The sequence below is a fragment of the Heteronotia binoei genome, chromosome 17, assembly GCF_032191835.1.
Source record: "Heteronotia binoei isolate CCM8104 ecotype False Entrance Well chromosome 17, APGP_CSIRO_Hbin_v1, whole genome shotgun sequence".
NCBI lineage: Eukaryota > Metazoa > Chordata > Lepidosauria > Squamata > Gekkonidae > Heteronotia > Heteronotia binoei.
In genome coordinates this window covers 12,427,894-12,499,518 of record NC_083239.1, presented here as the reverse complement: position 1 = coordinate 12,499,518, position 71,625 = coordinate 12,427,894, and the positions used below count along the sequence as shown (strand labels likewise).

The 71,625-nt window shown below is 44.8% G+C and overlaps 3 protein-coding genes across 5 annotated transcripts in view; all 3 read right to left on the bottom strand.

The window, feature by feature from the left end:
• HMGCL (3-hydroxy-3-methylglutaryl-CoA lyase) overlaps window positions 1-10,187 on the bottom strand; it is a 16,023-nt gene extending 5,836 nt beyond the window's left edge. Inside the window, exons 1-5 of one of the 3 annotated variants that reach the window (XM_060257624.1) lie at window positions 10,024-10,187; window positions 6,844-6,924; window positions 4,426-4,533; window positions 3,288-3,383; window positions 668-816 (exon numbers count right to left, since the gene is read on the bottom strand). In XM_060257624.1, coding sequence (XP_060113607.1) covers window positions 668-816; window positions 3,288-3,383; window positions 4,426-4,533; window positions 6,844-6,924; window positions 10,024-10,167 — 578 coding nt within the window. In that variant the 5' untranslated portion in view covers window positions 10,168-10,187. Of the gene's footprint in view, window positions 1-663; window positions 817-3,287; window positions 3,384-4,425; window positions 4,534-6,843; window positions 6,925-8,020; window positions 8,209-10,023 lie in introns of those variants that run through there. The other 2 variants (XM_060257625.1, XM_060257626.1) reach the window with 2 other exon arrangements.
• Window positions 10,188-19,083: 8,896 nt separating this feature from the next.
• On the bottom strand, window positions 19,084-50,703 carry FUCA1 (alpha-L-fucosidase 1). The gene is made up of 8 exons (XM_060258119.1): window positions 48,891-50,703; window positions 33,242-33,376; window positions 32,982-33,119; window positions 30,134-30,239; window positions 28,345-28,545; window positions 26,679-26,869; window positions 24,608-24,707; window positions 19,084-21,448 (listed from the first exon to the last, which is right to left on the bottom strand). The coding sequence occupies exons 1-8, from the start codon at window positions 49,280-49,282 to the stop codon at window positions 21,308-21,310; spliced, it is 1,404 nt and encodes a 467-aa protein (XP_060114102.1). The 5' UTR covers window positions 49,283-50,703; the 3' UTR covers window positions 19,084-21,307.
• Window positions 50,704-58,215: 7,512 nt separating this feature from the next.
• Window positions 58,216-59,365, bottom strand: CNR2 (cannabinoid receptor 2). Its single transcript, XM_060257991.1, has one exon. The coding sequence runs from the start codon at window positions 59,311-59,313 to the stop codon at window positions 58,228-58,230; it is 1,086 nt and encodes a 361-aa protein (XP_060113974.1). The 5' UTR covers window positions 59,314-59,365; the 3' UTR covers window positions 58,216-58,227.
• Between the last annotated feature and the right edge of the window lie 12,260 nt (window positions 59,366-71,625).

Below are 71,625 nucleotides of genomic sequence, written 5' to 3'. Positions count from 1 at the left end.
CAAGCAGCCCTTCCCCTTCCTGGCAGCCTCACTTTTTCACCTTCATGACTTGAAAAGAATGAAAGAGATTTCATGAAGCCGCAGAGCAGACTGGCCATGACAGTCAGCAGGAAAAGTACCAGCAAGCTGATAGCCTGAGAAGCCATCTCTCCTGAGCCAGCCCTACCTGGTCAGGAAACTGGGCCAGCAAACACAAACTGCTACTGGATGGCAGGAGGCTGCCAAGCCCAGGTGATTCACAGCATAGGCAGGAGCTACACAAGTCATCTAGCTAGGGGACATGGTAACGGGAAGAAAGGTAGGGTTACTTTCTGGGCTGTTTTGTCTTCCCAGCCTGCCTGTGAAGCTGCCTCCTATGCAGTCAGTCACTTGGTCTCTCAACAACTGTACTCTGATAGGCAGCATCTCTCCAGTGTCTCAGGGTAAAGGTCTTTCTCATCACCTCCTACCTGATCCTGTTAACAGGAGAGGTCAGAAACTGAACCTGGAACTTTTGGCAGACAAAGCACACTATCATTCATCCCGCACCCCCAAAAGGCAGACAAACTGGACCTTCTCCTGCTTCCCCCACTGTACACAAGCTGCCCTTCTGGTGTCAACACCCCACAGGTTAACAAATACAGATGCTCATTAGTCCCTGAAGCTGGCAACCAGCCCTCTCTCTTACCCTCGGACTGGGATGCTGCCCTCTTTCGCTGCACTCAGCACATCACTAAATCTCTGCAGGCTTTCGTCAATGGAGCAGTTGATATTCTTCTTTGTGAAGAGCTCCGAGGCCGCTCCAAAGATTGACACCTCTTTGGCTCCTGCTGCCACCTGCTCACACAGAAGGGGGCGGAGAATCAACTTTAAGAAGTGCTCAACAACGAACTGAACCTGCATTTAGAGCTACCTTCCCCTGGCCCCCAGTGGAGACTCAATCAAAGCCCAAAACTGGGCACCTGCCCGGAATATGTGCAAGATCCTCACATCTGCATTGGCTCTTGAAATGAGGTCTGGTTGTGCCTCTTAAACTGAATTGTCATGGGATATTTTTCATTTTGGTCTGTAACAGGGGTGGTCAATTGCGGCTTGGGAGCCACAAGCAGCTCTTCTACACATATTGTGCGGCTCCTGAGATGGAGCTTAATGCATGCTTACTCTCAAGTAAGAGTGCTTAGCATTAGGGCCTCAGTCAGCCTTTGAGTGCTGAACATTAGGTAGGCAACTATTTCCACTGTGTTGAAGCAGAGGAGGAGGGGGAAACAGGCAGGCTTGCAAGTTCGCCTCTTCCACCACAGAGGTTGCCCTGAGACCCAGAGTGGGGAAAGAGAGCGCAAGAGCTGAGGAAGCCCTGGAAGGAGGGACAGAATTAAGAAGGCCAGCTCAGGGTTCCCCCTTAGTTTCACAGCTCTCGTACACAAAGAGAGATGCATAATGATGCAAATGGTAGTCAGTAATTTGTAAGGTACATGCGTCTTTCCTTCTCCCACTGATGCCAAAAAATAATTCCCTAACCTTTCCCTATGCTGATCTTATGGGACTGTTATTCCCAGCTTTTGTTTTTTAAAAAGTCGTCTTCTAGTATAGTCGTGTTGTAAAGTATATGCATATGTATTTTATCTTTCTGTGCAAAGAAAGTATTAAGAGTTTTAATAAAGACATGTGTAATATATATGCCTTGAAGCTCTCAGACATCTGATGTTTATTTTATGTGGCTCTTAAGTTAAGCAAGTTTGGTCATCCCTTGTCTATAAAGTATTCTGAACATACAGTTCAGATAGCAGGAAAACCAGGTGAGATTCACTTCTGTGGTAAGACAGCAGCAGGAACCTCAAGATCAGACCCCAAACTTCCAGAATGCAATGAGCTACAAAGTGAAGTTGGGTTTTTCAAAGCAAGCACAGCCCAGGAGTTTCACCCCTCTAGTCATGTTGGTCAGGCTGCATCTAACCATATGGTGGAACTCAAAAGATTACAGAGGTTTTTGCCCACTGTTCAAACATGTAATGCCATTAATTTATTTAGATACTTGTACCTCACTTTTGTCCCCCAGTGCGGGATCCAAAGCAACTTATATCATTCTCTCCCCTTCAATTTTATGGTCATAACACCCACCCTGTGAGGTGGGTAATCAACTGGCTGCAATGCAGACAGCGGTGGAGCGAGGATTCATTTACTGAACTTTTGTCAGATATGGTGTTATTTGGTATACCACCACCCCTTCTTCAAAAGCTCAGGGTTCTCACAAAGCAACCCCCCTCCACACTCTTACTGAGCTCTGGCTGTATCTCGACCAGGTAATAGCACACTCTATTAATTTTAGTGCAGGAAGACAATAATCCTGTTCTCAGGTTTACAGTGGGCAGACATACATCCTGCCTGCACACGCATATATCTGTTTGTAAGAAAGAGCCAGTGCACATTCATTTTGTGAAGGAAACTGGGGATCAGTACCTGGATAAATCTGGGATACCTGGATCAGTACCTGGATAAATTCAACTGTACATGTGTTCACTGTACCATGAGAATTACTCAACACATGTATAAAGGAGAAAGTGTTTCTTGAACATGGACTATATGTTTTTGCTGCACCTCAAAAAGGATATTATAGCATTGGAGAAAGTGCAGAAAAGGGCAACTAGAATGATTAAAGGGCTGGAACACCTTCCCTATGAAGAAAGGTTGAAACGTATGGGACTCTTCAGCTTGGAGAAACGTCAACTGCGGGGTGATATGATAGAGGTTTACAAGATTATGCATGGGATGGAGAAGGTAGAGAAAGAGGTACTTTTCTCCCTTTCTCACAATACAAGAACTCGTGGGCGTTCGATGAAATTGCTGAGCAGTCAGGTTAGAATGGATAAAAGAAGGTACTTCTTCATCCAAAGGGTGATTAACATGTGGAATTCACTGCCACAGGAGGTGGTGGCGGCTACAAGCATAGCCAGTTTCAAGAGGGGTTTAGATAAAAATATGGAGCAGAGGTCCATCAGTGGCTATTAGCCACAAAAAATTTTGCCACTGTGTGACACAGAGTGTTGGATTGGATGGGCCATTGGCCTGATCTAACAGGGCTTCTCTTATGTGCATTCCCTGTATCTTGTGAACAGGACTGCTCTGAAATGCACAGCTGTGTGGACTTGAAACGGCTTTGTCCACTGAAATAAATGAACAGCCTCTGCAAACAAGAACCTCTGCACAGAAAATGGAGCTCTACAGTCACAAAGGAACCCCAGCTGCAGACATGCATTTCCCACTGCAGGCTCTCCAACCCTTGAAGCCTCTGCCTTGCAGGCCACCCTTACCGCTGCTTGAAAGCCTTTGAGATTGGGGGTCAGAACAGGGTAGTTGATGCCTGAAACCTTGCGAATTCCTTGCATGACTTCAGCATGGTCCGCCATCTACACAGGAATACAAAGTGTATTTTTAAAAGAAAAGAAAAGTGCATTGAAGCTGCTGCGGAGGCAAATTAAAGAATTCTTAGGTCCCAACACACACATACACAAAAACCAGCCAACCTCAATGCTTTGAACTTCCCCAAAAGACCTTAAGACATTACAGAACATTCTGCTCCCTTAAGTTACTATTTCACCACCAACTGCTTAAGCTTTGCACAGTTTCCAATTTCCATGCTATGGAAAGTATGCGAGTTCTCCATCACAGCGAAGGAGACCACAGGGACAAATGCTTCCAGTCCTTGTGAGCATATAGTGCCCACTGACTGTGCTCTCAGAGCTCTCATTTGTGCTGGTGAGAATAGCGGCCCTATTTCTAGCCCTCATGATGGCAGAGCTATGTGGACCTTGACTGAGCAACTCCTGCTGAGATCGCAGGAAATGCCTGCTTTAGAGGATGGGGGATGTGTTTTCACTGCTCTTTCCACAACTAGCAAAGCTCAAATAAAATTATGCAAGACAGTTATAGATGCAAAAAAGGAGAATGAATCTGCTCCAACTGCATGATGAGTGCAGCATCAGGACTGTCTGGCTGCAGAATTTTAATTCCTTTAGTGCCAAAGCTGCAGAGTCCAGCCCACAGCAAAATACGTGAACAGTCCACTCCTGTTTCAACTACAACCATTAATCAAGTACTGAAGGGTGTACCTTATACCCTTTGGCAGGGAAATGAAAAAGAACTGGGGGAAAATACAGCCCTCCCCCTTTATTACACCTTTTCTCAATTTCTCAAACTGGAAATGGAATGAAAGAAGGAAAAACAGATGGACAAATCTCCCCCCACCCCACGTTTTCACATCTCGAGTTCAGAGTATAAAGTGATTTCATAATGCATGCACAAAAAAAACTCTGTGAAGGAAGCTGAGCAGACCAGCAAAGGTTCAAGCCTCTGCCTCCCATGTATAAGCCTATGCCGTGCGCCCTGCACCACTACCCAACTTGTACACTTACAGGGCTTCAAGGAGAAAAACGTATTATTGCTACTAACCTGAGGAACCCATTTAGGAGACACAAAACTGGTAGCTTCTATGACTGAAAGACCAGTTTCTGACAGCATATTAATGAAGTCTATCTTCACTTGAGTGGGGACAATGTTCTACAAAGGAAAAGTATAGAGATAAACATTCTTCACTTACAAAAAGCCCTTAACATTATTTCTCCCTCCATCTACTCACAAACTGAAACACAAATACAAGTGTGTTTCATTTAGGACAAAGCTTTCCCATACATTTTGCAAAAAGGTCTATATGTGAATACATAAAATCTTAGCAACACTTGAAAGATTGGACTGTGCTAAATGTGGACAGACTTTAAAATTAAGCAATACATTTATTGTCATGTAATCTGTCAGGGTGTGTGACACATGGACTGAACCTTGGTGCTGTTACATGTGGCTTATAGTTTATTGGAATCCTAAGAATATAGCATTAATTCTCTAAAAAGCGACTTTCTAGTTCTCACTGCGGAAGTTTCAGAAAGTGAAAGCAGAACATATTTACTGAGCAGCCAAATTCATTAATGCATCAGGGTTCACACAATTTGCAGATACACAAAGATTTTGCGATTTCCCCCATATCTGTGGGTAATCTAATTCTGAACTTGTCCCTGTCATGTGCATATGAAAAAAATTCCAAGGGGGGGAACCCAGGGATAGATGGAATTTTCCCACAAACCTGAGGGAACATTTAGGCTTGCAACAACAAAAAAATCAGCTCCAAACAATGCAATAACTAGTTTCAATAACCCACATTTTGAGCCTGTGCATGTCAACAGTTAATAAAGCACGGGGTTCAGCCCAAGTGGAAATATAAAATATTCACCTATAAATCCAGAAAAAAGCAGGAAGCTATATCACCAGTAGAAGACAGGAAAGTGGGCTGCGTGGAAGCGAGGAGGAAAGTGAAGGTACTACTCTTGAGGAACAAATAGGGGGAACAAATTTGCTGGTGAGACAGACTGGAATATCAGAAATGAAAGGAGGAATGGGTGGGAACCATTCTTTGACTTTTAATTTTTAATGCTGTTATTGTATCTGGTTCCCTATCAAATATTATGCACCTAGTACATCATTAACATACATAGAAAGACTGCTTTTCCATTACTGGGAGTTTGCCCCTCTGGCCAAGTGCCTAGTCAGCAAAAGATTCCTTCTGTTGCAACCTACCAGCGCTCAACTGACTTTGGAACAGATAAACACAGCAGAGTCAATATTACACAAATGTTCCCTGATCACTCTTGGGTTACCGTGGAGCAGAGAGTTCAAAGACATCAGCGCTTACCTTTACCCCACTGAGCAGACCCCACTGGTTGAACTAGGAAGCAGTCTCATACAATCTCTTTCTACTGTCTGCTCTGAATAGTTTTCTCAGCAACTGCCACCAAGCACACTTTAACTGGAGAAGTCAGGGACCAAACCTGGGACCTTCTGCATGCAAAGCAGCAGCTCTACCACTGATCCACTGCCCCTGAATAGAATAAACTTTTTATCTCCACCATAGGCTCTCAAGGCCCCTCCACCTTTCATATCCACTCATAGTGGCATTTTAAGGCCATTCTCTTGACAGTGTCAGCCACTTCTCCTTCACATTTTAGAGATACATTAACAAGATTATTTAGCAATTATTTGCAGTACAGGGCATAACTGGATACCACTGCCCATATGTCACATGAGTGACAGATTCAATATATCAAAAATCACAAAATGTTCACACATGCCAAGAACTTAGATCTGGTTTTTGCAATCACCCATGTCCTCATCAGAAGAGGCAGCTGACACCCATTTCACAGATAGCCTAAAATGAAAACTATTTTACCAAAAGACTAACATGAGTTGAGAGGGTGAGAATATAGCTTGCCCAAGGGTGTCTGTCCAGTGAATACATGGCCAAGCTGAGATTTAACCCAAGGTTCTACATGAGCCACTGACCGACCCTAGTACATTCCTGTTAACCAACATGTTTGGATTGCAGAGAAAATGGAATTCAGGATGCAAGGTGAAGGAGGAATTGTTGAACAACAACTGTTCTAGCTGGGAGGAACATTTTAGGATTGATGATGTTATAACAGATGGTTTGAAAATCAGAAGGTTCAAGAATAAGAAAGCAGCAAAAGATGACTTTAAACTGCCTGTGCAAGCCATGCTCAGCTTGATGGCCATGAGCACAGATAGTTTTAAAGGTGGATTAGACACGTTCATGGAGGAGAAGAGCCATCAAGGGCTGCTAGCCATGATGCGTACAAGAAACCTCCACATTCAGAGGCAGTATACTAGTGCTGAAAGGCAGCACCAGGGGAAGGCTTTTGCTTTTCTTTGTTGACCCTCAGGAGAATTGCATGAAACCAGATTCTGGACTGGACAAACCACTGGTGTCTGATCCAGCAGGGCATCTCTGATGCTCTTACTTACCTTTTCATTCTGCAGGCCATCCCTTGGACCAACCTCAACGATTTTAACGTGCTTGGGAAGCGTACCAGCTGTTGAGCTGAGCTGTAAGGAGAAGGGATGGGTGGATGGGGAAAAGATAATTAAACAGGGGTTAGCAATTTTCACAAACACCCTCATTTAGTATGTCTAATGTATGAGAAATTGAAGGATTACTGTTATTTTAGTTGCTGAGGGCACAGGTGAGCTAACTGCAACTCAGGGGCCACGTCTGACACACAGGAACTTCTCAACCAGCCCTCAAGGCCTGTAGCAATTTGACAGCATTGACTCACCACCCCACAGCTGAAAAAATTGTTAAAATTACCAGAGCTGCAAACAAGAAGAGCTGGTTTCCAACTGGAGCCTTCAGTAGCAGATTCTAAGGCAAACAAGTTGCCCATCCCAGTCTAAGATCATCACCTCAGGCCAACTATCACACTAGAACAATTTTGGCATGGTCCAGCCAGAAGAACTTTAGTGCGTCCCTCTTTTAAAGAAGAAAGCTGAGTTTCCCTTACAAGGCTGCAAACAACGAGCCAGCACTTCACTGCTCACAAGATCACTGTCAAATGAGACTCTACGGCTCCAAAATGCTTATTATCTAAGATTCCCACCTAGACATAAGGCACCAGTCTCCTATATTGTACTATTATTTGGCTGAGCATCTCCTTTTATTTGCTTACTCCAGCATCAGTACGCTGTGACTGCTGTCAAAATGCATTCTCACATTAGCATGTGAGAACATGGCCCAGAAACTACCATTTGTAGGTCCCAGATAAAACACTTTCTTGTTCATGGAGGTGTGTGTATGTGGATTCCTTCAACTCTGTTTCCAATACAGAGAAGTCTCAATATTCCTCTCTACTTGTCAGCCGAAGTCAGAGAAACCCAGGCCATTACCTCTTACAAATAGGAGTGCATAAGGACACGCAGGATATATTTATGTTTGCTGTAACATGTGAACTGAACTTTACGTAACTCAAGACATTCTTCCTGATCTGGGACGAATCTGAACTCGGGTCTCCATTGTCTCTGGGAGAGGGGGCTTTTGGGGGGGGGGGGGCGTTAATGCCCGCCATTTAGAACTGAGCTCTGCTGAGCGGACAGGAAACAGCCCACCTTCCCATCCAAAAGAGAGCCCCCCCTCCCAGCCACTCACCGGCCGCAGCGAGGCCACCAGACGCGGGAGCGCCCGCTTCGCCATGCCCATCTTCTTCCTCTAGGAGGAGAGACTCAGGTCACGTGACTCAAGGAAGCGCCTGGTTGGGTCACGTGACATCACCCACGTGACGTGCGGTAGGCGGGCCTACTCCTTTTTCCCGCGGACGCGATTTCCTGATTGGTGCTGGGAAAGTGGGGCGGGCTGGTTTGGGGTTTTAGGAAGCGTTAAGGAGCGCCGGGAGAGATGCGTTGCAAAACTGTTGCTTTAAAATCCTGCTAAAGGCTAGCAAGAGGCATGTGGCTCTTGTCAAATTACAGGAGACGCCAAGCTCACGGGGAGAGGCTTGTTTCTTAAGCGTTACACCTGCCTAGCCCGGAGTTTGCTGGCCCGGCAAACTCGACTCCAACTAGCAGTGGCTCCCCAAAATCCTTTAACTAGGATTCGAACCTGGGATCTTCTGTATGCGAAGCTGGGGCTCCTCCACCCAGCTTCGACCTTTACTTTGAATAAACTTGAAATACATCCCCCCCCCCCCCCAAAAAGCCTTTAATGGAAAATACGCAAAGGAAAGACTTTAGTATTTAAAAGAGGTACGTTACAAACGAATTCCACAAAGAGTTAATATTGTGAAGCATATTAAGAATATTCATGTTTAGCAGAACCATCCAAGCCCGCTACTGGCTGTATATCAAGACTCGCATTGACTTGCTAAGCTTTCTTTCCCGCAGCCCCTGCATCGCTGCTCGTTCCAGAATTTCCAACTCTGGTACATTCTGAGCTACCCGCAATTATTCATCGCATCCCATCTTAAGATCACCGTATAAACTACATGAGGAAATCTCTCCTGGAATTCCTAGTGCTGGATTTCTGTCCTCCTCCAAATCATGGTGTTGGTAGGAATGGGAGGGAGAGATGTTGAGCGGACTTCTCCCGCCTGCTCCCATTTTAGCCTCAAAGCATTGCAAAGCTGGGGACTGGCACTTTTAGAGATCCCAAAACCCTGGAATAAAACTTTCTGGATTTGTTTTCAAAGCACTGAAAGTTCTACCTCTCTGAAATTTCTCAGACTCTTCTATCAATCTGGAAGCAGAAAAGTCTTGTCTAGCAAAAACTGTAAAACACTGGCGCCTATAGATGGTGCTAGAACAAAGCAGGAGTCAAGGCTCACCTTTAAGACCAACACATTTTTATTCAGAATGTAAGCTTTTGTGATGAAGTGTGCTTCTAGCACACTAAAGCTTACATTCTGAATAAAACTTTGTTGGTCTTAAAGGTGCACTTGATTCCTGCTTTGTTCTACTGCTTCAGACCAACATGGCTGCCCACTTGGATCTCTATAGAGATGGTGCTGTAAGAGTACCTTAAACATTTTTTAAGCCTGTTCCTTAAGTCAGCCTTGGCTTGTCTTCAGTTTGGAAGAAGCTAACTTTGGCTACCTAACTAAGGGAGTAAGCCTAAGCAGGTCTGCTCAGAAATACATTTCATTTTACTTAATGGGGTTTAATCATGGAAGATGTTCTTACTATTGCAGCCTAAGCACAGGCCCATTAGACTGGGCCTGCTAGAGTAGCCCAGTATCCCATTTCCTGCAGTGGCCACACAGATGCTTTTGTGAAGCCTTGGAGGAAGACACAGAGGCTAGGGAGTCCTCTGATACCACAACTGGTGTTCATTGGGTTGTTGCCTCTACCCCTACCTAGTGGTTCTGCCCAGCTATCAGGGCTAATAGCCTGTGACCACTCACTCAATTCCTCCTTGCTTTCATCTGACCAAATCTGGTGCTCCTCCAAAAGCTTATATGACAAAGCCAATGTACAGCTTGCCTCATCTGCAAGCTTGCTGGGTAATGTCCCACTGGATTCAGTGGGATTACATCCCAAGTAGGCATGCATTTCTCTAATTGCAACTGAAGTCTGATGCAAAGGGATACGCAACTCCATTCTATACTTGAAGCAACTGTTCTTCTATAACCGTCCTGCTCCCACACTTGAAAAATATACCTGTCCTATCAGGCTTCCTCTGCGCAGAGGCCCCATTTTGAACTCTGGCTTGTCTTGCTCTCCAACAGGTTTGCTTGGCTCACACGGTTGACTAGAGCACAGCCCGAGGTCTGTTTTATACGAAATCAACAGAAGGTTCGGCATTACAGCCTGTGTTTGCTTTGGCTGCAAAATGACTCATTCTAGCAGTGTGTGATATCCTTCGCACCAAAGGGGTCTGCCTACAGGGTGAATCCAAGAGGTGCGTCACTATTTTCCTCCCCCTCCTCCTTAAGGGTTCACAATCAAGGTCTTTCTAGTGCCAAGGTGGCGGATGTGGCCAGCATGTGAACCAATGGCCTTCTGTCCTACGGCTATTCGTCCAGTGTGTTGCAAGGAAAAGATTGATGCCAAAGGCTGCCAATGAAATGGTCTGAAATGATCCAAGGATCAGCCTGCATTTCTAGGACTGACAGCACGATGACATCAATTTGTCTTTTGTCTAGCTGATATCATCAGCTTTGCTGAACATGATTGCTTGGTGCCAGCATTAATGATTGAGCCATTGTATTCATTAGCAATCACCTGTACTTTGAATGAGCATTGCGTTGGTCTTTACCCTGGAACAGGTCAAAAAAACACTGGTACTAAACAACATTATAATAGGATTACATGGGCTCTGGAGTTTTCTCATAAGGCATATTAAAAATGATAAGAGAAATGGAAATGTCACATCCTTGCAGAGTTTTATGCAGAGTTTTCTCTTTTGCTTCAAGTCAACAACAGCAACATAGCAGGCAAATGGGTGCATATATGTTTGGGTATAACAGAGCATAGTCCAAGATTATTTCAGCTCTTGAAGTAGAAAATTCCACCAATACCTTCCCTGGGTGGCAAAAATGTACTAAAATGAGAGCCAGAGTTCATTCAGTGCTGGAATTCTGTGAAGAGAATAGTGTGTAATTTGGCCTGAAAAGCAGACTCCCAGGAACCTGGTTTGGATTGTGAAGGCAGCTTTAGGGAAGGGGGTCAGTCCCCCCCCCCCCTCCAAACACATCTTTTCCTCTATTGTAAATGCTCCATTGCTAGGGGCTTCAAGCAGCTGTGGAAGGAAGTAGGCATTTCTATCAGGGCAAAAGTGTGTATGTGGGGGGAAAGATTTAAAAGCCATTCTTTGCCACAGTCCCAGGGGAGACCAGGTACCACCACCACCCCTGCAGTTGTTTTGAAGCATATTGCAAAAAACATAAAGACCAACAATAAAATTTCTTCAAATATATTAGAAGCAGGAAACCATCTTTAAAAAGGGTTCCAGAGGAGATCCGGGAAACTACAGGCCAGTCAGTCTGACTTCAATACTGGGAAAGTTGGTAGAAACCATTATCAAGGACAGAATGAGTAGGCACATTGATGAACACGAGTTATTGAGGAAGACTCAGCATGGGTTCTGTAAGGGAAGATCTTGCCTCACTAACCTGTTACATTTCTTTGAAGGGGTGAACAAACATGTGGACAAAGGAAACCCGATAGATATTGTTTACCTTGACTTCCAGAAAGCTTTTGATAAAGTTCCTCATCAAAGGCTCCTTAGTAAGCTTGAGAGTCATGGAGTAAAAGGACAGGTCCTCTTGTGGATCAAAAACTGGCTAATTAATAGGAAACAGAGAGTGAGTATAATGGGCAGTCTTCACAGTGGAGGACGGTAAGGAGTGGAGTGCCGCAGGGCTTGGTACTGGGTCCCATGCTCTTTAACTTGTTCATAAATGATTTGGAGTTGAGAGTAAGCAGTGAAGTGGCCAAGTTTGCAGATGACACTAAATTGTTCAGGGTGGTGAGAACCAGAGAGGATTGTGAGGCACTCCAAAGGGATCTGTTGAGGCTGGGTGAGTGGGCGTCAACGTGGCAGATGAGGTTCAATGTGGCCAGGTGCAAAGTAATGCATATTGGGGCCAAGAATCCCAGCTACAAATACAAGTTGATGGGGTGTGAACTGGCAGAGGCTGACCAAGAGAGAGATCTTGGGGTCGTGGTAGATAACTCACTGAAAATGTCAAGACAGTGTGCGATTGCAATAAGAAAGGCCAACTCCATGCTGGGAATTATTAAGAAGGGAATTGAAAACAAATCAGCCAGTATCATAATGCTCCTGTATAAATCGATGGTGCGGTCTCATGTGGAATTCACTGCCACAGGAGGTGGTGGCGGCTACAAGCATAGCCAGCTTCAAGAGGGGGTTAGATAAAAATATGGAGCAAAGGTCCATCAGTGGCTATTAGCCACACTGTGTGTATATATGTATGTGTGTGTGTGTGTATATATATATATATATATACAGTCCAGCAGTTCAGCTACCTGGGGTGCATCATCTCCTCAGATGCCAAGATCGACAAGGAGATTGATAACAGGCTGGCAAAGGCAAACCGTGCATTTGGCCGACTGCACAAAAGAGTGTGGAGCAACAAGCATCTGAAAAAAGGCACAAAGATCAATGTTTACAAAGCGGTTGTGATGACAACCCTCATCTACGGCTCCGAATCGTGGGTTTTATACTGTCATCACCTGCGACTCCTTGAGCGCTTTCATCAGCGCTGCCTTCGCACCATCCTCAACATCCACTGGAGTGACTTTGTCACCAACACTGAAGTCCTCAAGCGGGCGGAGGTTACCAGCATCGAGGCACTGCTGCTGAAGACACAACTGCGCTGGGCAGGGCATATTTCTAGGATGGAAAACCACCGCCTTCCCAAGATAGCCTTGTATGGCGAACTCTCCACCGGCCATCGAAATAGAGGGGCACCAAAGAAGAGGTACAAGGACTCCTTGAAGAAATCCCTTGGCACCTGTCGCATCAACCATCACCAGTGGTCTGACCTAGCCTCAGATCGCAAAGCATGGAGACACACCATCCACCAGGCTGTCTCTTCCTTTGAGAACGCACGCATAGCTGGTCTTGAGGACAAAAGGAGATTGAGGAAGAATCGCACTGCTACAGCACTAACCCCAAATCAGACTTTTCCCTGCAGCCACTGTGGCCGGACCTGCCTGTCCCGCATTGGTCTTGTCAGCCACCAGCGAGCCTGCAGCAGACGTGGACTATTCCAACATGGCTTCTCTTATGTTCTTATGTTCTAGGTCACAGAGGTTCTAGTTCAGCTTCTGGCTCAGTGTAGGAAATCAGAAAGTAGGACATCTTTTACATGTGGCTGTCTAGTCTCTGCTTTGAAGACCTCCAATGAGGGAGACCCTCTTTTATGAATAATATGCTATTGTTTAAATTTATATTCTACTTTTCTTCCTGATCAGAGACTCACAATGGTTTTTCACAATGTATACTTTTTTGAGGGTAGGTTAGGCTAAAGATGTGCCAAGGGTAGGTTAGACTAAATGACTGTGACGGGCCAGTTATTTGGCAGACTGCCATGGCTGAGGGATACAACCCTGGTTATCCCAGGTCTTAGTGCAACACTCTAGACCACTATACCACAATAGCCCTCCATCCCCTAAGTAACAGGGGAAAGGCTGTGGCTCAGTGGAAAAGCCTCTGCTTTGCATGCAGAAGGTCCCAGGTTCAATCCCCCAGTATCTCCAGCTAAAAGGATCACATATAGTTGGTGACAGAAAATTCTGCCTGAGATCCTGGGCAATGACCCTTCTGTAGCTGTATTTGAAAAACTAGTACTGGCAAGCTTGAAAGTTAGCCTAAGTGGACTAACTTTTCTAACTGCCAGTTTGGTGTAGTGGTTAAGTGTGCGGACTCTTATCTGGGAGAACCGGGTTTGATTCCCCACTCCTCCACTTGCACCTGTTGGAATGGCCTTGGGTCAGCCATAGCTCTGGCAGAGGTTGTCCTTGAAAGGGCAGCTGCTGGGAGAGCCCTCTCCAGCCCCACCCACCTCACAGGGTGTCTGTTGTGGGGGAGGGAGATAAAGGAGATTGTGAGCCGCTCTGAGACTCTTCGGAGTGGAGAGCGGGATATAAATCCAATATCTTCATCTACCTCACAGGGTGTCTGTTGTGGGGAAGGAAGGGAAAGGAGATTGTGAGCCGCTCTGAGACTCTTCGGAGTGGAGGGCGGGATATAAATCCAATATCTTCTTCATCTTCTACTGGAATAGGCTCGTATTGAAATCGTTAGCTAATGATAGGAATATTGTTACTAAACAAGCCAATAAGGCAGAGCCACAGTCATTTTGGACACAGGATTATTGTGATGACGTATATTGTCAACTGAACAACAGTACTTATTACCAACTGATTTCTTTTGACCCTACTAATAAGATCTTGAGACTGATTAGAATAACCGTGGGCAAGGTTCGCAAGTTGGGACATATTAGTGCCTCTGAACTTGTTTCTTTTGAATCAACACCCCTGTACTCCAGTATTTTACATTCTACCAAAGGTACACAAGCTGGGACATCATCTCCCCTGGGTGATTTATTGTCTCAGGGTCAGGCTCTGTATTAGAACTTTTATCTCAATTTGTGCATTATTATCTCAAACCTTTTTATTAATAAGACAGATAGTTATATCAAGGACACTTCTGACTTTATTTCTAAGACTGAAAGTTTTCCCATACCACTTGAGTCAATTTAGTAACCTTAGATGTGACTGTTCTCTACACTAAGGCACTGCACGAAGATGCTAGGTTGGTTATCCAAAACATCTTGCATCTTCGAGTAGATCTCCCCCCCCACCCCCAACTTATTTTCTTATGGAACTGATCTCATTTTAGAGAATAGTTACTTTAGATTTTAGGATAGATTCTTCTTGCAAGTAGCAATGCGGAGGAGCCCATTTGTCTCAAGCGTGGCATGTCTTTTTATGGCATCACTGGAATCTGAGTTTGTGTGCAATCTTTTGATTAATCATTATTACCAGAATATAGTCCAATACAAATGTTTCATTAATGACATCGTTGTGATTTTCCTTAAGGACAGCATGGAGTCAAGTGCTTAGTTTAGGGATGGGGTTATCCTGAAAACATCATTCAAAGGACCATGGAATGGGCTGCAAACATGGAGAGGGAGGACTTTTTCAGAAACACCAGTACTAAACAACATTTTAACAGGATTACTTGGGCTCTGGAGTTTTCTCCTAAGGTATATTCCATCAAAAATAATACAGAAATTGTGGCACATTATGGAGGACATTCCAGGTTGCCAGATGCCCCCCATTGGGTTTAGGATTTAAAACATCTGTGTTTTATCAATTAGGTCAGATTACAGCAGTATTCAACCTATACCTCCTGATCCTGTAGGAAATGTTAATTGTGGATCATGTTTGGCACGTTCTTTAACTTTGCAGATTGAAGAGTTTGTTTTTCCTAAAAATGATCTGAAGATACATTTGGGGTCCTTTACAAACAACACTAAAAGATCAGTGTACATAATAATCTGTCCCTGTGGGCTCCCCTATGTTGGGAGTACCGTTATGGCTGTAAAATCCAAAATTTTAGAACACCATTCCTGTATTAGAAATAAAGTGGTCGAGGCTAAACTTGTGGACTTTTGTTTAACTCAGTTATGATGCTGACTCTCTAAAGCACTTTGTCATATTACATGAGAATTGTAAGCATGGCTTTGTGGATATAAATAAGATTATTCTCCAACATGAGGTCATATGGATTTTTAAATTAATTTCCATGTCACCTAATGGTCTTAACGAAATGTTTGGATTTTTCCTGTTTTTTAATTATTGTAACACATTGGTTCACTGTGAGCACTTTAAAGACTGCTGCATTGTAAATTATCACACCTGGAGCTCATTAATTCGTTAATGTTTTAAACATCACTTTCCAGGCAGTGACTACATGATTAATTTCATTACAAAGTGGAGAGTCTTAAATGAATTGAAAAATTGCCCTTGTTTGGAAATACTACGTTTTTTAAAGATTGTTCATCCATAGTGTGTATCATATTACAAAATAATTTGTATAAGGACCGGAAAACGGTTCCATTTCTTGAGGAAGCTACAGTGAAACAAGGTACGTCAGTAGCTAGTTCATCTGTTGTGGTTGGAGCTGTGTCTTGAGCTACACCATTGTAGACCATCATTAACACACTTCTTCATTCCTTACGGAGATTTACTCAAAATAACTTTTTGTCGTTGGAAACCTTTGCTACAATGTTCCATCGTTCTTTACTGGGTGGCTTCAGGAACTTCTATAGGGTGAAACATGAGACTGGTTTATTTGTAGAACTTTGTTACGTATATGGTGCTATTATTTAAGGTTATTCCTTCTACCAGTATAATTTATACATTTCATTGAATTTTTAAATTATATTTTCAATTGTTTATTCCACACAGAACTTTTTTGTCCGTGTTTCTCTTATTTGAGACTTTGGGCAGCCAGGGCCAGTTTGAGTCGACAATCCTGTGACACACCAATGGTCTGATTCAGTATCAGGCAACTTCACATTTATGTGATTGTTGGTCCACTTTTACCATTAAGAAGTTTCTTCTAATGTTCAACTGAACTCCACCTTCCTCTAGATCAGGGTGACCAAACTTGCTTAACACAAGAGCCACACAGAATAAATGTCAGATGTCAGAGAGCCATAAGACATGTACCTGGCCAGACTCTCTAACCTGCCAGCTCCTGAGATGGCAACATTCTGTCTGATTCACTGTGCAGTTAGCTGGCAATGCTTCTCCAAGCGAAGGCAGCCCACATGACCATGGGGTAGGACTTGAAGAACACATTTAACTTTAAAGCGGGAGGGGAAAGAGAAAGGAAGAAATGTGGAAAGAAAGCAGATAGATTGGGGAGGGAGGTGGAAAGAAAGCAACTTTGATTTTAAATGCATTCTCCAAGCTGCCAGCTGGCTTGGCGAGTGGATTTAAAGAGACAAATGCCTTCTCCAAGCTGGCTTATGGGGTGGTGGGGGCTTTGAGAGCTGCACAATATGTGTGAAAGAGCCACACACAATATGTGTGAAAGAGCTGCAGTTTGGCCACTCCTGCTCTAGATCTCATACTGCCACCTGGAGAAGAGCATGTATTTTCCCTCTTTAGCAAGACAGTTCTTCAGGTATTCGAAGAGCAAGATCATGCCTTCCATCTTCCCCAGGATGAACACTCCAAGTTCCTTTCCTCAAATAACTTGTTTCACAGACTTTGTTGCCTTCCTGTAAACTTGTCCTAAGTCAGGTCCCAGTTAGACAACCAGCCAAGTGTTGTTGGTCTCGACCTGTTTGCAGTCTCAAAGTCTTCTACCTCAGCCAATCCATTTTGCCTTGCCTTTCCTAACAGAAGGGCTGTGGGAATGCTCTCAGCTGAGGCATATGACTCATTTAAGCTAACCCTGTCCCCACAAACAGGACACAAATCGCATTTACTAGAAACAACTGTGAGATGAAGGCACATAACACAGGTTATCTTATATCCTTCCAAGCCATCTAACCTACTTAGTGAAATTTTAAAACTCATCTCAGCTTGAAAGACCGTAGAGCCTAAGACTTAGTTTAGCAACTGTTCCCTCAGTCTTCTAAGGATTATCAAGGATTTGTCGTGCTACTGAAACATTATTGAAGTGGTTTTCTTTCTTTCCCTAATCAATAATAATAATAATAAATTTTATTTATATCCCGCCCTCCCCACCTTGGCAGGCTCAGGGCGGCTAACAACATTTTATGAAAACATACAATAGCAGATAAAAGCCTTAAATTTAACAATATAAACCATTAAAACATTAAACTTAATAACATTAAAACCAATCCAATAATCAAGCAATATTCAGGTCTAAAGAAACAGTTTTAAGTACTTATTCCCCAGGATTCCCTCTTCCTATAATAGAGTGGGTTCCACACAATGAAGAGGCGAGGGGGTAGTGATCATAGCTCTTCATTATCACAGCATAGTATAGGGCTGTGCTTTGACTGGGAACTGGGCCAACTATATGCACACACAAGGTTCCTGCACTAGCATGCTATTGGGCCATTCAAACCAGCAGGGGGCCTGCTGCCCATTGTTCCCGAGTCCCCAAGCTCAGTCCGCCGGGCTTCAATGAGCCAGGCAAGAACTCCATATATTAAACACAATTCAGATCACATATATAACACTTCCCTCTCCATGTTTCTTTGTTCTAGTATTTTATATTACAGGTACTTCTGTAGCACTTACGTACAGCACAGGTACCGTCTTTTTCTCTATGTCAAGGAGCAAGATGTAGAGATATCTATCCTGTAATTCTTGCCTACTGTGTTCCCCCAGAGTTGCACAGTCTGGAGGCAGGGTAAAGGTCATCAACCCCTTTATGTCCAGGACATCAAGATAGTACCTCCTAGCACTGCAAACTACAGCAGCAACTTTGAAGACGACGACTGCGGATTTATACCCCGCCCTTCTCTCTGAATTAAAGAGAGCGGCTTACAATCTCCTATATCTTCTCCCCCCCCCCCCCACAACAGACACCCTGTGAGATGGGTGGGGCTGCAGAGGGCTCTCACAGCAGCTACCCTTTCAAGGACAACCTCTGCCAGAGCTATGGCTGACCCAAGGCCATTCCAGCAGATGCAAGTGGAGGAGTGGGGAATCAAACCCGGTTCTCCCAGATAAGAGTCCGTGCACTTAACCACTACACCAAACTGGCTCTCACTGGTGCTCATGAGTGTGAAGGCACACACAGGATGAATCTAGCCTAATGATAAATTTCAGGACCAAGCCTGGCCAGCCATTCGGGGAGTTTTGTGAATGGAATGCCAAGTATATTCACATGCCAGGTATAAAGGCCCTCCACTTGGACTTACCCACAGCATGAAGTTTTAAATCCTGTTGGGGAACACAGCTGCCCCAACAGGGCAAAAAGCTGCTTTGCAGGAAGTGTCATTTCAGAAAGCAGGCGTTAGGCAGGGGAGACTTAAACCATCTCCCCCACCTCACCTCGTCCCACTCTGAATGAGGCAGCAGCATGACTGACACTTTAAAAAAAAAATGCTGTGAGCCCTGCTTTCCCGTGTCTTGCCAGTTTTGACTCTCACACCGAGAATCCCCGCACCATTATTCTTTATCTTTCCCCAGTTCCCATCCATAGCTAGTATTTACCCACCTGTTGACCAGCCTTGTATTCAGATCAACACCATATTTACCTCAGTTTAATCATTTTTTATTTTAACAAATTACATTTGAAGTCACATGAAAAAACAGAAAAAGCCCCATGATTAATACATCATGAATGGCCCAATCAAATGGGCATTCTCAAATACAACAGTTCAAACATTGTAAAATGCGTATGCCAGGGCTTTTTTTCTGGAAAGAGGTGTCTGAACTCTCAAGAAGGTAATGGAGAAACACATGAATGCCTCTCGTGAACCTTTAAACTTTTTTTTTTTTTGGAGAATTTTGTTTCCACAAAGAGATTCCAGAACTCTGTTCCACCACATTCCCCCAGGAAAAAAAGCCCTAGTATATATACACACACACACAAAGGCACGTGTGTATGAATGTCCCCTCTCTCCACACCTCAATGTATCTTACATTCTTATGTGCAGAGCTAAGTGTTCCTTTGAGGCAGCTCTTAGAAACCATGCAATGATCCAGTCTCAGCACTGCTTTCCTTCTGACTCTGCACTAAACTATTCAAGTAGTCCAGCTGTTCTAGCTGCTGAGCGACTAAAGCACAACCCTTTAGTTGCACAGCCATCTCTGGACTGAGCCAGGTTAGTGGCATGGCTCCTGTTCCCTTGTCCCTGGCTAGGAAGGAAAGATATTGCACCACATTAAGCAAAGGACCGCTCCATACCCTTTGCAACATCCGTGTTTGAGGCCAATACCTCTGACAGTTCAAAATCCAGTGAGAGCCATTACTGTATTTGCACCAGACAAAATAGAGCCACATACTAGGTAAGAATCATTGGGCTGGCCCAGTTTAAGAAGGAAGTGGGATCCCTCAGCTACAAGTGTTTTGACCAAGCAACCACATATCCCTTTTTACTTGGGATAGCTTCTGCTCTGAGAGCACAAAAGTATTTCTCCACGGCATGAGGTCAAGAATACTGAAATCTTACTTTCGGCACAGTCAGGCTTCTAAATGTATTCAAAGCGGAGGCTGAAGTCCCTCTCTTAAATAAGAGCCAGAACCATAATACAACAACATGAGCTACCCAGAACTTCTGAGGGGAGCTTCCCTTCCTTCCTTGTTCAGGTGCACAAAAGCATAAACAAGATAAATAGCACAGCGAACCAGCCCTATGTAGGGCCTGAACAAAATTATTCAATGTTATGTAACTTTCTACTTATTAGTTGTTGTAAACCTACTCCTAGATTCTCATTCCAAGAATCATTCTGGTTGCTAATTCACCTTGTCCCGAAAGTCAACTTTAACACACTTCCAGAATCTTGGAACCAAGATGTTTGCATCATACACTTATTGCTTTCAATGAATAAAGTTTGTTCCCCCTGAGGGAAATATGGAGTAATGGCTCACTATCCGTGACTCTGTGTGCCCTTCCATCATCAAACCTGGCCTGTTTGAAGGTTTGACTTCAGCACCTTGAAGCATTAATGCAATCATGTTAATCTTCTAAATTGAAAACAAGAAATCTGTCATTTTAGCTAGATTGTGGCTCAAATGTCTAAGCTGATTTTTTTTTCCCCAGTTGGCTGCTGGAAAAAAATTGCAATGGAGATGTGAGTTCCTCTGCAATTCTGCCCAGCTGCTGTTTAAAATTTTATTTCATCCTTCACAATAACTTGAGTAGCAACAGTTATCTTACAAAGGAATTTCAAAGGGAGGTTAGAGAGACTGCTGAATTGCAACTGATAACGAAGCTCACGACAATACATCCACCTGGACTGAATCAAGACGTAGGTTTCCTGTCTCGTTACCAATGCTGATTTCTTCACATCTACTGATTTCAATGAAATCAATGCTGATTTCTTCACATCTGCATGCCACATCTGATACAATCACGCCTTCTATTGCCATTTGGCTTCTGAAATCTCTCCACTTTCCAATACATTCTAGCTGTATCTGAAGAAGTGTGCACTGGCCCATGAGAGCTCAGACCCTGCCACAGATTTTGTTAGTCTTTAAGGTGCTATTGGACTCTTATTCTTTTCTAATAACTTGAGTGTTATTTCCCTGAGAAGGCACTGTGGATGGTCCCCATTCCACACAACTCCAGCATAGCACATTTACACCACAGCAACAGTAATCCTATTCTTTAGTGCACTGCTATTAAAAAGCAGTATTTGAGTATTACTAATTTGGCAAAAGTTTAATTTTATTTAACTGCAGATCGCTCTAAATCTGTTCGTGCCACTAATCACAGTGGCTTTTGTGTTTCATAGAGAAAAGAAGGTTCCTTTATTCCACTCCAACTAATTTGAGAGTCCAGGCATACTGCAGTGGGAGAATGGAAGGGATTGTAGATGGCAGTGTGACGTGCAATCCTTCATCTGGAACCACATGCCACTTCAAAGACTCAGCGAATCCCAACATGGTCACCTATAAAGAGGAAAACAGGAATTGCTAGACTGTTGATTTAAGCAAAAAGATCTATCCACTTGGTTCCTAGAGCACGCAATAATCAGAGAGAGTGCAGAGGACTCTCAAACCGGCTGACAACACATCCTCATGGTCTGTGTACATGCCCAGGTACTCCTGATTGTGAACTCCTGGGATCACACCCGTTGTGGCAGTTGCATGTTCACCATGCTGCATGAGCACACTGGTTCATGTAATCCGAACCTCCACATAGTTCCCACTGGATCATGAATGGGCTGGTGACACCATGTGCTCACAGAACCACTGCATGAAGGCTATAAATTGCATCAGGTGTGTTAATACCATCTGACATTAGGGCATCAGCATTTCACAAAATGATTCCTGGCCCCCCTTTGCTGGATCCTTGGGGGAGGAGGGAAGTACGAGAACAGCAGCCTCTTATGAAGATAAGATGCCCATGGGATCAAGGGTTAGGATTCTTCTGAGAGATTACAAATTGTCCTGTCAAACTTCCAATGGTATCAGTGCTTAAACCAGTGTGACAAAATCCCTTTATTAATCTGCAAGTTTCCTAAAAAAAGGGTTATGAAGGCATCACAAACAAAAAGGGGGTGGGAATTTAGCTTCTCTAACTGTATGCTACGGACAGTTGGCAAGCCCCTACTTCTTTGCCCAATGAGCCCAGGAACTATGGCTAGTGTGACTTATCAGGTACTGAAAAGACAAAAAACTGCATCTGTATCCACCTCAAGGAGGGAACATAATCCAAATGTCTAGACAGAGTCCTGTTCTGGGAATAGTAAAAACGCAAAAGGGAGACCACTTTTGCTTGGTAGAGTGAACTAAATTGAAAATAGAAGCGTATGAAGATGTGAATTTTAAAGCCATTTTCAGAGTCTGCCTCAATAGATACTTAGCCTGGATATAACAGGAACATGTGGGGAAATATCCAGGACCCATGGCAAGTAAATGGAGAAGCAGCTTTGACAGACGCAATGAAGCAGGAACTTTTCCTTGATTTTGTAGATTTTGGTGGGTTTCAAAGTGGCAATTTGAAAGGGGAAATGGGAAGGTGCAAGGATGAGGGAGAAAAAGGAAGATTTCACAAGCTCCTGTTGGAAGCCCAGCAGGAAACACCCCCCACCCCACCCTTACAAATGCATTCTTTTCACTCTTCTGGGGCAGACCTCATGCTGACAGAGCAGCAGCTACAAGATCACAAAATCCGCAACTTTGAAGTGTACATACAGGAACAACACACCTGGAAATGGGAAAGGGCCTGGCCCCTTGGTTGGTGGGCAACCTTGATGGCTCATTTTCCTTTGAAGGTTGCCGCTGTGGGGAAGAACTATTGGCCCTTTTCACATTATTGTTCTAAAATGGATGTTATTCGTCGTTGGCCTGATTTTGAGTAAAGCGATAAAGGGACAGGAGTTTCATACAGCGAATTTCCGTCAGTTAACAAGCCGTCTCTGAAGCGCTATGGTCATTTCAAACAGTGCCGCTCTCGGCCCCCCTTTTCATTGCATGATCTTCCTTGGACTTCAAAAAAAAAAATTCTAAGTTGACTATGGAGTCAATGCATCTCAAAGGTGCTGTTATAGCACTGAAAAACTATATTGGTTTAGTGCTATAGTGCTCAACTTATTGTCAGAACTTGTAACTTTACCTATCTGCTTAGCAAGAGTTATATACTGTTAGCCCAACTGACTCCATGTTAGAAACGTTTACTAACCCTGTAACTTTGCACTTCAAACAAATACTAACCACTGAAGGGTGACTGATAACCGCTGGCAAACATCTGCACATACCCTTTGAAGCTGGCAAGCCAGAGCAAGACAGCGGGGTTCCTTCCTCCTTGATGGGAGATAAGAGGCCTGGGAACAGACAACTGTCTCTCTGAGTGTGAGAAGGGATTTATTGTTTTATGTTACCAATGTATAAGAATGCACCGATGGCCTTGGAAGCCATCAGAGTCAACTTGCCTTCTCCATGAACAAGAGTTCTCAAATAAACGGATTAATTTTTGAAACAAAGTGATGCGTTTCTTTTGAAGTTCCCAGTTCTGACACTTATAACCCAGGAACTAAAAGTCCAAGGAAGACTGTGTACCAAAAAATGGTGGTGGCGAGGAAGCAGCATTGTAGGAAGCACTATGGACATTTACAGCACACCACAGTGATACAGAAGCACAACGGGGGGTTAGAAAACAGAAGAAAGTAGTTTCTCTCAAAAGTGGCTCAATCATGCTGACCTGACGCAAGCGGGTTGTATGAACAGGTAAATAAATTCCACTGGCAGTTAATTACTAAAACATCTGTCTGAAATGACAGGGCAAAAAAATCACTAACCTAATTAGTAATTACTAATTCAGAATACAAAGGCAATCTGAAAAGGGCCATAGTTCACTCTGTCTATATGACGTCTCAGATTCCATCTCTGGCACTAAATGATCTCAGTGAGTCAGAATATGCCAGCTCCAAACACTTTTCTGGGACACTGGCTGGGCCAATCCAATCGCCTTCAGAATAAATCTAGTCACCACCAGCTGCAAGTTCCTCCCATGCATTGCATGCAGGGCCAAGGATAAAATGCAGCCACTTTTGGGGGGGGCTGAGAAATGAATACACCTCCTGCAACATCCTTTTTAAAGGCATAATGGGTCACTTACCCTGTTTTCCAGAATACAGGTGATATAAACTATACCACAAGAAGTATGCGAAATGAACACTGGTTTGCATTGCTCATTTCCTTATCGCCCTTAGACATTAGTGCAACGTTGAACTGTATCAACTAACATTTGGAAGGGGCTGGGGTCCAAATTTGGCCTTCATTTATACTCCACCTTTTCCTCCAATGGGGACACAAAGTGGCTGACATTATTATCTTCTTCTTACACTCACAACAGCCCTGTGAGGTAGGTTTGGCTGAGAGTGTGTGCTGGACCAATGATCTAACTAGGCATAATGGAGCTTCATGTGTTGACTTCTTAAACTCTGGTTGTCACTTTAGCAAATGCTGCCTGCAGATTTTTCAAGTTCTGTTTCCTGCTGTAAGTGCGCCCTAAAACACACATACACACAACAGCAGAGAACATCAGGATTTTCCAGATGCCCGGCAAGATTTCTCCTAGAGAATCTCTGTTCCAAGCCTCCTTACGTGCATGCTTGCTGTTGTGTCTGGCGATGGAAGAATCAATATACTCTCTTCTGGCCAAGTAAAAAAGATAGCATAAACTGTAGCTCCTTTTGAAGTGTACCTGGGAAAGAATACAAGGCAAGGCTGTGAGCTGCAGCATGGAAATACTGAAGCAGACACACAAAATCCATCTTTCATGAGAGCACCACATCCAGCCTGTCCCTTAAGAACATAAGAGAAGCCATGTTGGATCAGGCCAACGGCCCATCAAGTCCAACACTCTGTGTCACACAGTGGCAAAAAGTTTTATATACACACATACACTGTGGCTAATAGCCACTGATGGACCTGTGCTCCATATATTTATCTAAACCCTTCTTGAAGGTGGCTATACTTGTGGCCGTCACCACCTCCTGTGGCAGTGAATTCCACATGTTAATCACCCTTTGGGTGAAGAAGTACTTCCTTTTATCTGTTTTAACCTGTCTGCTCAGCAATTTCATCAAATGCCCACGAGTTCTTGTATTGTGAGAAAGGGAGAAAAGTACTTCTTTCTCTACTTGCTGAATCTGGCCGTGGTTGAAGGCTAGCCCTGGGCCCTTTTGCCACACTTTCTCATATCTGGGGTCCAGCCAGCCAGGAGTGATGAAAGCCTCAAAGTTCACCCTTACACACACCCTACAAGAGCAAACATTGCATTACAATCCGTCCTTGTTTTTTCATCTGCTGCCGTCAACAACACAAAGGTAGCTCATGTATCTCTTACAAAAGCTCGCGCAAAACTTTCCATTTATTGCTTTTATAGAGTTACTCTCATTTTCTAAGCTTCTGATGTTTTTCTAAGTAGTTGTTCTCATCCCTTCTCTAACTCAGGGTTCACCGTATCTCTACCCTATGGCTGGTTTACGGGTTGGATTTGACTCTCACAGCACAGCATAATTTTTTAAAAAAGTAAAGCAAATGACAAGTTTAAAAATTGTTTTTAAAAGTTTAAAGGCAAACTGGTCAGCTATTTCTGGTTTCAGAAGTGGTCTCCATGCTCACATCCTCTCAACAATGTCCCAGTGCCGCAGGGGGAATGCACTGGGAAATTTTAACAGGACACCTCCAGAGGCCTTGTGCTTTGAACAAGACAGCAGCCAATGAACTGCACTGCCACCCTACAAGTTGCTTGTACTTGACAGTGCTATGTGCCTTCACCACAGCAAAGTTCCTTATACTTCCTTACATGTGTTGAAACTTGTGCAACCTTTTGGGGAAAAGGTTTCTCCTACAAACCACCCTAGCAATATCAAACTTGGCTAATCAAGAGTTTACTGATGTACTTCACTGGGTATTCGTTCATTCCTGCTTCTGCACAGGAGATGACAGTCAGGAACAAAAATCATTTTGCACAAGTGTGCTCATTTCTGAATTGACAAGGGACAACTTGCTCCCATATAAGCCTGCCTGACCTTCTGCAGACTCCGCTGAGGGGGGGTGGGTCTTCCAAAGGTCAGGTCCTTTCTTTAGTGGCACCTTGACTTGTGGAGCTCCCTCCCCACAGTTGCCCATCTGGTGTCTATTCTCTAGTTCTAGGTTCCAAGACCAGACATTTTATTTGATCAGGAAGACTGTGTGTGTGTGTGTTTGTATGGATACCAATTTTAGCAATTTGATATGTTAACTGCTTTTTTAAAAAGCACTGAAACCATCTCAAAAAGCTCTGCTTAAGATGCATGGCATAATTTTACAAAATAAAAATAGGTTCCTCCTGTAGTCAAAACTCTATGTAATCCTTTTCAAACAACAATGTGTTGCAGCACCAATCAACACACATTCTAAATGAATCTGAAGAAGAGGGCCTGTACACAAAAGCACATCCCTTTAATAAACCTTTGTGGATCTTGAAGGTGCCAATGGACTCAAAATTTGTTCTACTGCTTCAGACCAACTGGGCTGCCCACCTGAATTTGCTCATTCTAAATGTGCATGAAAGCTGTCTCAGAGCCCACAAAGTGATTTCTCCTAATGCCATCTTTTCTTACATGAACTCTGCAGCCAACCCACATTCTAAGAACAAGCAGACTGCTGGGATTAGGTTTTATCATACCGTATCATGGCGGTACCATTCTCCTTCTGGACTCTCCAGGGCTTTGATTCATAAATAGCCTCCCCATTAATGTCCAGCCACTTCCCAAGTGCCAACAGCCTCTCTTGGAAGACTGGAGCAATCACTCCTTCTTTGGTGGGGCCAATGTTGAGAAGGTAATTTCCTCCATAGCTGACAGTGTTCACAAGCTCCTGTGGGCAAGGTATGAACAGAACAAAATATTTTAGGACAAGAAGAGAATTTTAACACTGGAATATTCTATATGAGCTATCCAGTCCAATCACCTACACTGAGAAATGATATCCAATAACAACCCAGACTGACACCTGCTCATCAGAGATTCTGATAGGTGGTTGTTCCACTCCAGCCTTACAGAAATCATTAAGACTTCCCCCTCACCTTGCTGTACCACATACATATACCTATCTTATGTAATTTACTTATTACAAATCTAATTATTTCTTCTTCTTCTTCCAGTTATAAGCCTGCTTTTCTTCCAGCCAAATGAAATTAAATGGATTACAGTCATATAAATCACAGAATGTTTAAAACATCAAACAATTAAAATGGCTTTCAGAAACTTTATACATAACATCCAAATGAGCCCACTGCCCCTTAAGAACCAGCAAACTGCAGAAACGTTGAATGCACTCCAAGGAGCCTTTTTAAAAGTTCATCCCACACCCCTTATGAAAAGTTAGGCAGTGGTTTGCCAAACTGTTTTGAGCATTTAAACCCCTTGCTTTTTGGTTACTTTCTTTGCACTTTATTATCCCTACTTTCCTGGTAAGCTTTAATAAAATAATTAAAAAAAACAATCACTTAATCTTTTGGTCTTCCTGTCACCAAAGGTCAGAGATCTGTCTAAAGGGTCCTCCAATTTAGCAGATTTTTTTAAACTGAAGAAATAAAGCAGGAAGTGCAAAACTTGAGACTAGAAGTTAAATTACCGACTCTCATACAAGCAAGAACAGGGCAAGGAGCAAGCCCCAGAAACTGCAGCAGCAGATATGGAGGTGATCGTTTGGATCTGGAGATGGTTTTACAGGTGGAGTCTTGTGTCAGAGACTCCATCCCATTGCCTATCTCTTGGCCTCCTTGTCCTTTGGTCCAGACACCTGGGCTCATTCAGCCTCTGGTAAAGGTGGCCAAGTGATCCAGCTATGGGACCTAAGTGATCCAGCAATGGATAGAATGGACGTGCCTCTTTCAGCTATTTGCCTGTGCTGGCTGAAATGTCAACTGCCCCATACATTTATCTTAAACCAAGTAATGCCAGCATGTGATGATTATTAGCTTAGCCCCTTCTTAACTCAGCTTAGCCTACACCACTATGAAAGCTTTCTGGGTCACGTATTCTCAACCTAGCCTACCTCACAAAGTTGTTGTTGTGAAGATAAAACAAAGAAAAGAGGAATGATGTTCTGGACCACTTTGGGTCCCCACTGGGCAGCAGCTGAGGTATAACTGAAGTAAAAATTAAAAGAAAACCAGACTGGATTCTAAAAGAATCCAACCCAATCCTTTAAAGTGACATAATCCAGTCACGCATGAAACTCTTGCTCTGGCTGCTAATCCCATCTAGAAATTCTGGCAAAATTCTGTAATTTTTTCACCAAACTGCTAAGTTTTTGTCAACTCATAACTGACATTTCAGTGATCTCACCTGAATTATGCTGGGGGTATCCATGAGTTCATTAACTTGCATGTCGCTCCGATATCCCCATGATTTTCTGTCAATAGAGCTGCACATTTCCCACTTGTGGGTCGGCAGAGTGCCAGGCTTGTATTTATCTTGACAGTTGTAGAACCCTCCATGATGGCAGGAGCAGTTGATGCCCCAGCGATCGTTCACCACCACAGTATCCTAGAAGAGAGCAGAACTGTGGAATTGAAGCCACAGTGCCTTCAGACTTTTAAGGTGGCAAGACTTTGGACTGGAACTGTTCTCACCACCTGGCCTGAAATATTCCCAATAAAGACAGAACAATGTTTTGGGGATGAAGTACTGTGTTACTCTTAATGTCAAAGGACTGAGCAATGAAGTGGCCCTGAAGAACACCCTGGTTTTCACTGGCTCTCCTAGAGCTGGTTCACACATCACGGCCATGCCTTGCCTATAGCACTGGCCACCATCTATTATGTGTTAATGAGCTACCATAGATGGAACCTGTCTCCTCAACACACAGCTTTTTAACATAACTGGTTTTAGCTGCAGAGCAAGCAATGAACATACATTACATATAAACACTCTCAAAGTTGCAAAGACATGTCTGAAGATAATAGGAGGGAAATAAGGATCCATATTTATTTCAACTCTTCACATTTCAAGGACTCCTTCCCTCCAAATGGAGTAATTACTTAATAGGTATATTATGGGGGAGGGAACTGGATTAATATGAACCTGAGCTGAACACCTGATCCTCCACTTTTGCAGGTAACATAAAGGCAGTGTGTGTTTGGTAAACCACTCTCCAATGTGGGAGAAAAGTGGAACAAATAAAAACACACCATAGCATTCACAACTATCTGATAATATGGAAGGTATGTTAAGCCGTCATAATTAGTATTATTAGGGATTAACTCAGTTACTGTGGATGGGCCTATCCTCAAGCTGCTCAGGAATTTAATAAAAGAACAGTGATGTTCCTTGATCACTCTGTCATCAACCCTGGGACTTTGATACCCAGAATTTGAGAACACAATATCCTCCAACCAGAGATGGGACAGAGAAACAGCCTGAAGCCAGCTGTGCAATTTATATCTAGAGCAGGGAGTGATTTTAAGAAGAGTCAGTTAAAGGGGAGTTAGTCTTGGAACTTGCTACTGAGGATCTAAGACAGGGTGACCAGCTTGTTGGGAATATTATTGCTTCCATTATGCTTTGCTTGTATATACGCAAAAAACAAAACAGATGGCAAAAGACACCACAAGTCTCCAGTGCTTGTCCATCCAAAAGAAGTGAATAACCTTCAGCTCCGCCTGTGAACTTTATTGTTCACCAAAGTGAACACATGACATGCATGTTAGCTGCAGGCCTCCTACTCAGGATGCATTTCCAACATGACCTTCAGTGCTAATGCATTATGTGTTAAGTCTAAGAAGGATTTCAGACAGTGTGATGTTTGCAAAGCAGGTGAGATGGAAGAGCAAGCAAACTTGACTTTTGGTTCACCACACTTCTTTGTAATGTCCACGGTGGAAACTTGTGCCCACTCTTTTGTGGTCATTTGCACAAGCTATCCCCAGATCAGGACTATCATGCAATTGATCATGGCTGGCCGGGGGGAGGAGGCAAAAATCACTGTGGATGTTATAAACAAGCACAAAACAGACTGCTCCCAATCCCAAAAACAGGAAAACTCAGGCTGATTTTGTCTTAAATACAAGACACAGGAAAATTCCTCAGTTATAACACCTTAATTGGCTGGTAAATATGAAGAGAATTCAGATACCTTTACTGGGCTATCATTGTAAAGCCAGGCAAGGAAGGAGGTAGAGTTCCAGTATGTGTCCGGAGCCTCCCATTCTCCATCGGACCAAATGATATCAGGCTTGTATCTAAACAGCAGATTTTAAAAGCTTGAAATTCGAGGCCTGGGATTTGCTGAGTCCTGCCACAACGTCACCCCATGGGTTATCAAACAGTACAAACTTCATTAAATTTCTCCACCTCATCAATCAGGAGCCAAACCAGGCCCATAGAAGAAGATATTGGATTTATATCCCGCCGTCCACTCCGAAGAGTCTCAGAGCGGCTCACAATCTCCTTTCCCTTCCTCCCCCACAACAGACACCCTGTGAGGTGGGTGGGGCTGGAGAGGGCTCTCACAGCAGCTGCCCTTTCAAGGACAACCTCTGCCAGAGCTATGGCTGACCCAAGGCCATGCTAGCAGGTGCAAGTGGAGGAGTGGGGAATCAAACCCGGTTCTCCCAGATAAGAGTCTGCACACTTAACCACTACACCAAACTGGCTCTCCAACACCAAACTGGCTCTCCATAGCCATGGAGGGGCCTGTGGAGGCCCTGCCCCCAACTTTTGGGTGGGCCTTCCCAACTCGGGCCCCCAACCAGTGGCCTTTGCTCCCTGGCACCAAGGCCTCCTCCCTTCCCATGATCCAAATTGCATAGGAGAGGCGGCAGGAGCAACCCCCGGCCTCCATGCATGATTTAAGGGCCCTACTGACCAGTTGGTCAGTGTGGCATATAAATTGCATGGGGAGGCATGCAGGAGCTCAAACATTGCAGAGGGACGGTGGCTCAGTGGTAGAGCATCTGCTTGGGAAGCAGAAGGTCCCAGGTTCAATCCCCGGCATCGCCAACTAAAAAGGGTCCAGGCAAGTAGGCGTGAAAGACCTCAGCTGGAGACCCTGGAGAGCAGGGGAGGGACGGTGGCTCAGTGGTAGAGCATCTGCTTGGGAAGCAGAAGGTCCCAGGTTCAATCCCTGGCATCTCCAAAAAAGGGTCCAGGCAAATAGGCGTGAAAAACCTCAGCTTGAGACCCTGGAGAGCCGCTGCCAGTCTGAGTAGACAATACTGACTTCGATGGACCAAGGAGGGTCTGATTCAGTAGAAGGCAGCTTCATATGTTCATGAGCGTCTGCCGGCTCTCCAATTGCAATTTGAATTGCTGGCAGGGGTGGCCCTCAAGCCTCGACAGCGGAGGAGAACAAAGCCTTCCCTCTGCACCTCCACCACAGCTTGAAGGCCACACCCTCCGGGGATTCAAATTGCACCGGAGAGCCAGCAGAAGCAGCCACATGCCTCCCCCGTGTGATTTTAAGACCCTGCTGACCACTGGTTGGTGGAGTCCTTAAATGGTACAGGGAGACCAGTGGCTGCTTCTACCGGTCCACATGATTTGAATTGCCAGTGGGCAGCTCTCTAGCCACAGCAGAAGCTACAGCTGGGAGGGAAAGCATAGAATTTTTAGGTGGGAGAGGACCTGTTAAAAATTCATGCGCTCCTTGATTTTTTTAAAAGCCCCCCCCCTTAAAAAATCCTAGCTACACCCGAGTCAACTAGCATCAATTTTTGCTACGCAAGATTTATTTATTTATTTCATTTACACCCTGACTTACTCTGCAGTGGGGACCTAAAGTAGCTTCTCCACTCCCCCATTTTATCCCCACAACCACCACCCTATGAGGTAAGCTAGGCTGAGAGTGTGCGACTAGGGTAAGGTGACCCAACAAGTTTCTATGGCAAAGTGGGGCTCTGAACCTGGGTCTCCCAGATCCTAGTCTGATATCTGACCGCCACACCACAGTGGCTCACTACGGCCAACCTCTAGTCTTCATCTACAGGGTTTCTAAACACGACAGTCACCACCACAAAACTTAAGGAACTACAAAGGAACAAAACAAGTTTCACCCTCCAGATGCTTTCAGCTCCTTTTCAAGAAAAACCAAAATAATCCCAGTAAATTGCAGATTTAAGTACAGGGATGTTGCCGGTTGCAAGCTGCTTAATCATGTATCTTCAAGCTATTTTTCATGAAAGATCACGTGCACCCTGCTTTTTCTCATGAATTTACTCAGGGCTTTTTTTATAGCAGTAACTCCTTTGCATATTAGGCCACATACTCCTGATATAGCCAATCCTCCAAGAGCTTACAGGGCTCTTAGTGCAGGGCCTACTGTACGCTCCAGGAGGATTGATACAGCAGGGGTGTATGGCCTAATATGCAAAGGAGTTCCTGCTACAAAAAAGCCCTGCATTTACTTTTTTATTTGATTTTTATTCCACCCTACTCTGCAAGCAGGCTCAGGGCAGCTCACAACATGCAAGTATAATAATTTTAAAATTTTAAAACATAATATGATAAAAGATTTAAAATGTAATCCTATACTTCAATTACAAGATAGTGATGATGCAATTAAAGTGCTTTCAGAAAAATTCAGCCTTTGTATGTGCACCAAATCTATGGGTTTTTGACAAGTGGCAGGTATCTCTTTAATAGGAAGCGGAAGTTATCCTTCTTGGAGAAAAAAACAGCGTGGGGGGCTATATAAAGCAGAAAAATGGCTGGCAAAGAAACAATTTAAAAAGTAGATGCCATATCACTGTTAAAAGGTACAACCTATCACAGTTTGCAACTGAATAGTAACATCTAATCCAGACAACAGTATCAAAACAGAGGATGACATCTGGCATCGAAAGAAAAAAAAGCAGTTGGGGTGAGGATCTTCTAACAGCCAGATCTGAGCATGCTTACCTGGACCCCCTCCCCCCCCCCCCCCGCCGTGTTCCCTAGTATGTGTGCCCAGTGGTACTGCAGTCTCTTAAGTTTTTTGCTCTTACCTTGTAACGAGGTCATAAAGCTCTGGTAGTGTTTTCTCTAAGACAAAATACTGGGTCTTGAAACCAGCTTTTTTGTCTGCTAAGTAGAGTGGATTAAACCACTCATACAAGGAATGGTAGAGCCCATAGTGTATATTCCTAAAAAACATTAGCACAAAGGGGGAGGGGAAGCATCATATGAGAACAATTTGTCAGATCAGCCCCTTGCACAATCATTTCATGCACCAGCCCTTGCCCCACACCCATTTTAACTCACTTACCTATCTCTGAGGGCTGTCCCCAGTTCTCCCACCAAGTCTCGATGCGGTCCTGTATCTACAGAGTTCCAGTTCCAGGACACAGAGGACCCCCAGTTTGTGAAGCCTTCATGATGCTTTGAAGTCAGCACCACATACCTGGGAGAAAAGACGATATGGGAGCAACAGGGAAGAAAACTCACCTGAAATATCACTCCTCACCTGCAAGCTAACTGGGCGGGGTGTGTGTGTGTGTGTGTGTGTGTGGCAAGGACCTTCCTGTGTTGTATGTTAGTACTTGCTTGTTGATACACACATATAATATACAAAATTAAACCTTTACTTTGGAATACATGCAGCAAAGCTGCCTTCTTGGTTAATGCACACTAACAATCTACCCCCCCACCCCCACCCCATGACTCAGGAACAAGACCTCGGTCTTGGATGGATTTAATTTCAGCCAGCTCTGCTGCAATCAGCCTGCCATGGCTCCTAACGCCCTATCCAAAATATTTGAACCCAAGTCTGGCTGGCTGTCCATTAACAGACAAAGCCGGGAGTCTTCTACATACTGGCGACAACCCACACCAAACCCCCAGATTAACTGGAAAAGGAGGCGCATGTTGATGTTAAATAACATCGGGGAGAGAACTGCCCCCTGTGGGACACCACAAACCGGTGGGAATCACGGTAAGATCCTCTCCCCAAGTGCCATCCTCTGTCCCTGACCTTGGAGAAAGGAGGACAGCCAGGACTTTTTTTTCTGCTGGAGCCCACAAGAGCAGAGCTACACCTGGTCCGGCCAGGGCTACGGCTGGCCTGACCCCACCCCCCACGTGCTCCCAGGCCAGGTGGTGTGGCTTAATATGCAAATGAGCTCCTGCTGGGCTTTTTCTACAAAAAAAAGCACTGAGGACAGCCATTGCAGGACAGCCCCCCGTATTCCCACGTTGGCAAGGCAGTGGGTAAGAAAATCATAGTCGACCATGTCGAATGCTGTTGTAAGATCAAGAAGCAACAGCAACATCAACCCTGTTAGGGAAACTGCTCTCAAAATGAGATTGGGGAATTAGATTGAGAGACAGCTGGCCCTAAAAAGGAATCTTTGTTATCTGTGTATACGAGGCTCAACCGATCAGAGAGTCAATGCTCAATAAAGGACTCTAATTTAATAAAATCAATTGTGGTTTATTTGAAACAATAGTTCTTTCATTCAAGATACAAAATCAATCACACATTCACACAGGTCTAAGAAATATAGAGAGATCGATAGGGGAACATAAAGGAATGGACATACAGGGTAATACTACCTATCGCAGACTCCAAGGGAAGGCTCCGATGGCGACGAATGAGGAAATGGGGGAAAGGTCCCGAAACTGATCAGGAATCGGGGGTGTAACTACACAGCGGGAATGGGGGTTACTGAGTAGAAGGCACACCTGTGGGTAGCTAATCCACAGGTTATATAGAGTCACCTTAGTCCTGAGGGGATGGGAGGTGACTGGGAGTGGTCATGGGAGGTTCTGCTGATGACCACGAAGGCTGGACATCGGCTGGACCAATGGCGAGTCAATGGCGACACCTGATTGGATGTGTGCTTCAACCAATGAACATCACCTTCATCCTGGGCATCCTGGAAACTTCCAGGTTGCGACAGGGCCTGGGGCGGCTCCGCTGGTATCAATGTGGGAATGGTTGGGTGATTGGGAGGAGATGGGATTAACTGGGAAAGGGACAATAGAGAATCAGATATGCACCTAGGTATTCCGGTGTAGACAAAAGGGCTTGGCTGTATCAGGAGAGATCCTTTTTCTTTCTCAACTCTCCGGGGTGAAAACGGTTGTTCAGTAAATTACTGGGCAATCAGGATTAATAGTGGAGCCATTAATCCAATCTTAAACTAGATAGGTTGCTCGCGGGCTAGGAATGACTCAAGGTGTGTACGTGAGGTTCCCACTTAGAAGGAATGAAATCCAACCAGGCAGGAAGATGGCTACATGTGGTGTAAGCGAAACACAGTGGTTTCCATGCTTAGCGCTTCAACACCGTTCGCCTGGATAGCTCCGTTGCGGCGTAGCCTCCTCCTCGCCATGGCGGCTTGCACGCGGTAGCGGGAAAATGTTTGCGTGCGGCTGCAGACACTCTGTGCCCGTCTCAAGCACTTGTATAATTAGTAATAGGTACACGGGAGTCTTACACAGTCCCTGGATAGCCTTGCTCGCATTCACTGGCCAGGCGGATGCAAGCTTACTTCTCCAGGCGCCCTGGCAACCATGTGTGTGACAGAGGGGTCATTTTCTCACAACCTGCCTCAATCCAAGTGTTTCTGGAGGTCATCCATGAAGGGCAACCAGTGTCGTCTCGGTCCATGGCTAGAAAAGAACCGGACTGGAATAGGTCTAGGACTGAGGACACATCCAAATAACTACTGTAATCATCCCAACTGCAAGGATAAAGGGAAAAAATGGCTTGATATGCCAGTAATGTATATCACGAATGTTACAACTTTATGTTTACTGGTAGTAAGGGAGAAAGGCTTCACACATTAACCACAAACACCCAGGGACTAATTTCTGAGAAGATGGCAAAGCTCCAATCCAGCAGACATTGCTGTTAACCACCAATGGACTCATTTCTCAGAAGAGAGATAACAAGGCTTAAACCCACTAGAAATCATACTTTCCATCCAAGAAACCAGATGCTTCATAACTGCATACCAAGCGAGATGGGAGAAAGGGAAGTAAAGAACAGTCAGAACCAAGGGAAGGATCAGACCACATAGAGTGGAGGGAATGTTGAATCCCCCCCCCCCCCAATCACTAGGAAGCAATTTTATTGCCAGTACTCATGAGTAGACTGAGAACCAGAAAAGGGGCTTGGCAGGGAGGACGTAGATACAAGTAGGCAGAAGAGCCAGGTGCCCACTTGCTGGCTCTGCAATGAGGTCTGTCAGGAAGACCAGATCGCTCCTGGTGAAAATGTTCTGGGCCAGGAAGAAGAAAAACCCACAGTCTGCAGCAAGGTTGCTGAGGCCAGAAGTTGCCACTAATGGCCTCTGGAAGACATCCCCCCCCAAAGAGCTGGTCTGAACCCTGGGCTATGACAAGCAACAAAGGAGGAAAGTTTTATTATTGCAAGCAGGCCTTCCTTGCCTTCATGTGACCAGCACTTACTCCAGTGCAAGACTCACTGATGCCTCTGGTGCAGCGGTACTCACTTTGGGGCTCATGGCAGAGCCATATTCACAATTGCCACGTTTACTTCCATCCCTGGTGTGAAGCCTGCACTCCAAGGAGGCTCACAGCCTACCCATCCCTCTGGAGGTGGCTGTTTCACAGTGGGAATCACCTCCTAACCACAAGAGTCTTGCCCAGTCTTCGAACCTAGATTCCTCTTATAGCGCCTTGGGAAGAGCCTATGTGCTTTTGTTGGTATAAAGCTGGATGGAGCTGTGAGATGTAATTCTGAGTTTCTCTTCTGCCACACATTTGGTAAAACTTACACTTTTTTAGCACTCTCTAATTCAGTAAAGGCCACTGTACATCCTGTATTCTATTTTAATCCACAAGCTGCAGACTTGGACTTCTGCAGTACTTTGTTGGGTCATATTAGTGGGGGTTAAAAAAGTTTTGCTTTCAGATTCTTCCCCCTCTGTGGACTAATATGATTACCGTTAGCCTGCCAGCCTATTCGCCCTTGGCACCATCAATCACTCCCTACTTTCTCTCTTCCATTGTCTGCAACTTTCCAAAGCCACCTCCAGCAGCCTCTCTCTCTTTCAAGTTGGGACATTCTGTCTGGGCAGTCACACAACTGCAGCAATTAAGGCTGCCCGTCTCTTCATTAGCTTGTCTTCCTTTTTATCCTCTTCCTTTTCTTTCTCTCTGTCTCTATTCAAATACACTTTGCATGCAATTTCCACAATTCACTCAAGGGGGCTTCCTGCAGCCTCATCTGTCTTTTGCATTTTTCGGCTGGGCATGGTTTTAAGAACATAAGAGAAGCCATGTTGGATCAGGCCAATGGCCCATCCAGTCCAACACTCTGTGTCATACAGTGGCCAAAAAAATTATATACAGATACACACACACTGTGGCTAATAGCCACTGATGGTGGCTCTGCTCCATATTTTTATCTAACCCTCTCTTGAAGCTGTCTATGCTTGTAGCCGCCACCACCTCCTGTGGCAGTGAATTCCACATGTTAATCACCTTTTGGGTGAAGTACTTAATTTTATCCGTTTTAACCTGACTGCTCAGAAATTTCATCGAATATGATGAAATTTCCTTCATATGGAAGCCCAAGTCACGCCCACTGCCAGGCTGGTGTTTTTCCATCCTCGTCAGGCTCAGCACCTGACCCATTTCCTGTCATGGCCCATCCTAGGCATGGTAACCCATGCAACAGTCACCTCCAGGCTCGACTACTGTAACTCACTTTCACTGGCTTGCCTTTGAGACTGACTTGGAAGCTCCAGCTGATCCAGAATGTTGCAGTGCGAGTCTTGATGGGAATGTCAGACAGCACATATACAACCTGTGCTGTGCCAGCTACACTGGCTTCCAGTGGAGTACTGAGTCCAGTTAAAGGTTTTGGTGTTGACCCTTAACACCTTGAGAAGTCAGGGACTGATGTACCTACAGGACCGTCTCCTCCAGTATGTCCCTGGGAGAGCATTATGTTCCTTGGAGAGCAATCTGCTGGTGATCCCTGGTCAAAAAGGCATCCAGCTGTCCTCAGCCAAGACCAGGGTGTCCTCTGTCATGGCCCTAAACTACTGAAACTCTCTGCCAAACACCATCAGGGCCCTGTGGGATCTTGTGCAATTCCGCAGGTCTGAAAGACAGAGATGTTCCACCAGGCTTTCGGTTGAAGACAGTGACAGTTTCCATTCTGGCTGGCACCCTCCCCTACTTTCCTTCCTCTCAGATTGCTTTACTTCTTTTCCCCCATACTGCCAAGGTAGTCACAGCCTGGAACTGGGAGGAAATTGCAATTCTCACCACTTGATTTTTTTTTAGACTACTGTATTAATACTATTATGTATCTATTTTGTAATGTTTAACGATTTTATTATATGTGGTATATTGCCCAGAGCCCTGCAATAGTAGGGATTGGGCTGTTGTTGGTAACAGCAACAACAGTATAAGACTGTCCAATAAACATCACTCTCACCATTTGTGCATTTGCTTCTGCCTCCGGGCCTATATTGCTATAGGTTTTAAAACCACCAATAAGTCTCCCCAAAACTTTGTAAGGCTCGTCATCCTTCTCTTGGCACGCCTCATACAGCTTACTCAGACTTGTCTGTTAAGGAACTGCTGGCATCATTCCCCTTAGAAGCATCATCCTAGAGTCCTCATGTCCATTTGGAGAGTTTGGTCCCAATTGGGATTCACAAGAGGCATCACTTCATCTGTATATTACCTGTTATTGTCCTGTGCATCCTTCTGGACAAGGACCATCCGCTTTTTCTCTGCAGTGAGGACTGTGTCCAGTAAAGTTTGACAGCCCACCCAGGTAGGTCTATGAGTGGCAAAAATGCTCTGAAACAAAGCACGGACCCTTTCCAGATCCTGTCTCAAGGTGGGAGTGCTTTGCTTCCAAGTTAACAAGTCTGAGATGGTAAATGGCGCATGCACTAATGCAATTCCACCTCCAGCATTCGGTGCTTCTCTAAGTGGCATCTCAAGATGGCAAGACACCATAAGGGTCTGTCTTGCTGGCACTTTAGGAGTCATTACTCTGTCCAAATCCTGCTGCATCTCTCTAATTAGTGACAACATTTGGCTATTTAGAGACTCACTGGATTTGCTAGATTCCAGTCTGTAGTATGAGGGCTCAGGAGGTCTGGGAGTCTCTGGAATGCTGGTCAATTCTGGCTCACTAGTAGGTTCTGAGGTGTGACTGGGATAAGGAGGAGGAGTGGAGGGAGTCAAAGCAGGAGGAGGCGAGGCCAGCATGCCTAATGGCTGGGATGGCTCCACCCTCTCCCCAAGGTTATCAAATCTAGGGTACAGTCTCCCCAAAACCTGATCCACTAGATCAGCATCATCAGTGAATTCTAACATCTTGACCTTTGGCTTGGCAGGGGGCTTAGTATTTGGCATACATTGCACATTCTCTTGCAACATTATCTTATTACAATTTCCACAATCCTTCAACAACTCAGGGTGTGTAACAGCATATGTCCCAAAATCAACATAATCAACTTCATTATTCTTTCCTCCCCTCTTACAGAAACTGTACAAGTCATGCACAGTATTCAATTTGTAAGTTCTCTCCGCTGGTCAGGGATAATTATCGAGGGAATAAAAAGGCCAATCTAAAGTACAATAATGAACCAACTGGGATACAGGACAGTCTGGAGAACAGTCAAATTATAATTCCCCAGTTCTTGACCAGACATTGGAGAGGGCTCAGAGGCCTTCTAGATTTCTTCTGCTTTACTTCCACTGTTGGGTGCTAGGACATGCAGCTTGCTCCTTTTGGAGATCTATGTTCAATTTACACCCAATCTCATCCCAAAAACAATCCAAAACCAAAATGGGAGACCAATAAATCAACAAAAACCAGATCCAGTTCCCAAGGCACCTTCAAATCTTTAGCCTGCTTCTCAGAGTCTTGGAGGAGTTGCACCTTATTAACTGAAGTAGCAACAAGGTCTCAGGCGGTGGGACACTAGTCTAGGATCCAAACAATCTAATGCCAGCAGAGAAAGGTATGTCATCAGTCTAGGCCCTCATGCCAGTCTGGTGTAGTGGTTAAGTGTGCGGACTCTTATCTGGGAGAACCGGGTTTGATTCCCCACTCCTCCACTTGCACCTGCTAGCATGGCCTTGGGTCAGCCATAGCTCTGGCAGAGGTTGTCCTTGAAAGGGCAGCTGCTGTGAGAGCCCTCTCCAGCCCCACCCACCTCACAGGGTGTCTGTTGTGGGGGAGCAAGGGAAAGGAGATTGTGAGCCGCTCTGAGACTCTTCGGAGTGGAGGGCGGGATATAAATCCAATATCTTCTTCATCTTCTTCATGCTCTCAAGATGACCAGGAGGAATCCCATTTGGGTTGCCAGGAAATTGTTAGCCAAACGGACCTCTTAGCCTGGTGTGCCAATGCCCAATGATGAACACAGGCAGTGAGATTCCAGAAGTAGACACAACTTTATTGCAATAAACGGGACCTTGGCAGCAAACCCAAGTACTCCACATTAGTAAGGCACCAGCATTAACTTTTTATACTGTATGAAAAACAACTTTTAGACACGCACAGATGTTTTTAAATTACACAGGTTATACTTCCTTTATTTCTAAATAAGTACATTTGCCCAGCTTTTATGTCTTTTTGCCCTTATTTGGAAATACTTATGATTTTCTATACATCTTGCAAAACGGTTTCCTTTTCCCAGACCACAGCTTTGCTTTATCAGCTACGTCTATGTATTTTGTTCTAATCCAGTTTGCCTGTTTTAGACATGGATTAAACTTGCCTACAATGCACACAGCAATGTTAGAGTACAACAGTGTTTAAAATGTAAGCTTTAAAACAGTATTACTCTTGCCAGTTTGTCTATCACTACGAGCAATCTCCATCTATTGAACAGAAATAGAGGCAACCCACCTCACAAGGGGACAAAATAAAAGCTGGCAAAATGTTTTAAGACCCATACCTTTTTATTATTAGTCTTCCACCATGTTAAGATCTCCCTCATGTGCCTACACTATCAGGGTGAATGGTGACATGGCACATTACTTTTTCATCTGAGGTATGGAGGTTACAGAATTCCTTTCTTCACCATATCCCTGCTTGCATGCAAAGGAGGAACTCTCCCAGAGGGATTTCAGAGTTGTCAACTTGCCATGGTTATTTGGATACTGCTCATATTCTTCTGTTGCCGATTTTATTTACTGTTATTTGAATGGAATATTTGAACCTGTACTGGGGTTTTTAAACAGTTATGGATTCAGTGAATCAGAAGGTGGGGTAGAAGTATTTTAAGACAGTTGCAGATAAATAACATGAGCTGCACTGAACCAGACCCAAAGTCCATCTTCTCCCATATCCTTTGCCAACAGTGTAAGTAAGTAAGTAAAATTTTATTTGTATCCCGCCCTTCCCCGCCGAAGCAGGCTCAGGGCGGCTAACAACATTTAAAAGTGAACAATACAATAATAAGACATTGAAATCACATTAAAACCAATCAATAATTAATTAAACAAACAGTGGCCAAACAGATACTTCCAGGAAACTCATAAGTAGTACAAGGGGAGGATTTGACGAAAAACCCACAAGGCTGTGCTATTTGCAAGGTCATTTCCTGAAGCCAAAGCTGTAGGCATGAGGTTTGTTGCATACTACTCATAGGAACAATATTTATGTCTTACAACTTTAACTGAACAATCTGTAAGAGCGCTCTTCAAAGTTGAGCAGGACAAACCGCACTAATGCTGATAAGCTTATGGGGCAAAGCTGCCCAGTATTTATTTAGAAAAATGTGTATGTCATGCCTCCAGAGCACTGTTTGAGCAGCTCACAATGTAAAAATACAATAAAATCATTAAGCCCCACAAAATTATATCCACAAAATAATGGTAAAAGCAGGACACCAGTGTTTTAACAAATATTTAATAAGCAGCCTCAAATCACTAATGCCACATCAAATTTTTATGCTTAGAGGATCAACCAGTGTATGATTAGATAATTTCAAAGGGTAGTTGTGGGCAGCGTTGTTACACTGCATCTCCTGACTGTAGGCCTGGATTTAAAAATGCTCAGCAAGTCAGCATGAAGGAAGTATTGACCTAGCTTTGTAAGTCTGGTGTCAGTGTCAGTTATGAACACATTATAGAAGGAGAACTACTATAATCTAGTCTTGATGTTACTGTTGCACGGATAAATTTAAAAATGGCACATCAATATATACAATCACAGATCTGCTTCCTATAAACTGCATGCTAGAGGACAGCTACATATCCGGAAGCTCACTTATAGACAAGAGCCAATGTTGTGGCACTGCTATTATATATTATGGAGAAACATCACATTAATAAAGCTGCCTCAAGGAATACAGTCATTCTCCCGAAAGGTTTGGAATACAGCCCCAGAATGACCAGTCTTTAACAAGTTTTGCATAAAGTTCAGTTGACAGTCTCTCCACCCAAAATGCTAGAACTTCAAGGAGTCCAGACTTGTAGGTGATATTTCAGGGTCAAAGACCACCAGTGCAAAACATTCTCATCTCAATAAACATTTTCTAACCAAAGTACATGATTGTAACTCTAGTCATAACCTAAGGACACCACAGTGTGTATTCATTAGCAAGTCACATTCAAGGAACCAGACCTGGCAGACAATATGTGTTCCAGGATCTTGGCAAATACCAGCTTGTCGAAGTATGCCAGGCTCCTGAGCTCAGATCAAGGTTTTGCAAGAAGTAATGGCAGCCCATCACAGACACTGAAAGACATGTTCTTGTCACACTTGATGATCAAGGGGCCAGAGGCAGTTCAGGCATGCTGCCAGCTAGTTGCGGCACCATTTCCTAACAAGTGGCATCAGGTGCTGCAATGTCAGGTGAGCATAATGCCACAAGTTAACTCCAGCAGAAGGCAATGTAGCTTGTTTTTGACTGTTGCCAGCAGAATAATTTGGAGCTGCTTCCTTCCTATGCTAAATGCAGGAATTTAGCCAGGTAGCCAGCAGAGCTGGGAATGTGTATAGTCTCCCAGATGATAAGTTGAAAGTGTTTTAAGTTTGCAGCAATAAGAGTGATTCAAGTGCATCCTGTATGACAGTAGTGCTTGACAGCAAAGATGGTTTTTCTACGGTGGGAAGGATAGCTGTCATGAATGCTGGCCACCTTCATTCCATATAGTAAACAAAACATCTGTTAAGCCAATGTGTGGTTAACAGGCTTGGCATCACAGCAGAACATCTCAATTCCTGAAGGCTTCTTTTAGACAAAAACAGAACATTTAGCTGCCAAAAAGGATGCTGCTGTCAGAAGAAACAAAAGACTAAGGAAATAGTCACTTGTGCCTGTAGGTTCAACTTCTGCTCTCAAAGAATTACTTCTGTATAAAGAGTGCACAGCTCTCAGCCACTGCAGCGGAAACCAAATGCAACAAAGCATCTGCCTTGTCACCAAGGGTCATCTGCCCCAACTCCATCTTGGCTAAATTCACCTTGGCAGCTATTTTAGGAGCCTACAGTGCCTCAGAAAATTAGGTCATGGCTCTTAGTCAAGCTATACTAACAAGTGGCCAAAAACCTTGCGTGGAGGACTTATTCCTGACTGATGAGGCAACTGCATGTCTGCCTGTCACATGAAGTCTCACAAAGCCATGTGGTCAATCAATGTATTTGTGTTAGCAAATGCAAATCCTCCTGAGTGCAAAATCTAATCCCTATTGAGCCACCAGGTGGTCTTGATAATTTTAGTGACCCTGCCTGCCTACAGGCCTACACCTGCCTCACAAATAGGTGAGACCTCCCACCTCCAAGTCCTCTGGTCCACCCGGGATATTCCCCTGCCCATATACAATCACCTTTTGTTGCTCTCCTGGAAAGACCCCCCACCCCACCCCTTTACAGGACTGGATCTACATGTTTTTTGAGGGGGGATTAAAAAAATGATGCCCCCTTATGGGCCATTCTATCTTATGGTCCCATAGAATACAATGGACTCAATATCCAATTTGGCACTCTCCCCTGTCGGCCCCTGGGGCAAGCACCCCCCTCTGTCCCCCCCCCCCCAGATCTGGCCCTGCCCCTTTAACTCAATCAGAGCCAGGAACTCCATAGGAACTCCTGCTAGACACTCCCTGAATTGCTGTAGTTTAGAAACATTTCTTTGATATTCTTTTGTGCTGGTTGCTATAACTCTCACTGCTCCACTAGCCGAAGTGTGATGGTAGTCTCATCCTTCCCACTTGCTTGAAGGCTGCCAACTCTGCTTTTCTTTCTCTGGAACATTTTTCTGCCACACAGGAGTGCCCTTTGCTGCTCTACCTTTTTATTATCTTCCTGGGACCAGCGGAAGCTCTGCCTAAATCCCCTACTTTCAGTTTCTAGATCATCTAAGTAGACAATGTACTGTACCCAGCTGAGCAGAATGAGAATAGGCAAATTTTTCTCTTTCACCAAACGATTATTAGTTTATTTCAAACCTCTCCCGCTTCAGTTCCCTCACTCAACCATCAAGGCCGTATCAGCACATAGAAATCTTGCCAAATTGGTGGCTTGACTTTCTCTCCTCTAAGTCTTCACATGCACATCCTTCTGAACACAATTATTTCACCATTCTTATGCTTAAGTACACGGCCAGCCCTGCAAATGGGCAAACTAGGTGACTGATTGCCTAGGGCGCTAGACTTCTGGGGGGTGCCATATTGGGCACCCCATGTGACTCACTGACGTTATCAATGCAGAGGGGGTGCCAGAAGTTAGTCTTGCCTAGAGTGCCAGACAGTCTAGAATTGGCTCTGCTTAAGTAACTTTAAATTCCTGTACCCCTATATTTTCCTAAATAAACTCTAAACATTGTTTGGGGTGCACTGTGGGTCCTCCTAGTAGGCTATTAGAAACATTTTGAGCTAGATTGCATACTGCATAGGTAAAGAGTCCTAAATCACATGTTCCACTCTAACTGGCAAGTGTGGTTTTTCAAGTTAGCCAGGCTGCAAAACTGGGAAGAGGTTTCCCCTAACACTGAGCTTAAATTTCCCCAAATTAGTTGAGGTTCCGAATAAGTGTCCCGAATAGGGATACCAATCCCCAGGTGGGAGTGGGGGAATCCCCCGATTTTGTGCTCTGCCCCCAACAGCCTGACCTCACACAACATCCATGGCATAATGTCACAGTGAAGTGATGTCATCACACTGGGGACAACATGTGCCAACACTCTGGTTTTTGGGCAAAACTCTAAGGTTTGAGTTCAGTTTTAGCATAGCATCACTGTGCATTGCCAGCATGGTGATGTCACCGCCGCATGACATCATCACATTAGGGATGTGTGCAGTGATGTCACCCCACCTCCCCACTCCTGGCAGCAAGGAGGTAAGACCTGGCAACCCTACTCCCAAACCCAAGTCAGAGAGTTCACACATGTGCAAAGGGAGAACAAGCGGTAACATCCTCGTCACTGCTAAGAAAATGAAAAACTAAAAAAACGTTGTGATGTGCTTAATGCCACCAGTTCACTGATCATCTCCAGCTGTGATAAAAGCTGTATGAAGTAGGCAATTCCTTCCCTGCAAAACACACCTCACCAATATTTCAGGCCATATATTTCAGCAAGCTTATTATTTAGCACCTCTTTATCATGCCCTTCCTCCACGGACCTGAATGTAGTGTACATTGTTATTTCTGCCTCCATTTGATCTTCTTAACAACCTTGTGAGGTAGCTTAAGCTGAGAAACAAAAGTTACCCAGTGAATTCCACAGCAAATGAGGAATTTGAATCCAAGTCTCTCTGGTCCTAGTCCAACACTCTTAAACACTACACCAGCTTGGTATAATGTAAGATACAAGCATGTGTATATTTTGAGCAAATTTTGAATGCCATCTTGCAATTAATGAAAATGATGTTCAAATTGGGCAGCTCCCCAGAATGATGTGCAAAATAACTGCACAAAATTTTAAATTCTAACCAGGTCATGATTGCCTAAACTACTAGACATTTCATGCAATTCTAAACCGAGTTACTCCAATCTAAGCTTACTGCCTGCAGTGGGCTTCACCTGGAGTAACTCCACATAGGACTGCACTGTAAATCTCTGGCACCGCTCCTTGCTAACATGGAGTCTACTCTCCAAAGCTGCCATTTCCACCAAGTGGACTGGTTTCTGCAGTCCACAAATCATCTGAAATTTAATTTAATTCAGAAGGGCATGAAGATATAGTCATAGTATTCCATCTATCCTGAATTTGCAATACTTTAATTTCACCAGGTGTCCAATGAGTGCCAATGTTATCAGCAAGGAGATAAAATCCCTTCAAGTTGCCATACTGCTCAATAAAATGCAGCAAGTGCACCATTTCTAAATACTTGTACACATGCCAAGGCTTGCAAATACATTTTTGCCCACGTGCTTGACAAGTAGATAAAATGATAAAAACAAAAGTCATGTGCTTCACTGCCCCTTCATGCAAGCGTGCAACATAGGCAGTAGGCAGGACCTAGCCTACAAGAGCAGCAGCATTATTCTTAACAGGTTTGGTTTTTATTATGTGTACTCATTCCTTTGTTCTTTCAATTTTCTGTATAATTTTCGCAGAGAACTAGCTATTGGTTAAGAAGGATAGAAATATATTTAAATAAATTAGGTGACAGAGCCCTGCAAATGAAAGGTGTTATATTGTCATGTTTTTGTTCCACTACATTTTATTCTACTACGTTCTTTTGATTTTTCATCATCAATAGTAATATCAGATAATTAGCACCTCAGTAATTACCACTACTAATATTAACCAGTGGTGGAAAGCGTGTCTGCAGCTGACCTACGGCAATCCCCCACAGAGTTTCCAATGCAAGAGAGGAACAGAAATGGTTTGTCATTCTGCACCTCTGCATAGCAACCCTGGAATTCCTGAGTGGCCTGCCATCCGTGGCCTAACCAGACACGGCTTCCAAGAGCTGAAAATATCTGGCAAGCCTGGGCCATCTAGATCAGAACAGAACTTTTGAGAAAAATATAATGCTCCCACTTACAGTATTTCAACTAGTACTTCTACTTATATGCTCCATGTAAAGCAAATATCAATAACATACAGTACCTCTTCTCTCTAGAGTTACCAATTCCAGCTTGAGAAATTCCTGGGGTGTAAACCTCCAGGTTGGACCTGGAATTGCCACTGGTCTCCAGACTCCAGATCGAGTCCTCTGAGGGAACAGCAGCTCCGCAGGGGGGCGTCACATCTCCCCCGCCCCCCCCCATCTCCAGGAATCCCACTACACCAACTTTAGGCCTCATCTTAGGGTTGCCAAGTCCAATTTTGGGACTTTGGGGGTGGAGCCAGGAGACAGTAGGGGTGGAGCCAAGATCAAGGCTGTGACAAGCATCATTGAACTCCAAAGGGAGTTCTGGCCATCACATTTAAAGGGACGGCACAACTTTTCAATTCCTTCCTTCCATAGGAAATAATGAAGGATAGGGGAACCTTCTTTTGGGGCTCATAGAATTGGAGCCCCTGGTCCAATCTTTTTGAAACTTGGGGGGTATTTTGGGGAGAGGCACTAGATGCTATACTGAAAATTTGGTGCCTCTACCTCAAAAAACAGCCCCCCCCGAGCCCCAGATACCCATGGATCAATTCTCCATGATTTTCTATGAGAATAAATCTCCATAGGGAATAACAGAGTTCCCAGCAGACATTTCCCTCCCCTCCCCCCGCTTTCTGACCACCCTGGAGCGGGGGGGGGAGGGCCTCCAAACCGGGGGATCCCCTGCCCCCACCTGTGGATTGGCAACCCTACGTCATCTGGAGGTTGGCAACCTTATGACTCTTTCCCCTCCCACTAGGGTTGCCAAGTCCAGTTCAAGAAATATCTGGGGACTTTGGGGGTGGAGCCAGGAGACAGTAGGGGTGGAGCCAAGATCAAGGCTGTGACAAGCATCATTGAACTCCAAAGGGAGTTCTGGCCATCACATTTAAAGGAACGGCACACCTTTTCAATTCCTTCTTTCCATAGGAAATTATGAAGGATAGGGGCACCTTCTTTTGGGGCTCATAGAATTGGACCCCCTGGTCCAATCTTTTTGAAACTTGGGGGGTATTTTGGGGAGAGGTATTAGATGCTATACTGAAAATTTGGTGCCTCTACCTCAAAAAACAGCTCCCCCCCAGAGCCCCAGATACCCGTGGATCAATTCTCCGTGATTTTCTATGGGAATAAATCTCCATAGGAAATAATAGCGTTCCCAGCAGACATTTCCTTCCACTCATGCTTTCTGATGACCCTGAAGCGGGGGGAGGGCCTCCAAACCCGGGAATCCCCTGCCCCCACTTGGGGATTGGCAACCCTATGTCATCTGGAGGTTGGCAACCTTATTACTCTCTCCCCTCCCACCATCACGTTCCGCTCCCTCTGCTAGGGTTGCCAAGTCCAATTCAAGAAATATCTGGGGACTTTGGGGGTGGGGCCAGGAGATATTAGGGGTGGAGCCAAGATCAAGGCTGTGACAAGCATAATTGAACTTCGAAGGGAGTTCTGGCCATCACGTTTAAAGGGACGGCACACCTTTTCAATGCCTTCCTTCCATAGGAAATAATGAAGGATAGGGGGACTTTCTTTTGGGGCTCACAGAATTGGATCCCCTGGTCCAATCTTTTTGAAATTTGGGGGGTATTTTGGGGAGAGGCACTAGATGCTATACTGAAAATTTGGTGCCTCTTCCCAAAAAAACAGCCCCCCCCCCGAGCCCCAAATACCCGCAGATCAATTCTCCATGATTTTCTATGGGAATAAATCTCCATAGGGGATAACAGAGTTTCCTGCAGACATTTCCCTCCCCTCCCCCCGCTTTCTGACGACCCTGAAGCGGGGGGAGGGCCTCCAAACCGGGGGATCCCCCGCCCCCGCCTGGGGATTGGCAACCCCTGGTCACCTGGAGGTTGGCAACCTTATGCCTCTCTCCCCTCCCACCCTCTGCCCAGGCGGTTGGGGCGGGGCCTGACCTGGCTCCGGCCTGCTGGAAAAGTTTGGCCCAGTCGTGGGGGCGGAACTCGCTGGCGCTGAAGCGGGGGGCGAAGTCGGCGTAGGTGGTGCCGGGCGGGAAGCGCGAGCGGACGAAGAGCTCGTAGTCGGGCCGGTGCTCGCCCTGCCAGCGCCACCAGAACCACTCGGAGCCCCAGGCCGGCACGGCGAAGACGCCCCAGTGGACGAAGATGCCCACCTTGGCCGCGTCGAACCAGCCGGGCAGAGGCCGCGCGTCCAGGCTGGCCCAGTCGGCCGAGTAGCGCGGAGGAGAGTCAGGGAAGGCCGCCGAACGGGCCGCGCTGAGGGAAAACAGCGGCAAGAGCAAAGACGCTGCCGCGGGCCTCCAGCCGAACGCGCGAGGCGCCATCATTTCCCCTCAGTCGCCTCAAGCGGCGGCCGCCGCTCCCCGTTGGCTGCTCTCTCGACCAATAGCAGCCTCTCTCAGACAGAACGATTTGCATACAGCGTGTGCCCGGCTCGGAGGTGTTGAAAAGGCGAACGCCGTCACCCTTCCTGGCGCTTGTTTCCTTATGGCTGTGCAGCACAATGGTAAACCTTCATGAAGTATTTAAAAATGCCTGCAGTTTAAAACACCCTTCGTGACATGGGTTCAGGCTGTTCGGTCCTTCTAAAGTGAAGAATCTGCATCTTGAACTGAGCGCAGGAACTGATGTTAGTGTTGTGTATTCTGATGTTTGCAAACATCAGAATACAGCACCACTGTGCTGTTTTTAGCTTATTTTTAAAATTAATTTATATTTTGTATTTATTATCATTGATTGATTTTATCTGTTATTGTCATACCCTGGTACTGTATCATGCTCGGTAAGCCGCCCTGAGCCTGCCTCGGCGGGGAGGGCGGGGTATAAATAAAAATTTACTTACTTACTTACTAACTCCTTGGCTTTTGCTGCAATGGAATGAGCTGAAGGGGACTTGCTGGCCCTGCTGTATTAAAACAAAAACAGGCTAGAACTATACAGATGAAGGATCCTGTCTGTAGAGATTAGCTCTCTCTCAGGAAAGTTCATATTGGAATAACCGTTGTTAGTATTTAAGGTGCCGCTGGAGTGCTCTTTTGTGTACCTAGGAGCAAGCCTAGTTCTTACTTAGTGGAGTCTTTATAATTTTTATAGGAAATGAGAAGGCCAAGAACTTTTTTAGCGCTGTATTCATTGATTTTCTGCACAGAATTTCATACCTATACATAAAATGCTGTGGGGTCTTTTTTAGGTAACCCCTGGCACACATGCCAATGGTGACACACCAGGCCATTTTGCTTGGCAACCATTCCTAGTTTTCCACCCAAGTAGATGTTTTACATCTGCCCTGCATAAAATGACTCCACAGCGAGGATCCACATAGCAGCTGAAGAAATGGACTGTAATCCCAGAAAGTTTATGATGGGATACAATTTTGTCCTGTTATGATTTTGACCAGGGGTGGCCAAGCTGTGGCTCAGGAGCCAGATGTGACTCTTTTACACATATTATGTGGCTCTCAAAGCCCCCACCACCCCCTTGGCTGGCTTGGAGAAGGCATTTGTCTATTTAAATCATTTCTCCAAACCAAGCCAGCTGGTGGATTGAGAATGCATTTAAAATTAAAGGTGCTTTCTTTCCACCTCCCTCCCCCATCTTCCTTCCTTCCTGTTTGCCTGCTCTCAAACATCTGATATTCACGTCTTAAGGCTCTCAAACATCTGATGTTTATTCTATGTGGCTCTTACATTAAACAAGTTTGGACACCCCAGCCTAATGTGACAAATGTGTGTTAATAAAGTAGCATATGAATGTTCCAGCTTCAGTATGTGTGAACATGTATCCTCAAAAAATTGGGTCTCCGATGGCATGGACCAAAGCTGGAAAAACAACATGCTACATTATCAAGAAGAAGAAGATATTGGATTTATATCCCGCCCTCCACTCCGAAGAGTCTCAGAGCGGCTCACAATCTCCTTTCCCTTCCTCCCCCATAACAAACACACTGTGAGGTGGGTGGGGCTGGAGAGGGCTCTCAGAGCAGCTGCCCTTTCAAGGACAACCTCTGCCAGAGCTATGGCTGACCCAAGGCCATTTCAGCAGGTGCAAGTGGAGGAGTGGGGAATCAAACCCGGTTCTCCCAGATAAGAGTCCGCACACTTAACCACTACACCAAACTGGCTCTCAAGGTGACTGCATGGATCACAAGTTGTACATATTGAGAGTATCACATAGCCTCCCCTTTTGCAGGGCTGGATATCATAAAGACTGACCAGGGCTTTTGCAGAGTCATAAGACTCCAGTTCATTTTTCCTACAACAGACTGATACAGCTGCCCTCAGGTACAAAAAACACGGAGACTTGTAGTATTGTAAAGGCCTGCTGGTTTATTGTGGCATAAACGTTAAAGGACTAGCACAGTTTTATCAGATTAATGCGGCTGATGAAGTGGCCAGTAGTTTACAAAACTTACACCATGGTCTTTACAATTCTGCAGGACCCTGGACTTTGCTACAACAGAGGGCAGCTGCAGACCTGTGCTTCTGGGGATGCATAGGATGGTTCTACTTTTAATGTAGGCTAGATCTTATCTTCTTTCCCATCACCTTAAAGGAGGGTTCTCAGCTCATTGATCTCGTTAGTCATCTAGTAAAAAACAGCAGCATTTTTCATCCTTAAAAAGCAAAGATTTACATCTCTTGGGCAACTAGAATTTCTGGGGTGTTGCTGGGGCTGTCATAGCAACAGCAATGGTGGCTTATCAGTTCTTGAAAGCTGGGAGCCCAGAAACTTACACTTGCCCACCAAGGGTTGCATTAAACACCTCAATAGTCATTATGGAATTATACATGGGAGACAGATGGTGCTAAAAAAAGAGGTTTTTGACAGTGTGCAGGCGCAAATACATAGCTTAGAGCCTCTGGAATCTTAAGATGCAGCTATTTATTAACAAATAAAACATGGACTGAAACATATTTTTATCCAATCCCCTCTTGAAGCTGTCTATGCTTGTAGCCGCCGCTACCTCCTGTGGCAGTGAATTCCACATGTTAATTACTCGTTGGGTGAAGAAGTACTTCCTTTTATCCGTTCTAACCCGACTGCTCAGCAATTTCATCGAATGCCCACGAGTTCTTGTATTGTGAGAAAGGGAGAAAAGGACTTCTTTCTCTACTTTCTCCATCCCATGCATAATCTTGTAAACTTCTATCATGTTACCCCCGCAGTCGACGTTTCTCCATGCTAAAGAACCCCAAGCGTTTTAACCTTTCTTCATAGGAAAAGTGTTCCAAACCTTTAATCATTCTAGTTGCCCTTTTCTGGACTTTTTTCAGTGCTATAATATCCTTTTTGAGGTGTGGTGACCAAAATTGTACAAAGTATTCCAAATGAGACCGCACCATCAATTTATACAGGGGCATTATGATACTGGCTGATTTGTTTTCAATTCCTTCCTAATAATTCCCAGCATGGCATTAGCCTTTTTTATTGCAACCACACACTGTCTTGACATTTTCATTGAGTTATCTACCATGACCCCAAGATCTCTCTCTTGGTCAGTCTCTGCCAGTTCACACCCCATCAACTTGTATTTGTAGCTGGGATTTTTGGGCCCAATGTGCATTACTTTGCACTTGGCCACATTGAACCTCATCTGCCATGTTGACACCCACTCACCCAATCTCAACAGATTCCTTTGGAGTGCCTCACAATCCTCTCTGGTTCTCACCACCCTGAACAATTTAGTGTCATCTGCAAACTTGGCCACTTCACTGCCTACTCCCAACTCCAAATCATTAATGAACAAGTTAAAGAGCACACAAATAAACTTTTATTATTAATTACATTTCTGTCCACCTTTTCTCTATGGAGTTCAGGATGTCATACATGAATCCTTCCCAAGTTACACTATATCCTCACAACTGTCCTGTGAAGTCGGCTGATATATAGGAACTGGGCCAAGATCTTCATAGCCAAGATCTTCAACCTATATCTCCCTCGTCCTGTTTATATTTTTTGGGGGGGAGGTTGCCTTGTACCAACCTGGCCTATATCTTTCCAGCATTAACTAGCTATGTATTTGCTAATACAAGAAAAAGATAAGGGAAAGCCTTGACTCTTTGGTAATGTGAGATGGCTGATCCAAATGCCAACCACTGGCTTAATTTGATCAGGAGGAGTTGGTGTCATGCCAGAAACCTGTAATTTTTTTCGCCCTTCTGTATCTTGGCTGATGGGGAGAACATCCCCAAACATATGTGATTGCTTTTCATTAGTCATCAAATTGCCACAACAAACCCTTGCATAAATTTTCCAGGTCACTGAGCCCAGCACCCATTGTTCTCTTCCTGTTAAAAAAAGGAATTAAACAGTGGACAAAAATGAAGACAGTTGCTGTGGATCCAGGGGAACAGACCTGGGATGTGGAAGACAGAGGCTTGAATGTTAATTCTTTGTGTGTGGTATTTGATATATTCACTACAGTGCTTACCCTTGATTTCCTTTCTGTAGAAGGGGAATAATATTGATTCATAAAAAGAGTTTAAAGTCACATATAATTGAAAATGGCCATGAAAAAGCTTGAACGGAGTTGTAATCTACAGTTATGAATGAAATAGGAGCCTTTCTGGTCAGACCAAAGTTGAGCATCCTGTTTCCTACCAAGCAACTGATTCCAGGAAACACAAAGCAAGATATGGCAGCTTTCCCCTGCTTTTTGCACCCTGCCCCACAGGTTTGCTGTCTTGGAACTGGGAGGCTCCATTTAGCATTCATGGCTAACAGCTGTTGTTAGACACCCACCATAAATAGCTAACAGCCATCACCGCATGATACTGATCCCAGCTATCAATGTAGCTGCTTCACCACTAGCAGTTCAGAGAAAGAAAGCAATCCCTGGTGTTTCAGATTTCTAACATTATGGATGGTACAAAATTTAACTCTTTACAATGTTGGCCCTAACTTGACAATGGAATTCTGGATAATTACAAGTCCTGGGGTTCAAAGGAGGATTGCGTATTTGGAATTTGCATAATAAGAGTGATAATTTCTAGCAGAATTCTATGCCAGGAAAAGATACACTCTGACCAGTGTGCCTTGGCTGTCACTGAAGTCCCATCCTTACCCAATGGTCAGTCTAATCAGTCCTTTTCTGGCTTCCATTGGGCATTGCATGCGGATTGTCAAGCTTGTATCTTTTGGGCCAGAAGGACTTGAAATTTCCTTTCTAAGCAAAAAAAGAAAAGAAACCTGATAAGCCACAATCTGTGCATGTTGCACAAATCACTGCAGAAGCCTGGTATTTTTGACACAGGGATGGGTTCGTGTGGTTTCCCCATTGCTGCTGATACAGTGCTGCAGCTTCCCCATAGCAGGTTTCCCAACAAGGTCCTTGACCTAAGGCCACCTCCGCACATCACCAGGGGATTTTCCAGGGTTTTTTAAAAAATCAACACTTGATTATAGTTATAACATTACAGCAACCTATTCATCGGGTTCTCTGAATTCCCAACTTTTCTTTAAAAGATTCGCTGCTGTCATTGAAGAGATATAAGGGAAATGATATCTTTGCAGTGAAAAGAGCTAGAGACTGATTTTTTTTTTAAAAAAAAGCAAGCAAGGGATTCAAAGAACCTGATAAATTGTTAAAGCAATATTAAATTGCCAGTTAAGAAAACAAAAACGCTTTTTGTTGGGAGGGGATATGGTCACGGGGGGAACTGGGGTGGAGAAAATGAGAGTAGAACGGAGAAGATCTACAAGGTGCTGGTTATTACCTTTAAAGCCCTATATGGCCAAGGACCTACCTACCTTAGGGACCGTCTCTCCCTATATGTTCCCCAGAGGGCACTGAGATCTAGTTCACAAAACCTTTTGAAAATCTCTGGGCCAAAGGAGGCCAAGCTAAAAACAACAAGGGAGCAGGCCTTTTCGTTAATGGCACCCCAATGGTGGAACCAGCTGCCAGAGGAGGCGCGGGCCCTGCGAGATCTTAAGCAGTTCCGTAGGGCTTGTAAAATCAACCTCTTTCAGCTTGCCTTTTAAGCTGGAACCTTGGCAATACCATTAAGCCATTCTTATATATGTACTGAGACTGTAGCACTATTAAGTTACTCTGGTTTTTAGATATTTATTTAACTTATTAACTTAAATTTAGGAATTGTATTTTAATTGTTATTTTTCTGATTTTATTGTTATATCATGGCATGTACCATGCCTTGTAAGCCACCCTGAGCCTGCCTAGGCGGGGAGGGCGGGGTATAAATAAAACTTTATTATTATTATTATTAAGATCTATATACTCCAGTCTATGTGGACGCCATCCCAGCTTTGCTGTAGCCTTCTCAAAACGCTGCCACAGAGCAAGTTTGGGTGGGAGGTGCACAGAATCACATGCTGTGGGGAAAGGGGGGCTGCATTGGAATCTTACTTCCCCGTAGAGTCTAAGCCAGGGCAAAGAACCCATGTGTAAAAATCATCTTTGAAAAATAAACAGCCCTGCACGTGAGCATGCCATGTTAAGAGACACTGGAACACCCTGTGGTGTGACAAAAGACAAGAGTTGCGCTACAACCTCCTCTGGCAGCAGAATTTGTTATTTGGGAATTGGCAACCTTAAGCAGGCATACAGGATGTGATTTCTTGAGAGTTCTGGCACTTATTTTTGATTGATTAAAGTGCAACAGAGGCCGTTTGATGCTAACTTAAGAAATCCTAGTCTGCTTTGCGGCTGTTGGGATCGGCACCTGATTGCTTGGAGACAGACTCTTCCTGGGTTTCAATTGGAGCAGCTCTGCATAGGATTGCACTGTAAATCTTCATGTTCAAGCGCACCTGATCTTAATTTGTTCCAGTCATCAGAAAGCTTGGAAGCGAAAACAGATACTTCTTACTTAGACGCAGGGCATTTTTTGAGCAGGAACGCACAGGAATGCAGTCCCGGCTGGCTTGGTATCAGGGGTGCGTGGCCTAATATGCAAATGAGTTTCTGCTGGGCTTTTCCCACACAAAAAGCTCTGTGTAAAACAGTGGTGACATCAGGAGTGTGGCCTAATATGCAAATGAGTTCCGACTGGTCTGTTTCTACAAAAAAAAGCCCTGCTTAGACGAATAAGAATTATAAACACAGCAGGGTTTATTCTGCAGTAGAAAACTGACAAAAATTGAACACTAGCAATGAATTAAATTAAGAAAATGTATACTTTCTTTTGTATAATTTCTTCTGGTTTTGCTTGTCAAAGGCTGCAGGGGCAAGGAACAATACTGACTGTCCCCACCCCTAACACTGGATGTTATTCTCAGCCTCCTCTTCTGAGTTCTAGGATATCAGAAACAACGCCGCATTTCATGAAAATACTTACAGCCATGAAACCTAGAAACTTGACTTTAAAAAAAACTCTCAGACCAAATTCTAAATTTAGTGCTACATTAGGGTTGCCGATCCCCAGGTGGGGGCAGGGGATCCCCCGGTTTGGAGACCATCCCCCCACTTCAGGGTCGTCAGAAAGCGGGGGGAGGGGAGGGAAATGTCTGCTGGGAACTCTATTATTCCCTATGGAGATTTATTCCCATAGAAAATCATGGAGAATTGATCCGCGGGTATTTGGGGCTCTGGGGGGGCTGTTTTTTGGGGGTAGAGGCACCGAATTTTCAGTATAACATCTAGTTCCTCTCCCCAAAATACCCCCCAAGTTTCAAAAAGATTGGACCAGGGGGTCCAATTCTATGAGCCCCAAAAGAAGGTGCCCCTATCCTTCGTTATTTCCTATGGAAGGAAGGAATTGAAAAGGTGTGCCGTCCCTTTAAATGTGATGGCCAGAACTCCCTTGGAGTTCATTTATGCTTGTCACACCCTTGCTCTTGGCTCCGCCCCTAATGTCTCCTGGCTCCACCCCCAAAGTCTCCTGGCTCCACCCCCAAAGTCCCCAGATATTTCTTTAATTGGACTTGGCAACCCTATGTTACATTCTGCATATTTCCTTTGCTTCTGCAGAAGCATGGTATACCATACTGTCCTGGTCTGAGAGACCCAGGTTTGAATCTCCACTCTGCCATGGCAGCTTGCTAGGTGACCTTGGGCCAGTCACACACTCTCAGCCTGAGCTACCTCACAGGGGGGTTGTGAAGATAAAATGGAGGAGAGGAAAACAATGTAAGCTGCTTTGAGTCCCAATGAGAAGAAAGACAGGGTACACATAAAGTAAAATAAATAATTCATAAGTCATGTCAAATCTTGGTCCACAGTGAATGAGCCTTGTGTTTGGCTAGCCCCCTCATCACTTGTGTAAAAAGAGGTCTCATCCACACACAATCCTGTATTGCAAATGTTAAAATGTATCACATGAAACAAGCTTTTATTGAATCAGATCAATGGTCCATCAGTTAGTATTGCTTATTGAACCTGGCAATATCTCTGTTTCACTTCAGCTACTACCTGGTCCTTTCAGCTGGAGATGCGGGGATTAATCCTGGGACCTTCTGCATGTCAAGCTGATGCTCTCCCACTGGACCACAGCCCCACTCCAGCCATACACTCCATAATATAACCACGCTCTCAAAGAGGCTGCCGTGGAGTTTTTCTAAAAACAGTTCTCATAACTATTGTTCTATAGTATATTTTTATCCTGCCCTTTCTGATGGGCAACACATATAGTTCACTTTCCTCCATTTTACCCTCACAACAACCTTGTGAGATAGGTTAGACTGACTGCATGCTATTGAGTTACTCGGGGGCAGCCTTAGTGTTTCAGGGATCCAGGGCAGAAGTCCATGATTGGACACCAGAAAAAGTGTACCCCTCCTCACCCTTGGGTCAGCTGCTGAGTGGGCACACACCCACTCCTGTGACTGAGCCAGCTGCCTGACCTCCAGAGAGGGTGGGTGCATGCAGTGTTGAGAAATTGCATGTTGTGTTCTTTCTACTGCTAGAAGATAGGTGGAGACATGGGGAGTTGGGGGGCCTGCCCAGCCTGGGGCCTATGGCAGCTGCCCCAGATTCCTTGTAGCTAAGACCACCCTTGAGATCACCCATTTACCTTCGTGGCAACTCAGGGATTTGAAAGTGGGTCTCCCAGATCAAAGTCTTGATACTTTAACCACTGCACCACAATGTCTCTTTCTCATCTGGAAGAAGAGCCTTCCGAAACTGCTTGGAACATGTTGATTCTGCCTTTCACTGCTGGCAACCAGAGTGCTTCTAACTCACAAATTGGGAAATCATGATACTGGGCTCACAGTGGAACAGCTGAGCCTATAGAAAATAGGCTTTAGAATCTATTCAAATAGAAAGAAAGCACCCTTCTGCCTCTGTGTGTGGGTGGGGGTGTTTTGGAGTTCAGTCCTTCATTGGTTCTACCTCTGCGTTGCAGATGACTTCCTCATAAATGGTTTCTATTGGGCAGGACTTCTGAGTGCTCTCTGCTTCTGGGTTGCTCTCTGGGAAGCCTGGCATCCTCCCCAAACAGGAACAGACTTTCCTCAAAGAGGACCACAACTCCCTGCTCCTTAAGGCATAGATAGCAGGGTTGACCATAGAGTTCACCAGGCAGAGAGTGCTACAGAAGGCAAATATCTTTCTGATGGTGTCATTCAGTTTGGCAAACACACTGTAAGCCATGAGCACCAAGACGGGTGACCAGCACATGACAAGAACCACCAGGACAATCACTAATGTTTTGGCCAACGTGATATCCATTCTCATCCTTGTGTTCTGCTGCCCAGCTTGGGTATGGTGCTTCTTCATGTACAACACATGCTTACGGGCCTTCCAAAGAACGTGCATGTAAGCGTACACAATAGATACCAGAAGGATCACTACTGAAGCAATCCAGCTTGTGAGATAGTTGGTGTCGACAAAGGGAAATAACTCAGAACAGGTGGAGTTCAGGGTGCAGCAGTTCCATCCCAGAAGGGGCAGGAAGGCGATGAACATAATGGTGACCCAGAGAACCACCAAAGCTATCAAAGCTCTTCTACTTGTTATGAGGACCTTGTACTCTGATGGTTTAAGGATACAGATATACCGATCAAATGCCATCAACAGCAGGCTGCCCAAGGAAGCTGTGAAGGATGTGGTGACCCCGCCAAGCTTCAGCAAGAAGACTTCTTTGGAGGAATCAGTCCCATTGAAGACATGGAAATTTACAAAACTGGAGACAAAGATGATGCTGGCTAGTGTGTCTGCCGCAGCCAGGCTACTGATGAAGAGATAGGAAGGCTTGTTTCGGATCCTTCGGGAAGAAAATATGAGGTATAACACCAAGGAGTTCTCCAAGATGCAGAGGCTCCCAAAGATGCAGCACAGCACAGCAATGACAGTCTTCTGAGCAGGATCATCAAGGACCATGTAGCACTCCACGGGCATTGCAGTGGAGCTACAGCCGGAGGCATTGGCAGTTTCATTCATGGTGCATCTCTGCATCCCTGTGAACTTGGAATGGAAAAACCTCTCTTCAGAAAGGGAAGATCTTCCTTGGCAATTTCCGTGGAGCAACTGCAAAAGAGTTGAGGGTTTGGGAAAGTTAAATTTGTCACCAATTACATCATGGTCCATCTCTGCTGAGAAATGGTCTCAAGTTGCAGTCAACATAACGTGACCCAGTAGAGTCTTCAAGGCAAGAGATGAACAGAGGTCATTTGCCGATGCCTGTCCCTGCATAGCAGCCCTGGGCTTCCTTGGTGGTCTCCCGTCCATTTATTAACTAGGACTGATTGTGTTTAGTTTCCTAGCTGCAATGAGGTCACGCTACCCTGGCACACCTCTAGCCTGGGTTTATTCTGTGTCTCTTACACATCAGTTTGTTTCCTTAGCTATCTATAGTTCTATTGGAAAGACAAGTAACTGGGTTTTCCTCAACCTGTCTTTAGCCAACCCAAAGCTTTCAGTGTCTTTCGGGGCAGGGGGCACACATCTCTCTTTGGAAACTGTTTAATGAGCACATTGGCCAGCTGATAAGAGATTTGGGATCTGTTACTTATCAGCCAGTGTGGTTCAGTGGTTAGAATATTGAGCTAGGATCTGGGAGACCTGAGTTCAAATTTCTACTCTGCGCTGGAAGTGTTCTAGGCTGAGCTTGGGTCATTACACACTCTTATCCTAACCCACCTCACAGGATTATTGTGAGAATAAAACTGGAGAAAGAGGGAATGTTGTAAGCCGCTTTTGGTCACATTGGAGAGAAAATGTGATCTGAATGAAAGAATGAATTATATACAAACAAATCTACATGTTGCAAATTGCAATATGATCGATATAAATGCATTCTTGAGATACTGATGTATAAGACATCTTACAGATTAATAAACACGTTAGAGAAGGAAATTCACTGCCTATGAGATGTGGTGAGGACTATGACTTTTAGAAAGGACTGAAGAAATTCCTGGAAGACAGATTGATCAGCAGCTTTGGGAAGCTGTGTTGGTGTGAAGCAACAGAACAAAGTTTGATAAGCTCATACCAAGAATTAAACTTTGTTGGTCTTAGAGGTGCCAGTGGACTCAAAATCTGTTCTATCAACAGCTGTTGAGCAATGACTGCCAAATGGAGCCTTCATGTTCAGATGCAGTATAGCTCTGAATATCAGAACCTGAGTTGGCATAAGTGTGCACAGTCTTGTCATCACCATGCCCTACTCATGAGCTTCTGGAAGCATCTGGCTGGCTGCTGCAGCTGGAAACAATGTACAAAATCACATAGACCCCTTACATTCCTGCACTGTAGACAGATTCAATTACCACTTCTTGGTCCCACATGCATTGAAAATGTTTTCTGTCTTTACAGATTAAATTTCCAACCCGGATCCCCTTCCTAAACACATTAATTTCCCTTGAGTTTCCTCAAAAAATATTTTCTTCTTTTTTCTTATTTTGTCCTCAAAACGCATTTCCCACCAGATTTCCCTTTTTAGGACCTCATTATCCCCAAATTAATTTCCCAGACCATATTTCCCACCAGAATTTTATTCTCTTTCCTCCCCAGTTTTTCTGAAGCAAAAGTAGGGAGGGGAATGAATTTTCTGTTTCCTTCCCAATTTATGCTGTTGCTTCAACAGACTTTAGTTGAGCATCAATCCTATTTATGTTAGAATGTTTCTTTATTCCCCCCTCCCTTCAGGTAGGTGGGGGTGGGTTGGGATGTTAATACATTTCTGGAGAAGCTGGCTGAGCCAAGTAGGGCCTTCCAGGACAGTGACCTACCAGGAATTTTCCTGGTACGTTACAGGGCCAGTCTGTCCCTGGAGGAAGGGCTTAAAGAACAAGGCTCACTATGGGCTGCTGCTGTTGAATCAGCAACCAGCCACCACAGTAAACCAGTCAGCCATCCTACAGGATGCCATAATGGCTCAAATGCAGCCCTTGGGGTTCATCATAAGGTACATGCTGGGAGCAAGCCCTGCAGATCTCTTTTGTGAACTGTTCCATTCCATAGGGGAGGAACGGTGGCTCAGTGGCAGAGCATCTGCTTGGGAAGCAGAAGGTCCCAGGTTCAATCCCTGGCATCTCCAAAAAAGGGTCCAGGCAAATAGGTGTGAAAAACCTCAGCTTGAGACCCTGGAGAGCAGGGGAGGGAAGGTGGCTCAGTGGTAGAGCATCTGCTTGGGAAGCAGAAGGTCCCAGGTTCAATCCCCGGCATCTCCAAAAAAGGGTCCAGGCAAATAGGTGTGAAAAACCTCAGCTTGAGACCCTGGAGAGCAGGGGAGGGACGGTGGCTCAGTGGTAGAGCATCTGCTTGGGAAGAAGAAGGTCCCAGGTTCAATCCCCGGCATCTCCAAAAAAGGGTCCAGGCAAATAGGTGTGAAAAACCTCAGCTTGAGACCCTGGAGAGCTGCTGCCAGTCTGAGTAGACAATACTGACTTTGATGGACCCAGGGTCTGATTCAGTAGAAGGCAGCTTCATATGTAGGAGGGATGGTGGCTCAGTGGTAGAGCATCTGCTTGGGAAGCAGAAGGTCCCAGGTTCAATCCTTGGCATCTCCAACTAAAAAGGGTCCAGGCAAATAGGTGTGAAAAACCTCAGCTTGAGACCCTGGAGAGCCGCTGCCAGTCTGAGAAGACGATACTGACTTTGATGGACCAAGGGTCTGATTCAGTATAAGGCAGCTTCATATGTTCATCAGTGCTGCTTCTGTGAGTCTTAACACTCCCCTGCAAAAAACGAAACCCACATTTATTTATTTAATTACTTTTAAAAATCCTGTAAAAAAAAAAAAAGGCAGTCCCCTGTGCAAGTACCAGTCATTTTCAACTCTGGGGTGACGTTGCTTTCACAACGTTTTCATGGCAGACTTTTTACAGGGTGGTTTGCCATTGCCTTCCCCAGTCCTCTACACTTTCCCCCCAGCCAGCTGGGTACTCATTTTACTGACCTCAGAAGGATGGAAGGCTGAGTCAACCTGAGCCGGCTACCTGAAACCAGCTTCTGCTGGGATCGAACTCAGGTAGTGAGCAGAGGGCTCCGACTGCAGTACTTCAGTTTTACCGCTCTCTGCCACGGGGCAGTACTGTTCAGGCCCAGTAACATAAAAGTTACTTTTTGTATGCATGCACATTGATTTTTACTAAATGCCTTTAACCTGGTAAATTCCTGCAGATTTGGGTTGATGCTTGGGGAGGGTGAAGTTTGGGCAAGGGAGGAAGCTGGTGAAGGATCTGATGACATAGCATCCACTCTCCAAAACTGCCATCCTGAGGAACTGATCTCTGTAGTCTGAAGATAAGTTGTAATTCTGGTACAACCCCAGGCTGCACCTGGTGGTTGCTAGTGCTAACTGTACTTCGTATCTTATTACATATAGAATCATTAGTATAAAACACGATTGCCAGCTCTGGCTTGAAAAATTTGGGAATAGAGGCTGGGGTCTAGGGGCAGAAGGAACCTTAGCAGGACATAGTGCCATAGAGCCCACCCTCCAAAACTGTCATTTTCTCCTGGTGAACTCATCATCATCATTTTCATCATTCTGTAGTCTGGAGCTCTGTTGTAATTCTGGGAAAACTTTAGGCCCTATCTGGCAGTTGATAGCCCTACTCATGCTGTATGTACTACAAGCAGAATCATTAGTACAAACAAGGTTGCCAACTCCAGCTTGGGAAATTCTTGGACACTTGCATTGGTGCTTGGGGAGGGTGTTTGGGAAGAGGCATGAGCTCATCAGGGTTATGATACTAGAGCCTACCCTCCAAATCTCTCCATTTCCTCCAGAGGAACGGCTCTCTTTGCAATCTGGAGATATAATTCCAACAGAATACCAGGCTCCACGTGGAGGTCAGCAACCCTAGTACAAAAGCCGAAGTAATTGCACAGTGGAGAGGAAAGAGGTTGCTCAAGGTGTTTTCTGTCCAAAAAGAGAGTAATTTCTATTTGGTTTCCTGTCTTCACAAATGTGCTTCTTTAACTGGAACAACATTAACAGCAAGAGAAGTATGTTTATTACCAGCTCTGGATTAAAGGAGCTGCAGATCTTATTCTTTGGCTTGAAGTCTGTGACTTTATCACACACACCTCATCTCTTACTTCCTCTGCCTTAACATTTGTTTTTTTGCTATTATCAGGCTTCCAGCTCCAGATCTTACGTTTTAAGGGCTGGTCTGTACATGGCAGGCTGGTCTGTACATGGCACATCTATCTTGATGTTGTTTCTCTAGGTGCCTAACATTCTGGATACATTCCAGTCTGTTGTTTGGAAGATTGCTGAGTAAAATAATAATGGTGTACGGGTCTAGCAGCATCACAGCAAAAGGGAACCTCCATCTTCAGATACCTTCCATTACCGGGTGCTGAGGCAAAGAACAGGAAACAGCTGTCTCTAACATGACCTGCAGTTGAGCTTTCAGGAGCTTCTTGCTGGCCATGGTTAATTTATTAAAACATTTATTCCCTGCCTCATCTCATGTTTATTGGTGAGCAAACGTTGGACTAAAGGTCTAGCTCAGCGTGGCATCGTCAATGTTCCTTTCCATCACGAGGGAGAACTTGCTCAGAACATATGAATACGTTAGCTAGAAGGACTTGAGAAAAGGAGTGCTCTGTTAAGATCTCTGAAATTTCTTTGAAAAACAGACACCTGAACAAATAAGTGACTGGTCATTTCTTATACTAAAACTCTGACCTTCTAGAAATATTTAGACAAGTTTGAGATCTCAGACAAGTGTAACAATCCAACTACAGCTTTCATTTTTTTTTTTGGTTACACTCCAGTATTTTCTGTGTAAGAAATAACATTTCAAAGCAGGCTCTACTCTTTTGTTTTCAAATAAGGATCACATATTGAGGATTGTAATCAGACACTTGAGAAGGAAACATTGATCAAGACCCTACCTGAGCGACTTCTTTCCGTTTCTTCAGCAGCACCAAGGGAGCCGTGGAAAGCAGCCCGGACGGTGCTCACTGCTCTAGCAGAAAAAGGGAGGTTCTGTGGAAAGAAGCAAGTTCTGGAGAATAGCAGCCACCAAGCCATGACAAGAGAAGGCCACAGGAACAAGAAAATGATGTATCATGAAGGCAGAGGGGTGGAACAGAAAAACAGAAAAAGAGAGAAGATGTTCGAGACCGGTCTTATTTGACGGAGGTTTCTAGTAGTCATGCCTGATTCGTGCCTGGTTTTCTCTGAGTGACCTTTCAAGCAAAAGGAAAGGGAACAGCTGTGGCATGAAAGCAGGTGGCGGAATGGAAGGCAATGGAACAGAGGACTGCCACCAGGAAAAGCTTGGCGCAGAGAGTTCTGCTTAGCAGTTTCTGCCACCAGGGGGGAAAATACAACTGGAGGCAGGCAGTCGTTTTCAAGAGAATAGAAAGCTGCATCATAGGGCATTATTGCTTGAAGCACTCACAAAGCATTTCTTCTCCGAGGGGGCTTGCACATGTTTCAAATACCACATAAACCACTGAGGAAATGGGATGGAATATAAGCATGTGCACATCATAGGCAATTATCATTATATTTTCAGCTCTTGGTGTGGGTGGGTTAGCAAGGATAACACCTTATAAGAATCCTGCTGAATTGGATCAAGAGTTCTTATCCAGCCAATCTGTTTCAAGAATTGGCCAACCAGTTCTCTCTCTCCCCCCGTTTCCCTTTCCCAGTGTTATCTTTTTGGTATATCAAAACCCGTCAAAAAATCTGTTTATTCACTTGTGAGGTGGGAAATGAATGTATATCTTATTGGCAATTTCATGGAAATGGTATTTAATTGGAATTGCCACTCTTTTCTCAACTCATCCCTCTTATGCTGAGAAGTGTGTATATTGTTGAGGCATTGTCTTCTGTGAATTTCAAGAAGGCGGAAGTTGCTAAAGAGAAAGGGAACTGTTCGTTTCTCTCTGCTTAGATTCTCTGTTCCCCTTCCACATTGACCTCTGTGCTGTTAATAACACAAGGAACTAGAGCATGATTTAAAAAAAAAAAAATCAGCTGGAGTATCTCCATGCAAGTCAGATAGGGAGACAGAATCCATTCTAAAAATGCATTAACTATTAGGCTAAATATATTTCAGCATGCAATGGCTGCTTTTGCTGCAGTGGGTGGCTAGATGTGGAGAAACAGAGTGCATCAGTTGTAGGTTTGCCAGGTCTAACTTGGAAAATATCTGGAGACTTTGGGAGTGGATCCGGGAGAGGGTGGGGTTTATGGAGGGGAGGGGAGAGACCTCAGCATGGTACAATGCCATAGGGTCCACCCTCCAAAGCAGCCATTTTATCCAGGGGAGTTGATCTCTGCCAGCTGGGGATCAGTTGTAAAAGCGGGAGATCTCCAGGTTCCACCTGGAGGCTGGTAACCCTAAGCAAATGCCAGAAAGGAGGTTGGAGGACCATCTGAGAAATGAGATGAAGGGCTATTTCTGGCAAAATGGGGTGGGATAGTGAGTGATGCCAGTGCATATGGGTCAAATAGATGGATTGAGGAGGGTGGTAAAGTAAAAGCAGGGTCCAAACAGAGATGAAAAAGGCTTGGATCACAATAATAAATGGATGCAGCAGCAGCAACTTCTTTGTTGCATAGAAGCTTGATGTAGAAACAAAACAGATGTGGATCAACAAAGCTTGTATCCAGGGGCTTCCAAATGAGCTCCCTCAGAATGCTCCATTGGATATAGCAGTGTATAAAATAATAATGAGTGGTTACACCTCTGTAGTAGGTTAATAAAACCCTTGGCCTCCTATGCATCGAACTTGGCTTTTCTCATTCGTATCTGATACATACTTGTATTGTACAATAGAACAAAGTTAAAATCCAGTCAGGGCCGGACCTAGACTGTTTGATACCCTAGGCAAGGCTAACTACTTGCACCCCCCCACACACACACTGATAACCAGGGCCTTTTCTTTTTCGCAGGAATGCACAGGAACGCAGTTCCAGCTGGCTTGGTGTCAAAGGGTGTGACCTAATATGCAAATGAGTTCCTGCTGGGCCTTTTCTACAAAAAAAGCCCTGTTGATAACCAATACTCCCTTTAAGCTGTGGAGTCTTGTGAGCAAAAATTCTATTTTGTGAGCTACTGGCATTAAAGTTGTGAGCTACTGCATAAATTAGTTTTCTCTGGGGCCACTTTTCCTGAACTAAGACAAAAAGGTATGAGCTGGAGGCTAAAAACCTGTGAGCTAGCTCACACTAACTCAGTTTAAAGGGAACACTGCTGATAACCAATTCTATCCTATGGACTCATAGGATAGAATGGAGTCCATGCGATCCTATTGGTCCACAGGATACAATGGAGAGATCGAGCTACCACTGTGGCACAATGCTAGAGGAGTGGTTGCCCTGCCAGCTTGTGCCTCTCGGAAACTCCAAGGGCGTTTTCGCACTGACCTTAATCGGTAGCGACGCCCCTCTTCACCGCGCAGGATCTGCGCGGATTTCGCACTAATTGCCGCGGAGCACCCGGAAGAGCCGGAAAGTCCCGCGGCTTTTGCGGCGCAAACGGAAACCGCCAAAAACCAGTTTCCATTTGCGCCGCAAAAGCCGCGGGACTTTCCGGCTCTTCCGGGTGCTCCGCGGCAATTAGTGCGAAATCCACGCAGAAATCCGTGACAATTAGTGCGAAATCCGTGCAGGTGAAGAGGGGTGTCGCTGCCGATTAAGGTCAGTGCGAAAACGCCTCATGAGGTGTGCAGGGGGAGATCTTTTTCCTGCCTTTTCACCCCAGGGTGCAAAAGCAGAAAGAAAGCTCTGCCAGCCTGGGGGTCCAATTTTGTGCCCCTGGACTGGTGGCACCCTAGGCAATCATCTAGGTCACCTAGTGGGAGGTACAGCCCTGACTCCAGTGTTCTGTTGCTTCAGACTAACACAGCTGCTCACCTAGACCTGTAATTCCACACGGAATGTGGAATTCTTGCAAGCACACTGTGTGATGTATTAGCTTCTTCCAAGGTCGGGGACAAAGGGTGGCGATTGGGGAAATGCTGTCTCAGAGACACCCACTTATTTGTGGGGTGCCCCAGGGAGCAGTTCTTTCCCCAATGTTGTTTAATATCTATATGCGCCCCCTTGCCCAGATGGTCAGGAGATATGGGCTGGGTTGCCATCAGTATGCGGATGACACCCAGCTATATCTATTGATGGGTGGCCGGTCTGTCTGCGCCCTGGAGAATTTGGACCTGGTGCTGCAAGCCATGGTATCATGGCTCAGGCTGAGTCGGCTAAAGCTGAATCCAACAAAGGCGGAGGTTCTCTATCTAAGTCGCAGTGGCCCGGGAAGGGTGATTCCTCTACCAGCCTTCGAAGGGGCGCCATTGACGCCAGCGTCAAGGGTTAAGAGCTTGGGAGTGCTCAAGTAGCAGCCACTGCCAGAGCTGCTTTTTTTCATCTTCCGCGAACACGGCAGTTGGTCCCCTACCTTGAGCGCAGCGACTTAGCAATGGTGATCCATGCCTCGGTCACCTCAAGAATTGATTACTGTAACGCTCCCTACATGGGGCTGCCCTTGACTCAGACTCAGAAGCCGCAGCTGGTGCAGAATGCTGCAGCCAGGCTACTAATGGGGCTTCCTCGTCAGGAGCACATTCAGCCTGTGCTGAGAGCGCTGCACTGGCTGCCTGTTGCGTACTGAATCCATTTCAAGGTCCTGGTATTAACCTTCAAAGCCCTATATGGCCTAGGACCTACCTATCTGCGGGACCGCCTTGCGCCACATGTTCCCTAGAGAGCATTGAGATCAAGTTCTCAAAATCTTTTGGCTGTCCCTGGGCTAAAGGAGGCTAGGCTCAACTCCACCAGAGCAAGAGCCTTCTCGGTTGTGGCCCCAATACTTTGGAACACCCTTCCAGAAGCCATCAGGGCCCTGCAGGATTTATTGCAGTTTTGGATGGCATATAACATCTAATGGGAGAGGGCTTGCCATCACATCTGGATCCATAACTCTTTGATCACTAGGATCTGTGCGCGTGAGAAAGAAAATGTTATATGATCTGCTTGAAGTAGCACCATTGCTATTATCTGATTGTTTTATTGTTTTAATATTGTTTTGTTTACTGTCTATTTTATGCTGTTAGCCGCCTTGAGTCTGTATGGAATGGGCGGGAGAGAAATATAACATAAATAAATAAATAAAATACCCTTAGTATTCTTTGGGTTCAAAAACTCTGACATTTCCATCTTTATATCCAGGTGGTTTCAAATTAAAAGTTTGGCTGCTTAAAAAAAAATCAACCAGCCAGATGCCCACCTACCCCAGTCCCCAGTGGGTATATGTTATCTGCCAGTAGGGTTGCCAATCCCCAGGTGGGGGCAGGGGATCCCCCAGTTTGGAGGCCCTCCCCCCGCTTCAGGGTCGTCAGAAAGCAGGGGGAGGGGAGGGAAATGTCTGCTGGGAACTCTATTATTCCCTATAGAAATTTATTCCCATAGAAAATAATGGAGAATTGATCTGCATGTATCCGGGGCTCTGGGGGAGCTGTTTTTTGAGGTAGAGGCACCAAATTTTCAGTATAGCATCTAGTGCCTCTCCCCAAAATACCCCCCAAGTTTCAAAAAGATTGGACCAGGGGGTCCAATTCTATGAGCCCCAAAAGAAGGTGCCCCTATCCTTCATTATTTCCTATGGAAGGTAGGCATTGAAAAGGTGTGCCGTCCCTTTAAATGTGATGGCCAGAACTCCCTTTGGAGTTCAATTATGCTTGTCACAGCCTTGATCTTGGCTCCACCCCTACTGGCTCCTGGCTCCACCCCCAAAGTCTCCTGGCTCCACCCCCAAAGTCCCCAGATATTTCTTGAATTGGACTTGGCAACCCTATCTGCCAGAAGGCCATGTGTCTTCGCTTGTGTTTTACTGGCCTCTGTGTTTGGTGGGAAGCAGGGGTGGAATTCTTGCAGAAGCTCCTTTGCATATTAGGCCACACCCTCCGGGCTTGATTTCAGCAGGAGCTCACAGGAGCACAGCTCCTGAACCTCCAGCCGGGGTCTGCATGCAGTGGGGAGTTCTCTCCCTGCTACACACAGATCCTGGGACAAATGCAAATGAGGTATGCTACTGAGCTCCTGCACCTTTTCATCTACAAAACGATCTCAGCACACACCCCTGATGTAGCCAATCCTCCAAGAATTTACAAGGGTTTTTTTGTAAGTTCTTGGAGTATTGACTACATCAGAGGTGTGTGGCCTAATATGCAAAGGAGCTCCTGCTAGAATTCCACTCCTGGTGGGAAGCTTTCGCATACCCAGGCTACCGCAGGAACACTAGAGACTCTGAGATATATTTAGAGATCTGGATTCCTAGTAAGAACCAATGCGCAGTTCTGGTGCAAAGCTTGACTGCCGTGATTTGGGATGGGGATCTGCGGGGTGGTTCTCTGCATGAATATAAGGGGGGCCGTGGCCCCACATTTCATCTTAGTATGTAGTGATCAATAAAGCATGTTCTTGGTTAAGCCATAATGCATCGAACCCAGTATTTAACAACTTGTAAAGTAATCTATATGAATGAGTCTGGTTTCCTTGAGCAGTGAGTCTCACAAGTGACCAATGTTTCCTCTAAGCTGCAGAGTGTTGTGAGCAAAAATTCTACTTTGTGAGCTACTGGTATTAAAGTTGTGTGCTACTGGCATTAAGGTTGTGAGCTACTGCATAAATTAGTGTGCTCTGGGGTCATCCTTCCTGAGCTAAGACAAAAATGTGTGAGCTGGAGGCCAAAAATCTATGAGCTAGCTAGCTCTAACTCAGTTTAGAGGGAACACTGCAAGTGACCTAAGTGAAATTCTGAGTATGCCTTTGGTGGGAGGGGATTGTAAAATGACAACACAAGATTATTTTCAAACTGCCGGTTTTTATACAAACATTGACCTGCTTTCTCCTTGCTTGGTTTTAAAATTGAAATGTTTCCATTTTTATCTGTTATCTGCATTTTTATTGCTGCTTTTAATCATCCTGCTTTTTATTTTTTTAGGTTTCTGGTTTTTATACTTAATCTTTTTTATTATTATTGGATGCTGTCAAGTGCTTCAGAAGCTTTTACTGGCAATTCAGGATGTAAACATTCTTAATAAACAAATAATCCAAATATGTGGAGGTATAGAAAGGGCAGAATGGCAAGTGATTCCAAGTAGATTTCCCTTCAAAGTTTTCTAATGCACGACTTCTAGTGGCTACAAATTATTCACTATGTGAAAAAGTACTTTGTCTTTCCTGAATCAGCTTGAATCCCCCCTCTCTTCCTTGGAAGCTTGTTAAGTGACCTTGGGTCAACCACACTCTCTGAGCCTAATGTATCCCTCAGAATGTTTGTGGGGAAAAATAGAGAAGACAATAACCTGGGTCCCCCACTGGGGAGAAAGCAGGATGCAAAGTAAATGGATTAACTAACAAATTAAATAAGTACCACTAAGTTCTAGGATTTTGAGGGAAGGGGAAATGTTCCCTCTGTCCACATTCTTCATACAGTGCACATTTGTATCACGTCCATCCATCAGATCCATCCCTATCAAATCCATCCATAGTCATCTTTTCTTTAAACTGAAGAGCTCCAGGCTCTTTAGTCTTTCCACATAGGGAAGGCGCTCCAGTTGCTGAAATCATCTTGCCTGAACCTTTTCAAGTTCTCTACAATATCCTTTAGAAGATACAGCAGCCAGAACTGCACACGGTGTTCCAAATGAGGCCACACCATAGCTCTAAACGAAGACTACAATATTGGCCATTTCATCTTCAGTCCATTTGCTAATAGTCCCTAGACTAGAATTTTCCTTTCTCGGCATCGTCGCACACGAGGGACTTAGAACAAAAGACACAATGACAGATTTGTAACTTCCCAAACTCATTTACTTGCAATAACAGCCATGTGAGGCCCCAATTTGTTTTTTTGGGTTTTTAAAAAAAGATTTATAATTTTTGAATCCCCAATTTGAATGGGAGCCACATGGGAGATGGAAAAGTAAGCCCACCACTTCCAGCTTGGGAAATTCCTGGTGATTTTGGAGGGGTGGCTGGGGAGGGAGCTCGGCATGGATGTGGAAGGACGGTGGCTCAGTGGCAGAGCATCTGCTTGGGAAGCAGAAGGTCCCAGGTTCAATCCCCGGCATCTCCAAAAAAGGGTCCAGGCAAATAGGTGTGAAAAACCTCCGCTTGAGACCCTGGAGAGCCGCTGCCAGTCTGAGTAGACAATACTGACTTTGATGGACCAAGGGTCTGATTCAGTATAAGGCAGCTTCATATGTAGGAGGGACGGTGGCTCAGTGGTAGAGCATCTGCTTGGGAAACAGAAGGTCCCAGGTTCAATCCCCGGCATCTCCAAAAAAAGGGTCCAG

Coding starts and splice junctions, on each gene's coding strand:
- CNR2 (XM_060257991.1), bottom strand. CDS start 59,313: ATGCAGAGATGCACCATGAATGAAACTGCCAATGCCTCCGGCTGTAGC.
- FUCA1 (XM_060258119.1), bottom strand. CDS start 49,282: ATGATGGCGCCTCGCGCGTTCGGCTGGAGGCCCGCGGCAGCGTCTTTG. Junction 28,546..30,133: donor ACAATGATAGCCCAGTAAAG/GTATCTGAATTC, acceptor GCTCTCTTCTAG/GATACTGTGGTGGTGAACGA. Junction 21,449..24,607: donor ACACAACAGCAAGCATGCAC/GTAAGGAGGCTT, acceptor TCCTCTTTATAG/GTGACCATGTTGGGATTCGC.